Consider the following 72,089-nt stretch of genomic DNA (forward strand, 5'->3'; position numbering starts at 1 on the left):
TGGCATCCACCCATGGTATTCATTCACCCATGGTATTTTCCAATGGTATTGTGACATCCATCCATGGTATTCATTCACCCATGGAATTTACCCGTGGTATTGTAATCGAAAAAGGATATAAGTAACAAGTCACATTTTGTAAAAGAACAGATTGTCCACCACAATGTAGCATTTATAATTATTCTTTGTTTTAGTAAAAGAGTTTCTTTGTAGTTTTGTTCATTCAATTTTCTCCTCTTTTTCTTCTGGAAATTCAATTTTTTAGACATTGGGGGGCTTCCCCCTAAGATCCATTTCAATCTTTTAAATCTTAGGGGCTTGCCCCCAATATTTGGATCACATCGCCGATTTTCCGGTATGCAAGATTTACTGTGATGTTGTGGGATGCGGGATCGTAGGACAACAGGACTGCGAAACTGCAAGATCTCGATACTGTGGGACTACGATATTGCGGGATGTAGGACTGCGGGATGTTGGACTTTGCCATGGCTTATCTATAGGATTTGTTGTGCCTGGGGCCCCCAACCTTTGATAAACTGTACCGCCACATGGAGGAGAGAGAAAGGGCCCGCCTACCCCTGTCTTTAGATGCATTTATTTTTTTAATCTATTTCGGCCCTCCCTGGTGATTTCACATTATATTAGCGGTCCCCCCCCCCTCGAAATTCCTTAAGGATGACCCATCATGTATTACGGGGGCCATGCAGGACTGCGGGATGTGGGATTTTCCCGCCGGCGATCACCGATAATCCTATGAACTCCTGGGGCTCGCTAATGTGTGTGAATGCGATGATGCAAGATGTGGGATCGCTAGGTGCCCAATATGATTGAATTTCTATGATCGGAGTCCTCTGATAAGCTTTTTTCCTTCATTTTAGGCCAACATAACTCCTAATATTCAACAGGCCATATCTTCTGGTCCAAAAGTCCATTTTGGGACTTCTATACACCGTTGGAAAGCTCGTTTTGGGCATTATGCAATGGAGTAGGATTGACTTGGATCTGAGAGATTTTTTGGCCTAGGGAGGTGGCTTCAAACTTCAATACTCTTGGGCAACCTTGACCAAATGAAACCCACAATGCAGTGAGTGACAACATTGGGTCCAACTGGGGATAATGCCTTGCTCGCAAGGTGCTGAGAACCTGCAGACTAATAGTTTTCCTTCCATTTGGCATGGAGTAATTCTTAAACAAAATATAAGTCTATGAAAATGGAAATTTTCCATCATACACTGAGAAATTCAAATAAAAATTACAATAAACACACACCGGTATTTACAATGTGTGAGAGACAAATATCTCTAATTAGGAAAATAAAATTTGAGGAGCTGACAATTCACTAGCAGTTCTAGTAATTCACCATCCAAGTTTTTAAGCAGGTAAGTGTTATTTCCACTCTCTTTTGTAATCTTGAAGGGGTCGAACCATAGCAGATCAAATTTTCTATGTTTTCCTTTGTCCTCTCATCGGAAATCCCACCTGAGAACTAAATCTCTTGGCTGAAGAGGTCTATCCTTGGCCTTCTTGTCAAATGGAGATTTCATCATCTACTGGTAGTTTGACAATTTGGTTCCCACCTATTCTCTGTTTTCGTGAAGCTCAACCAACTGATTTATCCTTCTTGTCAAGGCACTTGGATCTTCCTTTTCTTCTTGTAGTAACTTCACCACTGGCATCACTAGTTGGATCGGGAAGACAAAAACTTTGCCATACACTAGTTCGAAAGGTGATTTCCTAGTGGATCGTTTAGGCGTTACTTGGTTTTCCCACAAAACAAAATTTAGCTAGGAATCCTAGTTCCTCTGATTCATGGTGATGGTATTCTTCAACACCCTCACCATCGTTTTGTTTGAGGACTCAGCCAAGCCATTACCTTGAGGATAATCGTTAGTGTAGTGCCTGATGATGATATTAAAATTTTGGCAGAAATTGGTGAACCTAGTAGATTTGAATACCTAAGCACTATCAATGATAATCTTGAATCGAAAACCAAAGCGAGATCATATGTTCTCCTCCATGAATTTTATCACCACTAAGTCTGTAGCATTTATAGCTAGGATGGCTTCTACCCACTTGGTGAAATAATTAGTGGCTATTAATATCCACTTGTGTTGACCACTGGCCGATGGGTTTATTTCTCCTATGAAGTCCAGTCACCACTGTCTAAAAGGTTCCTCCACATGCACTAGAATCAGGAGGACAGGAGAAAACTTACGTCTCTCAACAAACAATTGACATTTCTGGCACGACCTAACCTGGGAATAAACATCTCCAAATAGGGTAGGTGAATAGAATCCTGCCTTGAGGGTCTTATGTGGTGCAGTCTTCCAGCTATAGTGTCCCCCACAAACTCCTCCATGGAAATATTCAATCACTTTATGGGTTTCTCCCTCTACCAAACATAATAGTAATACCCCCATTGGGTCCTTCTTGTAGAGTAGGCCATTGGATATGATATATTTTTGCGCTTGCAATCTCAGACTTCGGTATTTGGATCTATCCAGCCCCAACAGGATCCTTAGGAATAAGAGGTAATGGACAATGTTCTTATACCAAGGCGATCCCTCATATTTGGCATAGATATTCTGCTCAGATGTTCTAATTCTGCTCTAGTGATCCTCTAGTCTACCTTCCTATGTGATCAGGTTTATCCATAGAGCTTGGCAATTGGATTCAAATAAAATCTTGGCCAACCCCTTGCCTTTGATGAGCTTGGTAGGCTTTATTTCTAGCTCATATTATCGTATTTTAGCTATCCACCTACCCCTCTTTCCTTTGTTGTCTCCCTGCACCACGATGTCCTTAACGACTCTTGTCGAGACAAACATTTTGATTTCTGATTGGAGTACATACATACTAAATGCCTTTGGATCCTTGACGAGTGCGCAGGCTTGTTTCTCCAATATATTATATTTCAGCTCAGCATCCCTTAGGAATTGGCTGAAAAAGGCGATTGGTTTCGCATAACCTTCTTTGTTTTTCTGTAGCAGCATAGTAGCGATGGTATATGGAGAGGTGAAAGAAAAGATGTAGAAAGGTACTGAATAGTCGAGGCTGGCTAGTACTGTGGTCTCAGCCAAAGCTTCTTTGATTCTGATGAAAGAATCTCTGGGGGTAGAGCTCCACTTGACTTCATTTCCTTCTTGAGCATGTCTGTAATACCCTTGAAAATTTCTACGTAGTTAGGTATGAACCTCCTCAAGAAATTTATTCTCCCTAGAAAGGTTTAAACTTCTTTCTTATTTCTGGGCAGGGAAATAAGGATGATGACTCTGACTCGCTTAGGATCAATATTTACTCCTTCCTATCCTACTATGTGTACAAGTGGCTTCCCCTCACTCAGGGAAAACTAGGATTTCTTAGGATTTAGAGAGAGACCATACCTCCGACATTTTTCAAAGGTGAGATCTAACTGGAGGATGTGCTCTTCATCAGTTTTGGAGAAGATTGTGATGTCGTCCAAGTAGACCACCACGAATTTGTATTTCTCTCCTACAAAATCTATGTCCATGGCTCTCTGAAATGTGGTCCCTGCATTTATCAGCCCAAAAGGCATGTGAGCATCCAAGAACATTCCCCATGGGGTGGTGAAAGCAGTTTTCTTTTGATCCTCAGGGTGGACTGCCACCTAGTTATAGTCAGAGAATCCATACATCATGGACATCCTAGCTAAGCCAACCACCTTCTGCAACATATGATCCATTTTGGATAGCGAGTAGTTATCTTTCAACGACGTCGTGTTTATATTTTGGAAATCAACACACAACCTTATCTCTCCACTCTTTTTCCAGACAGGGACTAGGTTGGCCACCCATTCAGAGTACCTTAAAGGCACTATGATCTTTGCCTGTAGCAGCTTTCTCACCTCTTTTTCAATGGAGGGGAGTAAGAGTGGATTTACCTGCTTCAGTTTCTATTTTCATGACTTCATTTCATTATTCAAAGGAATCTTATGCTGAATTATGTTAGTATAAAATTCCTTAAAATTCTCATAAGACCAAGAAAATATGTCCTTGTAAATTTTTAATAGATTTAAATACCTTTATCTGTATTGCAAGGGGATTCCTTTTGATAGCTTGATAATCTTGGTTTCCTCCTCTAATCCAATGTTGCAGTCTTCTTTGTGATCATCTATCTTTGGTGCTATTTTCTTGGATACTATGTCGTCCTTATTAAAAATCCTTTCCAGTGGGACCAGTCCACAAGGGATGGTATTCCCTTTCAATTGCAAAATTTTGTGCCCAACCACTGTGTCTTTCCACGAAGTGGCTTCTTGATCTTCTTCTTCTTCTTCTTGATCGATGGTGGAGTGGGAAAACTCCCCAACAACTTCTATGAATCTTTTTATCTGCTCATCATCCTCGAATACCTGCCAGTGCTTGACATTATCAGCTATTGAAGGTCTGTACCTAACTTCTACCTCATATACGAGGAGTAGATTTTGCGGAGGCTTGAAATTGCTTACAACTATAGCAAGGGAATCTTCCATTCTATTTCCTTCCCTGGGTAGAAATTTGATATTGAAAGCCAGGAATAAATTACTAGTTAGCTCCATACTTCATTCTGGTACATCCTCAGTCTGGGGTGTTTGGCCTGGATTTGGTCTCGAATTTGCCTTACTACTAGCTTAGAGTCTCCATAGATCGATAATCATTCAATGTTCATATTTCTCACCATTTGTAACCCAAGGAGAAATTCTTTGTACTCCGCCACATTGTTGGTCACCTCAAATTCGAGCTTGAATGAGAGGGGCGTCATGCTACCTTCCAGAGATACCAACAATATTCTAGCCCCATTTCCCACTTTTGATTTTTCTTCGTCGAAGTACAATTTCTATAGTTCATTTTCATTTAAGTATTGGTATTCCAATTGCCTTATCAGGTGTACTGATGCTTCTTCTAAGAGGTTCTCATCTTCTTCTAAGAATAGGCAGGAGAGGTCACTTTCTTTTCCATGAGTTAGGGAGTTTTCTGAGCCTTTAGCTTGGGTCATGGTTTTTACAAACCTGGATTCTCTGTATAGCCTCCTTTTCTCACCTCCAAAAGTGGGAATTGTGGCATAAGTCAGATCTAGCTTGATAGAGCCCCCCACCTTGGAACCCCAAGATCTTGATAAGAGAATTCTGAACCAAGGAGGAATATCGACCACCACTATGTCCATTACCACACTCTTCACTGGGATCTAAGCTAGGTTCACGACCAGGTCTTTTATCATCCCTAAGCACTTGACTCTCTTGGAGTCAAAGGAGTACAGGTCCTTGTATGGCTTGCTGATCTCCAAGCCCAGCTATTCCATTACCGCTAGTGGCATGAAGTTTTGTGAGGCTCCAGAGTCCAAAATGTAGTTGTGTAATAAAAGATCATGGACCACTAAAGTCACATAGAAAGGTGTAGTATAAGGATCAGGTTCTTCTTCATGTGGCCTAAAAACAACCATTGGCCTCTCCTCTTGGATATTTAAACTATCATGGGTTGGTGCTAAGGTAGAGGGATCCATGAGTTGAGAAACTTGACCTTGATAAGTAGGCTACTTTAGAAGCTCAATCAAAGGGACAATAATCTTTACCTTTTCAAGCTCCCTTTGGAAATTGAATGTAGGTTGGAAATTTTCTATACTTCTGGGCTCTGTTCCTTCTCCATTACCACTAGAAATTTTCAACGGAGCAAGTGCCTCCTTATCAATGTGTCTCTATGCACTATTTCTTTCCTTATTTGCACAGAATTTCATCTTGGAAGGGTCAGGGTTTAGCTTTCCTTTCCCTTTGCATGGTAGTGGAGGAATAACTTGGGGAGAAGTTTCCTCCTGTTGCTCTGGTTGTCTTGACCTTTTCTTTGAAGATCTTATATTATATTTATGTTGTGGATGTGCTTGCATGAACTCTGAAAACTATTTGAAATAATAATATATATCATCCTCATCTGTTTCTTCTCCGTCATGATTGACCTCCTGGTGAACCATGTTCTCAAATTATTCTTTAGGGAAAGCGAAATATAAGTTTCCCTACATCTCCTGTGTATTCAATAATTTCTCATCGAGACCATCTTCTAAGTATAAAGGATGAGGAATGTGGTTGAGTTGATCCTTTCTCTCCCTAGGAAGTATTTGTAATGGAGGTCTTCTATACTACGGGTTGGAACCCCAGTTGTTGACTTGAGAATTCTGTTTGGAGAGGCTCTTGTTCTCAATCTCAAGCTTTCCAAACTTCTGTGATAAACTCCTTATGGGTTTTTCTACTTCATCCATCTTCAGGTCTGGTGATTCTCTATCTCAACTAGAGGAAGATGCCTCTTCTTTCCCTCTTTTGTTCTAAGTAGGTTCTTGTCTTCCTCTTGACTTTCCTCTTGAGGCAGCATTTCCCTCCAAATCAAGTGCATTGATTTGGAGTTGATCTAGAGTGATAGACTTCCTTTCCCTTAAAGCCAAATTCAGACTCAAATGCTCCCAAAAAGGCTACTCAGGCTGTAGTTGGAGGAGGCTTTATCTCAGCTGGCAGGTTATTTTATTTCTTGTTGAACCTCTTTATAAATTCTGAGATATCCTGTTTTGGCTTCTTCTTTATGGCATTAAACTCTGTGAGGAGGTACTCATGCTTTCTATTTTCACTCCATTTCTATTTGAAAGAGTTTTCAAGTTCCTCCTAGGTAGTGATGGAGGCATTGGGTAGGCATTTGAACCACTTTCTAGTCTCTCCATTGAGGGATTTTATAAAAGTTCTCATGACCACATCCAGTTGTTCCATGTTTATGTTCTTGGCAAAAGCATGGAAGGTTTTAATGTGACTTTATGCCATGTTATCATCTTCCCCATTGAACCTAGGCAGCTACTTTAGGTAGTCCTAGGGCATTTCACTCAGAGGCTGAGGCAAATTAAGAGGTTCATATTTTTTTAGCAAAAAACCTGGAAGAGCCATCTGGATTAATGGAGGGGGATCGAGACTTGACTAAGGAACCTGGCCCAAAAACATAGTGGTAGGAGTGGCTAGACTGAATGTAGGGTATGTGAGGGTCATAGGAACAAATCTTGAGTAGTGAGTAACAATGTGCTAAGAATTGGATGAGGAAGCTTCAAAGGCTGGTGAGATGGTAGTATCAGCACGGGGAGTTTTCTCTTTCTAGACTTTCCTGAAAATTACTTTTTTTGGGTTAGATATGAATGGGGATTTCTATTGAAATGTATCTAAGTGAGTGTGAGGTCTTTTAAAATGTAGGATGATGAATTATAATGGGGGGTGTGGATTTGCCAAGGTGATGTGGATTCAATCAAAAAAGACTTCTCTCACCTACACAAAGAGTGTTCAATTTGCCATATCCCGGGGAAAGAATCCTTCAATATGTTCCCTGGCAACGGTGCCAAAATATGTTGTAGCTCCTAAAGATAGCCTTGGATTACTTACAAGGTGAGTGCTTGGGCACATCTAGATTTTGTGTATCTCATATGATTTTCTAGAAATGGAGACATCACACACACACACACACACACACACACATATATATAATGGGTTGGTTCCTTCCCCTAAAGGAGTAAGATATGAATTTCTTGGTACTTCTAATTCCCATATACAAATCTAAGAAATAGACATAAAACAATGGAGGCCAAGTAGTCCAAGGACTTACTGTTTAATAAGATTTTGTAGAGCAACCTTTAAAGACATAATTTCAATAATCCATACAAGCACTAGCATTAACTATATCGATACAAATGAATATGTGAGGAACTTACACGCACATGCATAACATTTTGATACCAATGAATCTATGAGGAAGTCTTGAAATATTTCTAACAGATGTGATTTCATGAAATTAGAGAAGAAACATGAACATAATGGGTTTTAATAGAGGTATAACATATTGTAATACTTCAAGGGGGAATCACAACCATTTCTTCATATTCTGAAAGATCTATATCCTAAAGTTATATAGTCTAAAAATTACATGTAGAGTTTTCTTTAGAATTTCTGAACCTGTTGTAGCGGCTACAACCACCCTCCAAAATTTTGCCTTAGCCTATTTTGGAGCCTCCCTACAAACCTACACAGCAGCTTGCCTTGCTTCATCAAGTCCTCAAGCTTCAGTGTCTTCTTGCTCCAAGGTAGCCTGTCGATCACAGTTTGATCTCTTCCCTTCACAGGCCTCTCATCCGGACTTGGTCCAGTTGCAGGCTAAGAAGCTTCCCAATGAACTTTGTGCATTTCTGGAGGGAAACCAGCCTTCCCTCTAGGAATTGCACAATTCCCTCTGACAGCCTCCTGGGCTCCAAGATTGCGCAATACTGCCAACCAACCCTCCCAACAAGATTTGTGTAATTTTTCCCATCAACATGTAGTTCAACACAAGATTTGTGCAAATCAAGGTAGCAGTCAGCTACTAGGCTAAGAAATTGCACAATCCCCTTGGGCATTCAGCCCAACTTACAGTCAGGAATGCAAATTTTTCTCCAGCAGTCAAGTGGTCTCTTACATGTGCAACTGAGTTGACCAGTTCCCTCTGGGACTGAGCAAAACAAACTTGCATGCATGGGCTATCTCTCCCAAGGCAGCATGCAAAGGCATCCCTTGATTCAGGGATCTATGTTTAGTAGTTGGAGGTTACATGCAAGGAACAATTCAGAAACATCCCTCAAAGTGTTGCTTCCCCTAGATTTGTGGCATTCATGTCACAACCTCGATGTTATCAAAACTCATCAACCGGATGTTGCAGAGCTCATTCCTCACATCAACCTTGTATCTCTGACATCTCACATCACATCTAGGAGCAGTCGGCACATTCAGCTCAACTATTTTGGGGTAAGCTCGCTTCGTATGCCTTCTGTTGCATTTCTGTCGCTTTTTGTGTATTCGCTTGCATGAGAGTTTTTTTCTTGATTTCTTTGAACGCTTGTTGTCGTTTACATGTATACTAGCTTTTCCTAGCTCTGTTTCAGTTTTTTTTGCTATCTCATTGCTGTCACATGCATGAAACTATTTTGCACAGACGTTCACCCAACCATAAAACGACCTCACCCACATGCATGTTGATCTACTTGCTCAATCCTCCATTCATCTTTTGCATGCACCATTTATCACTTCTTCTATGACTTAGTTTCGCCATGCATTTCATCAACTTACTTGGTTTCAGTTGCCCGTCGGCGAACCAGGCCAAGCTTGGCCCGGTCTCTACCTTCACCAAGGCTGCATTGTGTAATCTAGAGAAGGAAGGCTCACCTTCCTCTCTAGATTTGCGTATTCTGGCCCAGCATTGGCATCCTAGACTGAACTTCACATTTCTGGAGGTTAGTGGCTACTTGGCCCAAAAATTTGCGCAAATTTGTCCCTGGGCCAACAGTCCTTCCCAACTGGGATTTCTCATTGCATAATCCTAGTAGCCAACTACCCGACTCGACTATGCATTGCGTAGTTCCAGTAGTTAGTTAGTCTCTAAGCAGCCTGGATTGTGCCTCGTGTAATCTTGGCAGTCGCTCTCTCAACTTCTGGGCCGAAATTGTGCAACCTTCATGATCATTCACCCAGGTATGTTGCAAGTTAGTTCTCATGTTCATTCTAGTTTTTGACTAACAGATTGCTTGCTATGAGTGTTGCCATGTCTCTATGTATTGCAGGTTTTCATCTACCTCTCAGAAGTACATGTAAAATGGCTTCTAGGAGAGCAGAGATGAAGACACCATTCAAATCATGATTGGGGATACAGTCGATCAAGTGCCTATGAGCTTGCCTACTCACAAAGACATCAAGTTGTTCATGGACAAGGACATCAAGCAGTAGCATCACAATGAGCAACATCATGAATATTAGCTGAAGGCAACATACCGAATGCAGCAAATGAAGCGGACACAATGAATGCAAGATGAAGGTTGTTGAAAACATAGAGGTGGAGCAAAGTTGCAAGATCAAGTAGATCCACTGGTAATGAAAGAAACTTTGGAGACTTAGGCTATGAAGTGACAGCGCGACATGAAGATTGCATGAAGGCAGAAGATGGAACAAAGAAGGAGTTGCATGTGCCAAAGCAGCAACTCAGTGAGAACATGAAGTTGTACAGACAGACCAACGAGTTGTAGCAAGAACATGAATAGCAGTGAGCGCAACATGCATTCGTGGATGAAACTGCGCCAGTACAAGTTAAGGACCCATCCCAGTAGCTAACATAGAGAAAACATGGTAAGCGATGTTGTTTATCGCATGCAAAGGATCTAGCAGCATGCATGTCATTGAGCGCACGCATGCAATCCAACCCATTCAACACAGTCACCAAGGTGAAGACAAGAAGCAAGTCCAACTAGGGCTAAACATGTACTTCGGCAATTTGATGCGCATGACCACCAACACACACTTGAATATCAGGATGGACACTATGGATCAGTGTGTTGTCAGTTCAACCGTACCCAAGAAGACCATGCGCATGTTAGCAAATGAGTTGGGTGAAGGGGCCGAACCAATGCATCGGTTCCAACGGAGGCAAGAGTTTGCTTTAGCAATATGTCACCATGAGGTGCATGCACACCATCATGGACAACCAAGCTTGGAATCAGCTCACTAGCTTCACCGTCACAAGCATGTCAAAGAGTTGGTCTCACCACAATGGACCGAGTGTGAGTGATGTCATGCAAGGCTTTCTCAAGCGACGATGTCTCACATGAGTACATGTGCATTGTAATGTTGAGAATGTTGAGTCATGTCAAGTGTAATTCGAGTTTCAATAGTTGGATGTAACAGTCATAGAGTAGGTGTTACAGATCCATTTGGGCACATCACTCCCATCATCCAAATCAGTGTTTTAGGGCTCATCAAACCCTAATTTCAGTTGCTACATTCCCTAAAGAAGTCACCCCTTTGAATGGCTCCTTCCCAAATAGTTTCATGGCTTGAAGACATCCTGAAATGACCTCTAGAGGGACCAGCATAGGTAGGCCCATGCAAGGGTGCTCTGCAGAGCACCTAGGCCCACTGTGACCTGTTCTAGGTGAGATTAAGTGAAATTCACATAGGGTTTGGGGAATATTCTTATCTCTTAGAGTCATCTAGAAGTTTCCCTCACTTCTCAACCCCTGCGAGCTCGAAAATGGATGAGGAATGAGTTAATATGCATCCTATCCTTTCATCCCTTCCTCCATGGAACTAATTCTAAGTATGGAAGGCCATTCAATACCTCCATTTATGACATAACCTCCTTCATCTTCCTATAAATTGAGCACTCATCGAAGTTATCAAGGGCTAGACTTTGATGATTGTAAGGAGATAATGTTAGTTTGAGAATTGAGACTATTGTAAGTGTCGTTATGCTACCGGATTGTCATGCTTATGATGTGATGTGGATGGAACCCAAGCTAGAGGAGTGACTTCGAATCAGACATGATGGTTGCAATTCCTTCTTCTATTCAATAAAATATTTCAACCTTTTTCCGATATGTTTGTATTGTTATATGATGCTTATATGTCTGAATGTATCTGATTCATTTACTTGTATTCAATAGATCTTTTTCTTTGATCGCTTCTTTGTCTTTTGTATGTGTTTACAGGTACTTCTCAAGCATGTTAAGTATGCGAAGGAGTGACAGGATCGATACAAAGGAGACAAGAGGAAAGCGGAACTACAAGTAGGTATGTTCATCTTCTTTGTCTTATCTATTGCTTATAGGAAAAGGATAAAGTGCTTTAAACCATTGGTCTAGATATGGCTACTTATCTAGGGAATTAATATTTATCCATAGATACCAAATTCTCCAAAACAAATTGGCGGCTCCACTAGGGAATGATAATTGTTCCAAGTAGCTTATCCACATTCTAGGACACTCTAGCAAACCTTATTTCCTTTCATTGATTATATTTCATCCTTGTTGAAGTGTTATTTAGTCAAAAATTCAGGTTAGATGACTCTTGAGTGGCCTCTCAGGAATCACCGCAGGCTTGGTTAGGGGACAGTGCTCTACAGAGCACCCTTGAGTGAGAGACAACGCTCTGCAGCATAGTTAGGCCCTCTTTGACCTACACTGATCCACCTTAAGGAAAATTTTCACCTTTGGATTGGGTTTTTTCTCCAAATTTCCTTCTGTATATGCTTGGTGAAAGATCAATGATTGTAGTATGTGTCTGAAATCAACTTGTATTTCCTCTTTCCAGCCCTACTTTGACTTGGTTGATTAATGTTTCTTAAATTATTTCTTTGTCATTATCAATTCATCGTCAAAGTTAGATTATAGTTGATTAATCTTTGTTTGAATTAAAGTGTCGTAAAAGTCTTCTTTTCCTTCGAAACTGAACTGTCGTAACGTCTTCATTCTTATAAAAATATTGGTTGATTGTATGTGCATTAGTTTCCTTTTTGTTCATCATAACATTAAGGTACTTGAAAAGAAAAACTTGCATCGTTCATATTGTAGTTTGTGAATGCTTGAAAGGAATAGCTAGGGAATTTTCATTAGATGTGCTCTTTGCTCTTTGTCAAAGATCTGATTGCTCTATCCCTACTAGCTAAAGTTTTAATTGTTCAATTGGATGAAAATAATGCTTATCATATTAATTGCATTTTAGGAATTGCAAACATACATCACGTGGTGAACCTTAAAAGGAAAATTCTAAAGAAGAAATTTATCTGAATTTACCTAATGGAGCATTGTCACCTAATGAAAAACATTTAGTGGTTCTAGGCTAGAGACATGTTCTGGCGTCATAAAACAAAGCAGTTGTCGCTAACTTGTTTGCAATACATCCCGAGTGTGATACCTCATTCCATGTACATGAGTATATCGTAGCTCGTCCACGTACCTTTGGGTATATAGGGCGGTGTTACAGTACGTAAAGTATGTAGAAATTTTCACTGTAGATCACCTGATAATGCAATGTAACTAAAGAAAAATACTAGATCTACTTCTACAATCAAACTTTGCGGAAGCTTAATCAATTTGAGCAAGATCAATTAGAACACATATAACAGAGAAGAAGAAATCACACACATGAAACACAGAAGAATACTTTTGGGAAAGCCTCAGCTAAAAACCCTACTATATGTATTATCATACAAGTGGAAATATATCAGGATTACACACAGCGTTACCTCTCACAGCTCTCAGCTCTCAGTACAGTCCCTCACTGCTACTCATAGACAGAATAGACAACACATATGCCTTTCCTGTACCCTCCAAGCCTCCTATTTCCTTACACAGTTTTCCCTCGGTGCTCCAGTTGTAACCTTGTATGACACTGATCTCACACATTGCTCGAACACACTGAAAACTGCACAAATCTCAAGGAATGAATTCCTTCTGCATGCAAGAGATTTTCTTATAGGAAAATTCTTGCAACTGACAATACATTGTCCCTACCTTTAATCTCAACTGGGTCTTTGTCTGTACTGACATGCATGAGTTATTTATGAGAGAATATTCAGTTATCTGAAGTACACTAGTTTCATGCATGCATGCATGCATTAACTAGTTGAACTCACAATCAGTTCCATAAATTGTTTGGAACTAATCTAATTGGACTTAACTCAGTTAACTGAGCTAACTAATTACAACTCGAATACAAATCATCCTTAACTCCTTAATTAAGGGATAGCTTCCTCAATCAAAGGAATAACTGTTGCATGACTTCACAAAGACCTCATGTTTGAATTTCTCCAACTAATTAATCCAAGATGAATTAATTAATTATTTTTTCAAACAACCGGTGAGACTAAATTCAAATTTTAATTCTCAATTTTAATTCAAGGACAAATTAAAATTTGAATATCCTGAAATGCTATCTTTAGCAATGCTATTTTTAGCATTTCTTGTTGCTATTTTCAACACTCCCTCTCAATAAGAAAGGGTTTATCTGCCACCCCGATCCTGTCTCTATCGAACTTGAATTTACACTTTGACAATGCCTTAGTCAAAATGTCTGCATCTTGCTCCTCGGTCTAAACATACTGCAACAACATGGTCCTCCTTTACACACAGTCTCTGAGATGATGGTACCAAATTTCAATGTGCTTGGACTTGTCATGAAATACTAGATTCTCAGAGAGTTTGATACAACTCTGATTATCACAATAGATCATAGTTGTATCCATCCTCTGATAAAAAAAACCAACTAGAATTTTCCACATCCAAATGGCCTCACATGCTGCCTGACTTGCAGCCATGTATTCAACCTTTGCTGAGTTGAGTGAAACTAACCTATGTTTCCTGCTCTACCAAGAAATTGTAGCTGAACCAAGGTTGAAAATTCCTCCTGATGTGCTCTTTCGATCTGATGGACTCCCTGCCCAATCTACATCAGTGATTCCCTATAGCTTCACTCCCTTTGTCCATCTGTACCATAATCCATATTGAGATGTGCCTCTAAGGTATCTCAAAACATGCTTAGCTGCCTTCCAAAATAGCTTGGCAGGCTAATCCATAGCTTGACTCAGCTGGTTCACTGCATAGCACAAATCTAGTCATGTGTTCACTAAATACATAAGTGAGCCCACAAGTTGTCGATACACAGTAGCTTCTACTACTTCTCCTGAAGTAACATCCTCCTTCCTCCAGTTGCTTGCTAGAGAAGTCTGCATGGGCTTGCACTTCTCCATGTGGAATATCCTGAGTATCTCATTAGCATACTTGCCTTAAGGCACAAACACTTCCCCATCCTTCTGCCAAAATTCCATGCCTAGAAAGTAGTGCATGAGACCCATGTCTTTCATCTCGAACTCTCTTGCAAGGTCCTCCTTGCAAGACATGACGAACTGATCATCACCTATTAATATCAGATCATCAACATAAAGAAAAATGATCAACTGCTTACCTTCTACCGTGATGTGGTACAAGTTCGCATCTGATTCACTCTTTGTGAAGCCCAACCCGGTGAAGTAGTTGTCGATCCTGGCGTACCAAGCACGAGGTGCTTGCTTCAGCCCATACAAAGCTCTCTTGAGTCAGCACACATGCAACTCACGATCAAAGGTCTCAAAACCCTCCTGCTGCTCTATGTACACCTCTTCCTCAATCTTTCCATTGAGGAATGCAGTCTTCACATCCATCTGATGGATCTTCCAACCCATTTATGCTAATAGTGCCAAAATTGATCTGATAGATGAGTACCTTGCTACAGGAGCAAAACTATCATCATAGTCGATCCCCTCGACCTGCGAAAAGCCACAGGCAACAAATCTTGCCTTATGCTTTTCCACACTACCATCAACAGCTTGATTTACCTTGTAAAGCCAACGGGAACTCACAACTGACTTGTTCTCCGCTCTTGAAACCACATCCCAATCATTGTTCCGAACTATGGATTCATACTCCTCCACCATAGCATCAACCAAAATCAGCTGCTGCACTACTTCCTCAAAGGAGGATGGCTCGGTCTCAATACATTCCCCAACAAGGGCCATGTATCCATTGTACCTATCAGGTGACCTCCTCTGTCTACGTTGAGAAGATGGTTCTCCCACATTCTCTCTCGCATCCGACAACAATGTGTCAGCTTCCCTCGTGTGCTTCCAGCCATCTCTAGAAGACTCTGCTTGAGTGGATGTCTCCACTCCTGGAACCTATGAATGGGGCTGCTCTGCATCAGTCTGAGGCTCCTCCTCCTTAGGAACCAAAAGTTCCTCCATAGCCTGTAGTTAGAGGTCTCTATCAAGGGAAACTCGGATGGCCTTCTTCTCATCAAACCTTAGATCTCTGCGTACCACTTTCCACTGACTGGTAGGCACGTACACCCGATAGTTGTGAGGTGTATCAGTGTACCCCACAAGTATCCCCAACTCAGCTGTCAGATCAAGTTTCTTCTGGGCATCTTTGGTCACATGGAAAAATACCGATGAGCAAAAGATCCTAAAGTGAATCACATCTGGTCTCTTCTCGGAGAAAGCTTCTTCTGGTGTCTTCATCCCAAGTATGCGATGCGGGCTTCTATTCTACAAATAGGCCGTTGTATTGCATGCCTTAGCCCACAAATGAAATGGTAGGCCTTGGTCACGTAGCATTGCCCAAGCTGCCCCCACAATTGTTTTGTTCTTCCTTTCTGCCACCCCATTCTACTGTGGGTTATGGGGTGTCGTCAACTCCCGTTTAATTCCTTCTGCTGCACATAAGTCCTTAAACTCTTGAGAGACATACTCTCCACCATTGTCACTTCTCAAGGCCATGATCTTCTTCCCTGATTCTTTCTCAACCAAAGCTTTGAACTCACAAAACTTTGAGAAGGTTTGATCCTTATTCTGCATGAAATAGATCCAACACTTACGAGAAAAATCATCAATGAAAATCACAAAGTACCTTTGTTTCGTGGTGGACGTTGTCGAGAATGGTCCACACACATCTATATGAATTGTTAAGATATGGTATGTTCTATGCTTATAATAGTTTAATTCTTTTCCTTATTATATTCCACAGATTAGCAATCACATGTTCATAAAGTAAAGTGCAGATAGAACATTAAACGATTGACAGAAAACAAGCCAAGACAAGAGACACAAGATGTGGCGGCTAGCCAGGGAAAAACCCCACAATATGTGGGGAAACCCTTTGATAAAATCATCTTTTATATTCAATAACTTAGCAGAGAGAAATAGTACAATAAATCTGATTTATATCAGCAGTAGCAAACCCTAGATTAGCAGCATCAGCATTTGCATCTTCATCATCAAACTAGGGCAGACGATATCTCACAAACCGACTGTCGGAGCGACTTGATTCCACCACCAAAATTTGCGGCTTCCAGAGGAGGTTCAGATGAACCTACAACACAGTTCAGCTGAGGAGATCTTCTAGTCCACGTAGGTCAAACTTTACTTCTACAGTTGCAGCTTTAGTTTTGGCAGCTTCCGGCTTCAAACTAGGGCAGTTGATATCTTGAAAACCGTCCGTCGGATTGACTTGATTCCACCACCAAAAGTTGCGGCTTTCATAGGAGGCTCATATGAACCTACAATGTAGTTTATATGAGGAGATCTTCTAGTCCACGTAGGTCAATCTTTACTTCTGCAGTTGTAGCTTCAGTTTCGGTAGCTTCTGGATTCACATGTGCGAGGGAGAGACCCTTATCTACGCAGTAGAGAAGAGACTCTTTTCTACGCAGTAGAGAGAGAGAGAGATGTGATGAGATGAGTGAGTGAAAATGAGGAAAGGTCCTCTTGTATTTATACACAACTGATGATGTTTGAATAGATGCGACTGTTGGGCTTCTAAGCCTACATGAGTTGTAGGTCGGCTTGATAATAATTCCATAATCAAAGTAAATTCATATCTCCATGAATACTTATCGAAATTAGATGATCTTTATAGAAATCCTACACCTCTCGACGAGAGGAATATAATAAAAATATTATCAGACATGAATAAGATGACCCACATGAAGTTTTTCCCTAGTTTCAAATTTTAACACTCCCTCTCAACTAGGGAGAACTTCATCTGCAATCTGTCTATCGATCATTACTATTCATCCATCAAATGCACTGCCCTATACAACCTGACCCTTGCCCCGCTTTGCTCTATTCTACCTATTCTACTTTGTCTTGTTCTGCCCTGTACTGATCTGTATGGCTCTGCTCTGTTATGCGCTGCTCTGCTTTGTTCTGTTCTGCTTTGCTTTTGTCTGAATTATGAAGAAGAAGAAATGATCGAGGATGCATCATACTGACTCAAAGTCAGTCTTAGAGTATGTACCACTGGTCGCAGACCAGTCTCAACCAGCACGAAGTCAGCGTCATAGTGAGTACAACTCCACTGGTCCCAGACTAGTATCATCCTCTAGTGACTCAAAGTCAGTCTCAGATTGCATACCACTGGTCCCAGACCAGTCTCAACCGACCCGGAGTCAGCTTCATAGTAAGTACCACTCCTACCACTGGTCCTAGACCAGTATCGCAGTCTCAGAGAGCGTACCATTGGTCCCAGACCAGTCTCAACCAACCCAAAGTCAGCGTCATAGTATGTACCACTCTCACTTGTCCTAGACTAGTATTGCACTGACACAAAGTCAGTCTCAGAGTATGTACCACTGGGCCTAGACCAGTCTCAACCAACCCGAAGTTAGTGTCATAGTATCGTAAAACTCCTACCACTGGTCCCAGACCAGTATCATTGATCCCAGATCAATGGAGGTCATCCTAGCGTAGGGAGTATGGTAGATACAACGATGCGTCCATCGGTACTACTATGGTCCCTAACTTCATTTCCCTACTCATTGATCAGATGAGAGGTACTTCCCATGAGTCCCAGACTGCATGGGTAGGATGCCTCGACAAGAGAACTAATCAATCCTGTCCTCACAGGAGAACACATCAATCCTAAAATAATCGCCATGGAGAACACATCAATCTAGGCCTCGTCCTGGGGTTTGGGAACTACTTCCCAGACATCATTCTTCATAATAAACTCATGTTCTTTGGTCATAACATCCTTCCGTATTTGATGCTTGATGGCATCTGAGAATGATGAAGGCTCATTTTGTATGATCATGCTCATGATGGTCAGGTATCCTTGATACCTGTTAGGTTTCTTACTTTCACGGAAGGTTCCTCGGGGTGCAGCATGTCCTTCAACATCATCAAGTATCCCCCTAAGCCATGAAGGCCTCTTCCTAGAAGAGGAAGGCTCAGGTGGATATGGGTTCCTCCACATCAGGCATTGTTACATCATCTACCCATAAAAACTTTGGAAGTCTTTGGACAACTTTTACAATCGTACGATTCTTCCTTTCTGCCACACCATTCTGCTCAGGAGTATGTGGAGTAGTAGTCTCCCTCTTAATGCTAGCCTCAGGTATGCCTGAGTGAACCAACTGTAATATATCGGAGGTCTTGCTTTGGCTTCAGGGGAATGGTCCCCTTTTGAGCTTTCCTTCATCACATACACCTTCTTTCTCTACTCGGAATTCGGGCATCCCTGTCACCATTTGTCTTACATCGGGTAGAGCTTTATAATGAAGATGGGCAAACCTCTGATGCCAAAGTTTGGTCTGAAGAGATGTGTCATAAGACATGACACATAGCGGACTTCCATCGACTTGATATAATGAATCAACTCGAAACCCAAGAGTGAAAGCATATTTAACATTATTTTTCCATATACATACCTTGCCATCGCTGAAGGTTACCTTGTAGCCTTTTTCTTCCATTTCCGAGATGGATACCAGGTTCTTTTGGAGGTCAGGTGCATTTAAAACATCTTGGAATTTCTAGCCTTCTTGAATGGTTGTCGTCTTCCTTGATTTCCAACATTCCTTTTGCCTTTGTTATTGAATTTTCCATCCCTTCAATTACCATGAGAGGGAGTTTGATCATCGTCATGGTGAGAGTCCTTTCTATCAGGGCATTCCCTTGCATAGTGACCTGCTTTATTGCAAATGTAACATTGTCCTTTTCTTTCAGCCCTTCTTTTCGATTTAGACCCAGGATTATTTCTTTTCTTAGCATGAGAAGAAAAAGCAGCAGGAGGACCTTTAGGCAAGGGCATTTCTTGCTCTTCTACCCTTGTTTCTTCTTGAATGCATCTAGCCATTAATTCCTCGAAACTAGGAATTACATTATTGTTCAGAAGAGTAGTTCTGAACACGTACCATTCAGATGGTAATCCTCCAAGAGTTGTGAGTGCCATTTCTCTATCAATAATAGTCTCCCCAATAGATAGGAGATCGTCCTTGATCTCGGTGACTCTTAATAAGTATTCTTGCATATTCTCATCTTTACCCTTCTTGATTTCCCTCAACGTATTTCTAAGAAACAAAACTTGATTTGCATCATTAACTTTAAATAAACTCACCAGTCTATCGTAGATTTCCTTGGAGGTGTTCAGGTCAAAGATGTAGGCCACCAAGTGCTTGTCGATAGAGTCTAGGATGATCTTCTTTGTTTTGACTTCTCCAGTTTTCCATTTGTACCTGGCAGCAGCGGATGCATTTGATGGAGGCTCAACAATATTGCCTCTCACATGGTCCAACACTCCTTGTTCTTCTAGGATAGCCTTGCCTATCTTCTCTTTGGTGATTGCTCTTGCTCTTGCTTGAGCTTTGTCTTCACCTCACCTCTGATACCATGTTAAGATATGGTATGTTCTATTATTATAACAGTTTACCTCTTTTCCTTATTATATTCCACAGATTAGCAATCACATGTTCATAAAGTAAAGTGCAGATAGAACATTAAATGATCGACAGAAAACAAGCCAAGACAAGAGACACAAGATGTGGTGGCTAACCAGGGACAAACCCCACAATGTGTGGGGAAACCCTTTGATCAAATATTATTTTATATTCAATAATTTAGTAGAGATAAATAGTACAATAAATCTGATTTATATCAGCAGTAGCAAACCCTAGATCAGCAGCATCAACATTTGCAGCTTCATCATCAAACTAGGGCAGATGATATCTCACAAACCGACCGTCGGATCGGCTTGATTCCACCACCAAAAGTTGTGGCTTCTAGAGGAGGTTCGGATGAACCTACAACATAGTTTAGTTGAGGAGATATTCTAGTCCATGCAAGTCAAACTTTACTTCTACAGTTGCAGCTTCAGTTTTGGCAGCTTCCGACTTCAAACTAGGGCAGTTGATATATTGCAAACCATCCGTCGGATTGACTTGATTCCACCACCAAAATTTGTGGCTTTCAGAGGAGGCTCAGATGAACCTACAATGTAGTTTGGATGAGGAGATCTTCTAGTCCACGCAGGTCAATCTTTACTTTTGTAGTTGCAACTTCAGTTTCGGCAGCTTCCGGCTTCACATGTGTGAGGGAGAGACCCTTTTCTGCACAGTAGAGAAGAGACTCTTTTCTGTGCAGTAGAGAGAGAGAGATGTGATGAGATTAGTGAGTGCAAATGAGGAAAAGTCCTCTTGTATTTATACACAACTGATGATGTTTGAATAGATGCGATTGTTGGGCTTCTGAGCCTACATGAGTTGTAGGTCGGCTTGATAATAATTCCATAATCAAAATAAATTCATATCTCCATGAATACTTATCGAAATCGGATGATATTTATATCAATCCTACACCTCTCGATGAGAGGAATTTAATAAAAATATTATCATCCATGAATAGGATGACCCACATGAATTTTTTCCCTAGTTGCCAGTTTTAACATGAACTCACTCCAAGATTGCTTCAGCTCGACTATCTCGATCATGAAAGGAAGAAATGCATACTTACCCAAGGTACAACCTTTGCATGTGTCCACTTCCTCAAGTTTACCTTTGGGAAGTCCAGTAGAGATCTATTGCATTATCTTCAAGGCCCCATGATGCAAGTGGCCTAACCTTTGATGTCGTAACTCGTCAATGTCTTGGCTTTGCACCAATTCTACTTTCGAACTTAATGCAGCACAATCATCTACCTCCATCTTGTAGAGATTCTTCTCTCGAATCCCAATCCTCTTGGTCTGACCCGTGGCTATGTGTCTCAGGAACTCCTTTCCTTTACTGAAGACTACATCATAGCCTTTGTCTTCCAACATCGTGACTGATACCAGGTTCTTCTTCAGTCCAGGCACATACTTTACATCAGTCAGGGTGAGAGGAGCTCCATGCTCCCTCTGAAAAACAATTGTATCTTCACCTGAAACATGGTACTTTCCATCATAGTCCATTTCTATGGGTATCTTGAGGTCTTTCTCCTCCAAGGAACTGAATAAACTCTTATCACCGGTCATGTGGAATGAGGCTCCACTATCTAGATACCAAACACAACTCACCGTCGATGAAACCATACATGCGATGAGGGTAAAATCTAATTCGAACTGAGAGGTCGGTGCCTCACCTTTAGATCCCTTCTAGGATCCCTTCTTGGATTTCTTCAATGGACAATTAGCTGCATAATGGCCCACCTCATGACAATTAAAGCATCTCACTTTAGATTTGTCAATCTTCTTCCCACCATGAGAAGAAATTGATTTGGAATGGGAAGCCTTCCCTTTCCCTTTCCTCACCTTACTAGCTAAGGCTAGATTTTCTTCATCATCATGCTTAGATGAAGAACCATCTCTGGTGCTTCTCTTGATCTCCTCCCGCATCAAATCCGACCATAGTCATTCCCAATTCGGCAATTTCTCTCTTCCATTCACCGAGTCCTGGTAGCTATTCCAGCTCTTTGGAAGACTAAGGAGAGCAAGACTCACCATGTCATCTTCGGCAGTCATTATTCCTACACTAACAAGCTCATCTCTACAGCTGGTGAGCTTGTTCAAATATGTAGAAATAGTGTCGCCCTTTTCACACTTGATTTTCTGAAGCTTTTCCTTGAGCGCCAGCTTCCTCTGGTCGCTACTGTTCTGATATAGGTCCTTCAATGTTTTCCACATTGAAAACAGAGTCTCCTTCCCATGGAGACTCGAGACAATATGGTCTTGAACTCCCTCCAGAAGAATCCTTCTCGCCTTCGCCACACACTTCTTTCATTCAGCCAATTCTTGGGCATTAGCTGCTACTGGCTTGGGGATTTCTTGATCAATGAAATCCTTCAAACCATTATCTTCTAATACCGCTTCCATACAATCCTTCCATGCTATGTAATTCAAGCTGCCATTCAGAGCATGCTCGAGTCTCAAGCCATTGAATGCCATTGGTGAATTTTGAGGTGTGATAAGAATTTGATTTTGTACCTGCAATCAAGGACTTAAAAACTTTGAAATTTCCCTTCATAGTATATTGTTCTCTACTTTGATCACCTTTGCTCTGATACCATGTAGAAATTCTCACTATAAATCACCTGATAATGCAATGTAACTAAAGCAAAATACTAGATCTACTTCTACAATAAAACTTTGTGGAAGCTTAATCAATTTGAGCAAGATCAATCGGAACACATATAATAGAGAAGAAGAAATCATACACATGAAACACATAAGAATACTCTGGGGAAGGCCTCAGCTAATAACCCTACTATCTATATTATCATACAAGTGGAAATATATCAGGATTACACACAGCTTTAGCTCTCACAGCTCTCAGCTCTCAGTACAATCCCTCACTACTGCTCATAGATAGAATAGACAACACATATGCATTTCCTCTTCCCTCCAAGCCTCCTATTTCTTACGTAGTTTTCCCTAGGTGCTCCAGGTGTAACCTTGTGTGACACTGATCTCACACACTGCTCCAACACATTGTAAAACTGCGCAAAACTCAAGGAATGAATTCCTTTTGCATGAAAGAGATTTTCTTATAGGAAAATTCTTGCAACTGATAGTACACTGTCCCTACCTTTAATCTCAACTAGGTCTTTGTCTGTACTGACATGAATGAGTTATTTATGAGAGAATATTCAGTTATCTGAAGTACACTAGTTTCATGCATGCATGCATTAACTAATTGAACTCACAATCAGTTCCACAAACTATTTGGAACTAATCTAACTGGACTTAGCTTAGTTAACTGAGCTAAATAATTACAACTCAAATACAACTCATCCTTATCTCCTTAATTAAGGGATAACTTCCTCAATCAAAGGAATAATTGTTGCATGACTTCACAAAGACTTCATGTTTGAATTTCTCCAACTAATTAATCCAAGATGAATTAATTAATTATTTTTTCAAATAGCTGGTGAGACTAAAGTCAAATTTTAACTCTCAATTTTAATTCAAGGAAAAATAAAAATTGGAATATCCTGAAATGCTATCTTTAGCAATGCTACTTTTAGCATTTATTGTTGCTATTTTCAACAAAGTATATGGGAATGCTCTCACTGTGCGGTTTTGCATTAGACAATGCTTATATGGATTAGGCCTCCACGTACTTTTGGGTATATATGGGTGGAAAAAACTATGTTTCTATCCATCCTTCAGTATCCGAGTTAGCCGCCTTGTACACTGTGATACGCAGAACACAACATTCGGGGAGATTGCGTGCCCATACTTCTCAGTTCACTTGGAGGTATTTTGCAGTTCATAGTTGCTTGGTAAACATTTTGCCTAGATTATCCCTCTTTTGTTTTGTTATGTTACTTTGATTAAAATAAAATTAATTGACCATGGATAACATCCTCCACACTTTCTCCTTAGTTGATCTTAGGTTGAGACATATGGCAACAACTCCGGAGTCCACCGATCAAGGAATTCCTTTTGATGGGAATCCTAGTCCTTTTCCTTTTTTCAGAAATATTGGTACTCCTTATATGGCTACATTGTCCCTTCTACGATTTACCATTGGCTTGCCAGTATGGTTGTTTTCAAACTTCTTGGTTCAAAATGTCGTGATTTCTACACAATTGAGTACTCCTCCAACTGGACAAAATCAACCTCCAGTTGATCCTAAAGTTAACCCTTTGCCTTCTTCCCCGGTTGTTTCTTCCTCCCCTTCTTCCTCTTTGCCTGGTGAAAGTATTGGTACTAGTAACTAGGTGGCTAAGAAGAAGAAGAAAGGGAAGAAGAAGAAGAAGAAGCAAATTCAACAGAGGGGCAACCAAGCAACCATTACTTTGAATGCAACATCTGATGAGAAACTGTCTGTAAAGCCTCACAAAGTTCAATATCCATGCAAAATTTGTGCCGGAGACCATCTTCTTCGGAATTGTTCTGGTATTCCTCAGATCTTAGAAGAATGGTCTTCCCATTCACATCATCTTATTTCATCAACTTCTGGAGATCATGATGGTGACACACCATCAACTAGTGGTAGTAAAGTTCATGGAAAGATGGGTAAAGTTAAGTTTCCCTGTAGTTTATGTGAAGGGAATCACCCCATTCACCTTTTTCCCTATTCGGATGAAGCCAAGAAAGTGTTGGATAACCGTCCTACTTCACCGCATCGACTTCCATATAGTTAGAGGAGACTATCCCTTAATCCTTCACTAGTTTATGAATTGACTAACCAAAATCAACCATCGGTCAAACCCACTCTCTCTGAAAGTGAATCCTATGAGTCTATACCTGACCCAAATCAACAGGTTAAGGAAATAGTTGACCCGATTTCACCTTCAGTTAATCATACCTTTCCGATAGAGAGTGAGAATGCTACCACTCAGGTTCTTTTTCTTTCTTCAGATTCTAATGAGCTTGGAGACAACCCTCTTGTTCCATCAAGACAAGAGGAAAATCCTCCCGTTCTCATAACACAAGGGGATAATACTCATGTTCTTACGGTACCCCCTCCAAGTAGTCTGCTCACTTCCTTTGATTGGAATCGACTGGCAAGATTCTGTCTTCCTTATTATGTGCCTTTCTAGATCATAGTACAGGTTTGTAATATGATTGTATCTGGCACTATTATAGATGAAGGTGCATCCGTGAGTATCCTTTCCTCCACTGCTTGGAAAGCGCTTGGTTCGCTGCCACTTCTGCCTGTTACCTAGAATCTGTTGGCTTTTAACAAAGGAACCAATCAACCATTAGGGATCCTTCCTCAGTTTTCTATTAGTTTGGGAGGAAAAATTGTTTATGTCAATGTGATGGTAGTCCCAGGCCCTTTAAATTACAATTTACTTCTTGGGCGCGACTATGTTTATGACATGCGAGCTATTGTTTCAACACTCTTTCGAGTGATTTGTTTCCCGCATGAAGGCAGAATTGTCACCATTGACTAGCTTTCATTTCCTAGTCCAAATATGGCTTCTAGTCAACCATCTTCCCTAAATGGTCCCTTTGTACCAATGGTAACATCCCTGCCCCTGGTTATTTACGTGGCAACCTGTTCTATGCCTACATCAACTGCCAATCAATTCAGTGATGTTGTACATTATGTATTGGGGGCATTGGAACCAGATGTCTCTAATGGATTCTTTGCTACGGATCCCTTCCAGAGCATTGTTCTCCCATCTGATGAGAACCTCTTGCAAGTGATGACCTCTTATGAGTCGTTATCGAGGAATCTGAGGAGTTCATTTTCTTGTGTCAACCTCATTAAAAAATGAAACAAGCAATATGAGGATAGTTCTTTTACTATGTCAACCTCATTAAAAAATGAAACAACTGCCATGAGGATAGTTCTTTTACCGTGTCAACCTCATTAAAAAATGAAACACCTCCCCTGAGGACAGTTCCTAGTCTTGTGTCAACCTCATTAAAAAAAGAAACAAGGAATACTGAGGATAGTTCCTTGTCTTGTGTCAACCTTGTTAAAAAATGAAACAAGGAATATGAGGATAGTTCTTTTACTGGGTCAACCTCATTAAAAAAAAGAAACAGGACCCAGAGCATAGTTCCTTGTCTTGTGTCAAGCTCATTAACAAATAAAACAAGGAATCCGAGCAGAGTTCCTTGTCTTGTGTCAAGCTCATTAAAAAATAAAACAAGGTCCCCAGTTCCAAGTCGAGTCTTTGAGTAGATCTCGTAAAATCCCAGTCGATTCTTTCAATTGATATCATAAATGAACCTTCATTCCATCCACCTGATAGTCATGAGCAGTCTACTTAGGTGAATGTAATGAAGCTTGGGGGGCATGCACCTAGTGGTAAAGTTAAGTCTCCCTGTAGGTTATGTGAAGGGAATCACCCCATTCACCTTTGTCCCTATCTGGACGAAGCCAAAAAGGTGTTGGATAACCATCCTGCTTCACCGCAGTGACTTCCATCTGGTTATAGGAGACTCTCCCTTTCATCATGTCGGGGGCATGTAAACCAATCTCAAGCATAGTTCTTTGTTTCAAGCTTGTGTAGAAATGAAACTGAATTCAAGCATAGTTGTTCATTTCAAGCTTGTGTAAAAATGAAACTAAATTCAAGCATAGTTCTTCGTTTCAAGCTTGTCTAAAAATGAAACTAAATACAAGCATAGCTTTTTCGTTTCAAGCTTGTATAAACATGAAATTGAATCCAAGCATAGTTACCTATGGTTCAAGATTGTTTAAAATGAACCCATTTCCATTTTAACCCTCGTGATTTCCATTCTATTAGCCTCTTCCATCAGATGAGCCTTGGTTTTTCTCCTTCCATCGTCACTATCTGCTTGGCTGATCATACACTTTCACTTGGTTGTTTTACCCTTTTTGAGGAATAGTTGCAATGAGTGGTCTTATTAGCCAGCCTCTTCATATAAATCAACATGTTTTGAGAAGTTCCAACATCACCGGAACCAGTTGCTATCCTAGACACCACTCGTTCCTCAATTGGAGTCCTCTTTAAGCTCTTTTCAGACTCCCTAAATATGAAAATGTTGTTGAGCTCTTTTCCTTTTCAGCTCGTTAATGGATTGGAAACAACATCTACTCAGTATAAGTTTAACCCTTTTTTGGGCTGAGATAGATTATTTATGAAAAAGGAATACGTTAACTGAACATGGTCAATAGGTTCTCTCTCATATTGTTTTATGCTTTTTCGGGCTTGAGAGACAAATCTACGAAAAAGAACTTGTGGAGTTTTCTTTTCGTCCCTTTTCAAACTCTCTAAACATGGAAAGGACCAATTTATCTTTGTTGTTAAACTCATTAAGACATCAAATAGTGACAAACTTGTCCATCCAGACAAGACCAAGTTTCACCTTCACTAGACTCGTTAAAACATCACATAGCGATGGATTCACTCGAAGGGCGGAATTATACAACAAACATATGTTATCCTCCTCAAGCTTGATAAAAAATAAAGAGGTACTAGTCAGCAATGACTGGGGAAAATGGAAAAAGGGGTAAACCACTTTATGGTAGCAGGTTGCGCTTGAACATGACACTTTCACTTCATCTCCGTGACTATTTGGGTTGGGTTATCTGCTTGACAGTTATCATACTTATGGTCTATCACACCATCCATCGCTTTCGTTTTGGGTCAATGCTACCAATTCATTCAGACTATTTGGGTTTGGTTATCTTCTTGATGGTTATCATACCTATGGTCTATCACACCATCCATCACTTTTGTTTTGGGTCAATGTTGCCAATTCATTCAGTGTCGCCGATATGTTCAAGAGAAGTCAATTAGTAAAATTCATCCTTTGCAATACTTATAAGCCTTCATTTTCATGACCGCCATTCCTGAACTTTGTGTCATCAGTTACATTCTGTCTCCAAAATCATTACACTTGTTTCATTTCATTGATGTGGGATACATCAAGGCCCTCCTGCGATGAGTCGCTTCTTGTCAACATCAGCACATTATCCAAGAAGTTGACTTAGAAACACCCTTCCAGTACCTTGAGGCTTGCATACATCAATGGCAAGTTTCTCACTTTCAGTGATAGGTTGACATCACTGGCCTTCGACCGAAAGACTTTGTATGGTGTTCGAAATCAAATCATCCATTCACACCATGCAGAATGTACTGTAGTACCTTGGGGATCATTATCATTATCGATGATTTCTCTCGCGTCTATTAACGGCTTACATCATTGGATGGTAATCAGACGGTGTCTTCCCATGTTCGACTTCATATCACTTATTCACATGGTTAGACTCGTACTTGAGCAAATGATTCAATGAGATAGAAGACCTCGGATCTAGTTTCATCCATGCAGGTTGCGATTTCAGCAAAATGTACCAAATCGTTCGTACAATGGCTTTATATTTATGGTTATTCCTATCATCGGTCTATATCTGTAGATGACTATCTATGTACTTGTAATGAAAGTTTATATGATGAGCATGGGTATGCCTTCCATCAGTGATTCATGAGAAAAAATAAAATATCATGATATTGTATTGTAATCGATGCAGGTCACCAACCACTTTGGAACCTCCTCATCACATCGTAAAGCATTTCACTTGACATTACATTTTTTGACTTCATGCTTTAGGGGGAAATTGTTACAGATCCATTTGGGCACATCACTCCCATCATCTAGATTAGTGTTTTAGGGCTCATCAAACCCTAATTTCAGTTGCTACATGCCCTAAAAAAGTCACCCTTTTGAATGCCTCCTTCCTAGACAATTTCATGGCCTGAAGACATCCCGAAATGACGTCTAGAGGGACCAACGTGGGTAGGCCCATGAAAGGGTGTTTTACAAAGCACTTAGGCCCATGCAAGGGTGTTTTGCAAAGCACGTAGGCCCATGCAAGGGTGCTTTGCAGAGCACTTGGGCCGACTGTGACCTGCGTTGGACGAGATTGAGAGAAATTCACATAGGGTTTGGGGAATATTCTTATCTCTTAGAGTCATCTAGAAGTTTCCCTCGCTTATCAACTCCTATGAGATCGAAAATGGATGAGGAATGAGTTAAGATGCATCCTATCCTCTCATCCCTTCCTCCATGGAACTAATTCTAAGTATGGAAGGCCATTCAATACCTCCATTTAGGACATAACCTCCTTCATCTTCCTATAAATTGAGAACTCATCTAAGTGATCAAGAGCTGGACATTGATGATTGTAAGGAGATAATGTTAGTTTGAGAATTGATACTATTGTAAGTTTAGTTATGTTGCTGGATTGTCATGCTTATGATTTGATGTGGATGGAACCAACACTGGAGGAGTGACTTCGAATCAGACATGATGGCTGTAATTCCTTATTCTATTCAATAAAATATTTGAACCTTTTTCCCATATGTTTGTATTGTTATGTTATGCTTATATGTGTGAATGTATCTTATTCCATTTACTTATATTCAATATATCTTTAGCTTTGATCGGTTTTTTGTCTTCTGTATGTGTTTATAGGTACTTCTCAAGCATGTTAAGTACAGGAAGGAGCGACAGGATCAATACAAAGGGGACAAGAGGAAAGTGGAACTACAGGTAGGTCTTTTCATCTTCTTTGTCTTATCTATTGCTTATAGGAAAAGGCTAAAGTGCTTCAAACTTTTATTCTAGATATGGCTACTTATCTAGGGAAGTAGTATTTATCCGTAGATACCAAATTCTCCAAAACAGTAGGTGAAGAGTCATGAGGGTAGTTGAGCTATCACAAAAGGGGATGTCAAGGGTCACCGCACCCTTTGCTATAAATAGTCCCTCATAACTCATTGTATAGGCTTTTGGTCAGCCAAGCTTCTACCAAGACTATCATGTAGAAGGCTTGGACAATATTGTAACGCGCCTTGGCTTCTCCATTGCACGAAGCTAGTATATCTCTTTGGAGGAGCAGCCATATGTGGTTGCAACATTCCATTGATGGGACTAGCAGGTTTACATGGTGTATTGTATGATTGTGACTTACACTTCTTTATATAATAAAAGCCAACACATTTTCATGCATATGTTTTTATTGTAGTTGGAATTTTCCGGTTGCCTTAATGATATATGTTTTTTAACTTACGTACTTGTATATGAACTGATTCGTATGCAATTATATGAATCTTGTTGTTAATGTGTTGCATATGTTTCTAACGCTATCATCATCCCTGTTGATTGCTCTACTGGAAATCAGGCAGACCTTTCTCTGAACCTTGTTATATCAATTGTCACACTCATCTTAGACTGATCTGTGAGTGTTTTTTGTGTTATCTTACCTTGTATGTTGTGACTGCCACATCTGTGTTGACTTCTCTGCTGGAAGTTGTTCATGTCCTTTGTGTTGTGTGTTCCTAGCCGAGTTGGGACTGATCCCTTTCAACTTGGAACTCACCTTCACCTTCCTCTCCCTTTGAAGTATTGGAACCTATCATACTCATTCCTTGACTCACTACATCAGTCACACCCTTGCTACTAACAGATTTATCTTACTTGCCTTTGTGCGATATCGCGGTCAAGGAATTACATTACGACCCACTGTTGGGACTCCTACACCAAACTGTCTGAGGTCTAATTGGAACTTCTTACCAGGGAGATTCCCTTGACATGTTGGTGGGTCCAACACTATCAACATTTCTGGCGCTAGAAGGAGGGCCTGATGACAAGAAGTGTCCTCTCATCTAGTTTTGCACCTTTTCATATCTTTCATGGAATCTTGCATTCTTCTTCCCCTGAGGTGCTTTTCGAATCGTGAATATGGCTCCATCTCAGGGAAGCTTTGCAATCTCTTGTCCACTCACACATATGATGGTGAAGGCGAAGTGGCCTGGCCTGAGCACTTAAATAACTTTCTTTCCATGATTTATGAGGAAGATGAGTTTACTGACGAACAAGCCAGTCTACTGCTTGCATTCACACTTCGCGAATCCCCATTTTGTTGGGTGTTCAGCATACCGGCTAACACCGTGCACTCATGTGAGCACTTCTGTGATCTTATTGAAGACATGTTCCATCATTTTGATCCAGAACATCTTGACCAGAAACTGTTACAATAATGGAGGGCTCCGCATGAATCCGTTATTGATTTTTGGCAGCACTTCCGTGACTTACAGTTTCAAGCTCCAAGGAGCCAGATGAAGTTCGCTTATCTCTAGGACTGGTTCGAGTATTGTCTTAAGAAATCTTCCCGTCCCAAGAGAAAGATTTAGATCAAGCCTCACTCAACCTTCTTCATTAATGGAATTGTGAAATCTCATGTGGGAGCAAGCACTATCTCAACGGACTATCTACCTCCCTCTCATTTAATAGTTCCACCATCGGCTTGTGATGTTGAGGATCATGTTCACACACCTGTTCAACCTTCACACCCTCCCAACATCACTCCAAACAATTTTTGCATAGATTTGGTTGTGAGTCCTTCGAGTTTTCATGTGCATTCTTTTTTTCGACCTCCATCTTCGAAACCAGGAGTTCCTCCGGATGATGCTAGCTTGTGTTCGTCCATTTTGGACTCTTCACTTGTTGTGAATGAGGAACAACTCACTGACGGAGTTGGTGCTGCACAACCAATGTGTGTCATCATTCATGAAGAGTATGAGTGGGAGCTTGAGCACCAACACTTAGCGAAGGATGACTCCCTTCCATCCGAGCCCCCTCCATTCTTTCCTAACGTCATTGGTGAACCTTCCATCCGTGATTTTGCATGTGTGTCTTCATCCATGGATGCACCGATTATTGATCTTTCACATGACACACTGTATGTTAGCCCATCATACAACAAAGGAGAGGACCAATCATTCATTAAAAATCCACGTGATCTTTCATCTGCTCTTTCTGGAAACATAGAGGATAAACATCCTCCCTTCTCATCTACCCCTCTGTGTGATTTGTCAAATCATTTGGATGCTGACCAACATCCTGAATTTTCTAATATTGGTTGGTGTGATCTCTTCACCTCATCATCCGATCACAATGTTGATTCACTCATTGTTAATCTGTCTAAGCCATTGGTCTACGAAGATCCATCTTTCAATGAAGTTGAAACCCCACAGACCGTCGAGGAGCTTCAGCCCGAGCTGATGGTTATATCAGGCCCTCGTCATCCTAAGTTTGGTTTCACTTCCGATCACGAAATTGTTCAAACACTCAAGGCTCCTCATCAATCATCTATATCCAAAGATCAACCTAACACTCAGATCACACTTCCTCCACTCGAACTGCATGATCCCATGGCTCATGCATTGGAGGAGTCTTATATTGCAAGCACTTGTGCATGATGCAAGTTATATTTATTTCTTTCGTTTTCTTGCATGTCATAGTCAAGAGTGTGCTTGTGCTTCAAAGTTGCACGTAGTGTCAAACAACACCATGATAAGTCCACGAACTGTCCGTCATGCACATGCACTCACTTACTTCCTGTGGGCACTTTGAAACACAAAGTGTGGCTATCTTCACTATTATATCTTTCTTGTATGCTGGTCCACACGACTGGGTTACTCGTGGACTAAGTCTTCACCAACATGGGTCTACCAATGCACCGGTGGCTGCATTGGAAATATAACTTCAGTTGATCAGGCCCATGCACCGTTAGTGTAGTAGTTGGAGTAGTGTTTTCTTTCAGTTGTTTGTTTGCAGGCTTATTTTCTTACATGCTTTGTTTTCTTGTTTGTTTACTTTCTTTGCTTTCATTTTTTCTTCCGCTCTTACTTTTCTTTGGTGATTTGTTAATCCATTCGATTGTTTTGTTCGTAGGTTAGTTTTGCATGAAACCATGTGTGACTCATGAAACGAGTTGGGTAAAGAACAAGATGGCTTGTACAGTTGTCACTACTTGGTTATCTATCATCTTGCCTCTATATGATGAACTTGTTACCCTTAGTCCATGATACATCGAAGGAAAATATGTACTTTTCGATGTGAACCTTGGTGTAAACACAATGCTTGTGCACTAACTAGTGTCACCTTCTTTATTCGACTATTTTTGGGTTAACCCTTGTCAGCTCTGTCAAGTAGAGTAAGGTGAGGGGGAAAAACTTAACAAACATGTCAGAGATACAATAAACCAATTCTCTACTGGAACAACCTCTTATGCTCTCAATAAGTCTGGATCCATCTTCCATATCTGAAATGAGTAGGTGCTATGCATAGTGAAAATGAAAATGAAAAAAATAAAAATGTCAAGAAAAACTTTTAATTGAAAAATGAATAAGGCAAAAGAATAGAAAGGCTTCCTATGTAGGGAGGTGATGCAAGTATCCCCACCGGGGTATTGACCAGGCTCACTGGCAGCAGAGCCATGATTATGTTCCTATGTGACTCCACCGGGGTAGCCCAGGCCTACTGGCAGTGGAGCAACACCAGAGATGAAACTAAGACTCTGAAAACTATACTGCTTGTGCACCTATATACCCCTCAACCCCAATTGAAAAACATGTGTTTCCTTGTCTTGGAATGTGTGTCAATTGACCAGGAGTCTAGAATATGCTACATCTTACATCGAGATAGTGAGAATCCAAGATGAGCTATGAACTGAACAATACTTTCGAAGGTGTTAGACTTGCTTTTCACGAACAAGGTCCATTCAGAGAGCTGGAGTTCTACCAATGTGTCACCAAGTGTTGTAGTGGCTACAACCACCCTCCAACATTTTGCCTTATCATGTTTTGGAGCCTCCCTACCAACCTTCACAACAACATTCATTGCTTCATCAAGTCCTCAAGCTTTAGTGTCTTTCGTGCTCAAAGGTAGCCTGTTGATCACAGTTTGATGTCTTCCCTTCACAGGTTGCTCATCCAGACTTGGTCTAGCTATAGGTTGAGCAGCTTCCCAATGAAATTTACACATTTCTGGAGGGAAACCAACCTTCCCTCTAGGAATTGCGCAATTCCCTCTGACAGTCTGTTGGGCTCCAGGATTGCACAATCCTACCAGCCAACCCTCCCGATAAGATTTGCGTAATTTTTCCCATCAACAAGTACTTCAGGACTAGATTTGTGCAAATCTAGGCAGTAGTCAGGTGTTGGGCCCAGAAATTGTGCAATACCCTTGGGCAGTCAGCCTAGCTTATAGTCAGGAATGCGCATTTTTCTCTAGCAGTCAAGCAGTCTCTTCCATGTGCAACTGAGTTGACCGGTTCCCTTCAGGACTGAGAAAAAAAAACTTGCATGCATGGGCTATCTCTCCCAAGGCAGCATGCAAAGGCATACCTTGATTTAGGGATCTATGTTTAGCAGTTGGAGGTTACATTCAAGGAACAATTCAGAAACCTCCCTCCAAGTGTCGCTTCCCCTAGATTTGTGGCATGCACATCACAACCTCGATGTATCAAAACTCATCAATCGGACACTGCAGAGCTCATTCCTCACATCAACCTTGTAGCTCTGACATCATACATCACATCAAGGAGTAGTCAGCACATTCATCTCAGATGTTTTGGGGTAAGCTCGCTTCCCATGCCTTGTGCTGCATTTTTGTTGCTTTTTGTGTATTCACTTGTGTGAGTGTTTTTTTCTTGATTTATTTGAACACCTGCTATCATTTACATGTATACTAGCTTGTCTTAGCTCTGTTTCAGTTTTTTTTGCTATCTCACTGCTGTCACATGCATGAAATTGTTTTGCACAAATGTTTGCCCAACTGGCAAACAACCTCACCCACATGCATGTTGATCTGTGTGCTATATCCTCCATTCATGTTTTTCATGCACTATTTATCACTTCTTCTACCACTTAGTGTCGCCATGTATTTCATCGACTTACTTGCTTTCAGTTGCCCATTGGTGAGTCGGGCCAACCTTGGCCTGGTCTATGGCTTCACCAAGGTTGCATTACGAAATTTGGAGAAGGAAGGCTCACTTTCCTCTCTAGATTTGCACATTCTGGCCTAGCACTCACGTCTTGGAATGAATTGTGCATTTCTGGAGGTCAGTGGATGCTTGGCCCAAAACTTTGTGTAAATTCGCCTCTGGGCCAACAGTCCTTCCACACTGGGATTGCTCATTGTGCAATCGTAGCAGCCAACTACCCGAATGGAATATGCATTGCACAGTTCTAGCAGTGAGTTAGTCTCTCAGTAGAACAGACTATGCCTTGTGCAGTCCTGGCAGTCGGTCTCCCAAACTCCGGGTCGAAATTGTGCAACCTTCATGATCATTCACCCAGGTATGTTGCAAGTCAGTTCTCATGTTCATTCTAGTTTCGATTGACAGATTGCTTGCTATGAGTGTTTCCATGTCTCTAGGTATCACTGGTGTTCATATGCCTCTCAGCAGTATAGGTACAATGGCTTCCAAGAGAGCAGAGATGAAGACACCGTTCAGAGCATGCTTGGGGATACACTTGATAAAGTGTCTATGATCTTACCTACTCACGAATACATCAAGTTGTTCACGGACAAGGACATCAAGCAGCAGCATCACAATGAGAAAAATCATGAAAAATAGCTGAAGGAAGCATACCGAATGCAGTGAACGTGGCGAATGAAGTGGACACATCGAATGCAAGAGGAAGGTTGTTGACAACATAGAGGTGGAGCAAAGTTGCAAGATCAAGTAGATCCATTGATAATGCAAGCAACTTTGGAGACTCAGGCTATGAAGTGATGGTGCGAAGTGAAGATCGCGTGAAGGAAGAAAATGGAACAAAGAATGAGTTGCATGTGTCGAAGCAACAACTTAGGGAGAACATGAAGCTGCACAAACAGACCAACAAGTTGCAGTAGGAACATGAACCATAGTGGGTGCAACATGCACTCACAGATGAAACTGCACCAACACAAGTTAAGGACTCATCCCAATATCTGACACAGAGCAAACATGGTGAGTAGTGTTGTTGATCGCATGTAAAGGAACTAGCATCATGCATGTCATTGGGCGCACACATGAAATCCAACCCATTCAACACACTCACCAAGGTGAAGACAAGAAGCAAGTCCAACTGGGGCTGAACATGCACTTCGGCAAGTTGATGTGCATGATGACCAACACTTACTTGAAGATCAACATAGTCACTATGCATCAGTTTGTTTCCGGTTCAATCATACCCAAGAAGACCATGCACATGTTAGCAGAAGAGTTGGATGAAGGGGCGAAACCAATGCACCAGTTGCAACAGAGGCAAGAGTTTGCTTCAACAAGATGTCACCATGAGGTGCATGAACACCATCATAGACGACCAAGCTTGGCATTAGCTCATCAGCTTCACCATCACAATCATGTTAAAGAGTTGGTCTCACCACAGCGGACCGAGTGTCAGTGATGTCTTGCAAGGCTTGCTCAAGCCATGATGTCTCACATGAGTACATGTGCATTGTAATGTTAAGTCATGCCAAGTGTAAGTCGAGTGTCAATAGTTGGATGTAACAGTCATAGAGTACATGAAGAGTCATGAGGGTAGTTGAACTGTCACAAAGGGGAATGTCAAGGGTCACCCCACCCTTTGCTATAAATAGTCCCTTATAGCTCATTATATAGGCTTTTGGTTAGCCAAGCTTCTACTAAGACTATCTTGAAGAAGTCTTGGATAGTATTGTAACGTGCCTTGGCTTCTCCACTGCACGACACTAGTATATCTCTTTGGAGGAGCATGCAGATGTGGTTGTAATGTTCCACTGATGGGGCTAGTAGGTTTACATGGTGTATTGTATGATTGTGACTTACACTTCTTTAATAAATAAAAGCCAACACATTTCCATGCATATGTTGTTATTGTAGTTGGACTACTCCGGTTTCCTTAATGTTATATGTTATTTAACTTACGTACTTGTATATGAACTGATTTGTATGCAATTATATGAATCTTGTTGTTAATGTGTTGCATGTGTTGTTAACGCTGTCACCATCCATGTCGACTGCTCTGCCAGACATTAGACAGACCTTTCTCTGAACCTTGTTATATCAACTATCACACCTATCTCGGACTGATCCATGAGTGTTGTTCGTGTTATATTACCTTGTATGTTGGGACTGCCACATCCATGTCGACTGCTCTGTCAGAAGCTATGCATGTCCTTTGTGTTGTTTGTTCCTAGCCAAGTTGGGACTGATCCCTTTCAACCTGGAATTCACCTTCACCTTCCTCTCCCTTTGAAGTGTTGGAACCTATCATACTCATTCCTTGACTCACTGCATCAGTCACACCCTTGCTACTAATAGAGTTATCTTACTTTCCTCTGTGCGACATCACGGTCAAGGCATTACCTTACGACCCACTGTTGGGACTCCTACACCAAATGGTTTGAGCTATAATTGGGACTTCTTACTGGGGAGATCCCCTTGACATGTTGGTGGGTCCAACACCATCAATAGAACCCTAATGAATTCTTGCTTCCTCCTATTTATTTTGGAGAGGGGCGCGTGGACATTCATTACAACAAAAATATCTTCGGTCGAGTCTCAGCTGTCAGGTTGACTAGCTATCTCGATCGAAATGGTTGTGGCCCAAAAATATTACAAAATTAATGACCAGATTGAAGGAAGGCATGTTACAGAACAAAAATAAGTAAACAACTAGAGATAAAATTAAATGAAAAGTCTTTGTGCCCATCCTATGATCGCCTCTGCCTCAGGCTATAATTTTCTCACTATATGTTCTCCTATGCTACTCAACTGACCCCGTCGCTTTTTCCTTTACTCCTCGAATGCCTTGTTCTATGGAGTATGAAGTGGGCCGACTATAAGTTCCTATTTTGGTGATCCTTTGCTTTGCAAAGGAGTTAGGCTCCATGGCGAGCCATTAAATATTCCTCAGTCCCCCCATACTGATATATTGTTGCACCATACTTCATTCACTGCTTCAGCTGCCGACCCATCCGACTTTAAAGATTTGTTTCATGCTTTGAGGCTTTACTGTAGCGAGACTTTTCTATTTAAAAACATTATGGAACAACAAGTGTAAATGCACCTCAACCCCCTTTGGTTTAGCCCCTTTCTGCTATTTGCTTCATATGACCAGGGGCTGTGACTGAGTGCCGGGTCCTTGGGTGCTAAGGCCTTCAGGCTCTCATCTGGGGCCTTTTCCTTTTGTTATATGAAATTCCACACTTGGGTGCTTTTCGAGGGTTGCTATTGTTATTTCCCCATGAACCCTACAATCACCAATCTGTAGGGTTGGGCCCACCAGAAGTATCACAATTGCAGCACTAAAGAGGGGGACCTTTTACCTTCTTTCTCGGAGTTGGTCGCCTGTCCAAATGCGAGAGCTTTATAGGCCAGATCACATAATATATTTCACCTAGGAGGATCCCTGCTCATCGAAATCGCAAACCTAGAAGGAACTTTGGTGTAGGAGTGCTTTAAATTGTTCGACCACCAATCACCAATCTATGGGGGGTAACATCATCACTGCCACATGTCACCTTGTGATTGGTAACACGTGTCACCTGAAAATTCCCCCATAGGACCCTGAAAATGTTGAATCTGCATGACACGTGTCCCCCGTATGGCAATGTCACCTTACATACTGCCACGTGGAGGAGAGAGAAAGGGTTCACCCGACCTTGGTTTTTTCATGAAATTTCTTTTTTAAATAGAATCGGCCCCTCCCTGGTGATTTAGCACTGTATCACAAATCGGCGAGATCGCAAGGTTTTTAAAGTTAGAACCCCATCACCACGCCGATCACTGATTTTTTGGTATTCAGGATTTACAGTGACATTGCAGTATGTGGGATCGCGGGACTGTGGTACTGTGGGATCGCGGTATTGGGGGGCTGCAGGACTACGATATTTTGGTATGCGGGACTTTGACATGGCTGATCTGCGGGATTCGTTGTGCTTGTGGCCCCCAACCTCCAATAAACCATACCGTCACATGGAGGACAGAGAAAGGGCCCACCTATCCCTGTCTTTGAATGCATTTCTTTTGTTAAACTATTTCAGCCCTCCCTGATGATTTCAAATTATATCGACAATTCCCCCCCAGAATTCCTTAAGGATGGCCCATCAAGTATTGCAGGGACCATGCAGGCCTACGAGATGTGGGATTTTCCTGCTGACAATCGTTGATAAGCCTATGAACTCCTAGTTCCCACTGATATACCTAATAAGACGATGTGCGAGACTATGATTATGCGGGATGTGAGATTTTCGGGTGCCAAATATGCTTGACTTGCTATGCCCAGGGTCCTTTGATAAGCTCTTTTCCTTCATTTCAGGGCAACAAAATGCTTGATCTTCAACAAACCATACCTTCTGATCCATAAGTCCATTTTGGGACTTCTATATATCGTTTGAAAGCTCATTCCGTGCACTATGCAATGGAGTGGGACTAATTTTCCTCTGAGATATTCTGTGGCCTAGGAAGGTGGCTTCAAACTTCACTGCTCTTGGGCAACCTTGACCAACTGAAACCTAAAAACTAGTGAGTGACACCACAGAAAATGTTTCTTCTATGCTTGTACAATATTCTTATGAAGTTCATCATAAGTCAAATTGTACACTTCCATGACTAGACCATCATCAAGAGGAATAATTTCCTCTTCCTCGCTTGGAGCTTCCTCTACAAGTGGAGGATGGGGAGATAAATGGGGATTTGTTGAGTGGTCGGCATCAGATCAACATCTTGATTCTGCCTCTCCAATTCCACCTCAAAGTCTTGAATCCCAATCAACTCCACAATATCTTGAGAAGGTTCTTTGTGTTGCATCTATTTGCTCTCCTCCTCTAGCTAACAGTTCTGCTCTTTCTCTTCAGCTTTTCTTCGTGCTGCTACTTCTTCTTCTTCTTCTTCTTCTACTCTTCACCTTTCTTCTTCTTCTTAATTTTTATTCTCTTATTCTTCCAATCTCCTCTTCTCTTATTCTTCCTTATGCTTTTGTTATGATTCCTGCATCCTTTATTTCCTCTTCTTCTTTGTTGCTATGGCCACTTTAAATATGATTGGATCTACTTTCATTTTGTGGCTTTTCTCTCCTGTTGGGCTATGCACAACCTTCCTCTTACCCTTTTCATGCACTAGGTTGTTCTCTTCTAATCGTACTACCTATGGAGTGCTCTCCTTCTATGGAGTAACCTGCAATGTACCTGCAAAGCTGACTGGCTCATGGGACATGGAGGCATTATAAAAAAATTTATAGGTCGTTTTGTCTTATCCAATCAATAAGCCTCCTAATATCAATCAACATCCTATTCCCCCTTGTCACTCTGGTCACTTTTGCTAGCACCTGCAACACAAGTGCTTGAGGGGATATGAAAGCTTCTTAGAGATAGCCTTAGGTTGAAGGGGGAGACCAGTGCCTAGGACATCTTAAAGAGTGCTTGACAGATTTATATTAAAGACTTGCAGCACTTCAGTTTGTCAAAAATAATGCAAATGGGTTTGATTCAGAACCATTCATAAAGGTACAATATATGAATTAACTTGTACATAAGAGTATTCAGGAAATAATCTTCAACTCACAGGTGTTGGGATGGGATCCCTAGCATCAAATTTTGTCAGTAAAGTCAAGTTTTGTAAATTTGTTTGTTAAAGAATGTAAAGTCTCCGTGAAATGTGAAAGTAGAGTGCGAAGGTAAGATTCAAAGGGGCATTAGTCCCTTGTATGGGTAGGTGCCAAGGTCAGTTTTCAGACTCACCCATGGTACACGGGCCATGGTATTCTAATGAAAAGGCTATATATATTTGATTCATAGTGAGTCTAAGGGAATAAATTTTGATAGAGAATCATTTTCAGGGCAAGGTGCTAAGGCAGGAAAAGTATGTTTCCTGTACTTAGGCGAAAGGGGAAGGATCATGCAGCTGAGTGCACAAAGACCTTGGCAAGTCCACAACTGAGTGCACAGGCCCCTATAGTTGAGTGTGCAGGGAGGAGAAGTCTATAATTGAACTCATATTCATAATAAACATTGTTTTGAGCCAAATTTGTGCATCTCTGTCTTGTTTATTTATTCCTGTTAAGTTTATGTATCTTCGCTCTGTGATCTATTTTATGTGACTTAATGCTTTATTTCTGCACGAAACAGATAGATTTGTAATATTTATGTATAATAAGTATAGTTAACCACCTTCGCAGAGCTCGGGAAGTTGCTAAATAAATGTGTTGTAGTTAACTACTCAGACAGGATAGATCTGTGTGAAGGTAGATCTAGGTCATAAAGGGATTTTGAATATACAGTTTATTATGCGAAAGTAGTAAATTAGTCTCTTTTATGCATGTTAAGTACAAGTAGATACCTTCGTGAAGGTCTGTTTGATAGAGTTGCAGTAACTGACAGTCAGAAGGAATAGGTTTTCGGGAAGGTAGATCTAAGCTATAAGAACTTTAGGAAGACCATCACACTGGCCTCTAAATGCAGAAATCTCGTTCTAGCATCCTCCAATATAGCTTCAGGTGAGACTGTCGCCTGCGCTACGCAGGTTGTTTCTGAAAGGGCTAGAAATTATGTTTTTATTGGTTGGTGCGAATAACATTGAGCCTAGGTTATGCCCCCTTAATCCAACAAATGGTTTTGTTGTCGGGACCGAGATCAATCTGATGAATGTGTGATGTCGAATAAGTGTTTCCCTACCAAGAAACAAATTGAGAAGTGGCTCAATTGAAAGGAACACATGTTTACATCTCAGAAGAACATAAATCTATAGTTATCCAAGGAGCAGTGGTTGAGTAGATACCTATACTCAGATGAAACCAATAACTTTTTCTGTTTTGTCCCTTGCAAATTGCACGAGTGGCTGTCTAGATTAGTGGACAACCAGGGTACATGGAGACTTGACGGCCCTATAATGTGGAGTCCAGAGCTAGTGAGGTGCTTGGATTGATTGAACACTTGGTGAATTTATGACTGAGTTCGTGATCGATACAACTATCAGTTACAGTGGAGTAGAGTGCAGGCTCTTGAAGGGACCACGAGGTAAGTACTATGGTGCAGGTAAATTCTAAGTGTGGACACAAACAATTCCTCTAGCCCGAGAGGGCGGTTCTAAGCACAAACAAACAATCTATGGAATATATCCTTAGGCTAGAATAAAATAAGAGGGCCTACCTCTTAATACGCTATTCTGTTTGGTGACGATATTGCTTCCTCGTTCCAGCTATATTTTGTTTCCTTCCTTCGAACACCTGAAACAAGCAAATAAAAGAAAACAACAAGCATGATAACATACAAATTTCATTCAACCTACTCAATAAGTCAAGAAACATTAAGCCATAAATATATGAGATGACATTTCATGTAGGAAATCAATCGATAGTTGCATCTATATTAGTTCAAGAAGAGATTACAACCGATGTCTTGACGTTGTTGTTCTCCTCCGACATATCCTCATTCCCACACACTTCTGCTAGCATCTCATGGATAGCCTCAACAAAGGTAGTCTTAAGGCTCTTCCCTTTATTCTTCACACCAAACCAAACTCATGATTCTCCCTTAAACACAAACTAGAGAGCTATAAACTATGGGTAACTTGTTGATTACTCCAAAATCAAAACTTCAACTAGAACTTAATTAGGACTAACTTGTGCTTGGGAAGAAGAGACGTTTATATAGCTTGGATGGAGAGGAGATGGTTCCTCTTCTCATGGGATAAGGCCTTATCTCTTGGATTAGTTCCATCCTAATAGCAGAAAGGAGCCTTGACTGACCTCCTCGACTGCATCCAGGCTAACCATTTACCAGACTTTCGTTACTATGCTTCTAGAGCTGGAAGCCTTGGCTCCATATTTAAAAAACCTTCCAAAAGAGGATCAGCATGACTAAGAAAGGGCTCAGTTGATCCGATCGACGCTAGGGACAGTTGTAATCTCTGCATATCGGCACGAGGAGGACACGATTCATTAGGACCAGTCTTGTAAATTGGGATAAACAGAAGATTTTTGGGAAATGATGCAAACGGGAATTGTTTTGGTCATGAAGAGGGACATAATGGGAGTTTCTTCATGACATGAAAGAATGTCGGGGACACTATAGAGGTCCTCCAAGATTGTAGATGGGGAGTACAAGGACAGTGAAAAAATGATGTGTAACAGATGCCCCATAAAGCATGAAGGCCGAGCTAGAGTGAGGGTTGAAATGCTTTACAAGTGGAAGCGGGGAATCAGAGTCCATCATTAGAAAACCTGCAAACAAGAATAGATACATATACATCATTGAAAACTCTGAATAATAATACATGAATCATGGTATGGATGCAACCATCCAGAGAATGATCATGTAAATGGATGCAAGGTGTGGGCGCATCCATCCAGCAGAAAGGATCATAACGAAACGAAGGTATGGTCGTAGCCATCCAATAATGAGAAGGATCACATATAACAACTCATGGTATGGTCGTAGCCATCCATCTAAAAGAGACATGTATTTTGACATGACCATGTCACATTGCCTCGCAACCTGGACTTGTGTAATCATAGCCCAGGGTCTTCTGCCCCAAATGACTCGATCAAAGTACAAATCCTAACATGCTAAGAAGTCGCTTGATTACTCGTAAATGATGTGAACTATTAACAAGCACGAGAGAAACCACCAATAATGAAAATGGCACTCAAGGTACTAGCAGCATAGTTCACGGAATGTGAATAAAGGAACTGATGTCGAACACCCGTGAAATCACCCGATCGGAAGCCAATGATGTGAACTTGTCGTCGAGTACAAATAAATTTCCATTAGGGCATGCAAGCTCTAAGCTACTGGAAGGGAGTCTCTCAGCCAGTTTCCTGGATAATGAGATGAAGTCGACAGGAAGCGACCGTGTCTAAGGAGGGCCATGATGTGTCCCACATCATCAACACGAGATAAAGGGATGCAAATGATGTCAGATGATACAGAGAATTAGGAGTAAGTGTAATTGTAGAGGGATTGACTCTTGAACATATTAGCGACACGATTCCAGAGTTTGGCAGCTTTTGGATCCATAGGATTGGTGGTCATGATGACATGGCAAAGGTCAAATGAAAGGAAAAAATGAACGACCCAACCCAGGAAGGTCAATGATGGAAGGAGGATATCCCAACCTGACACGAAACAGAAAGTGTCATGTTCAAGAGTGAGCTACCAACACAACTGATAAAATTTCCAATTTTCCCCCATTATTTATGGAAGGTATCCCAATTATTTTTTATCGCGAGATTGAAGGGGATGACATGTGCTTGCACTGTAATTTCATCCTTTGGATGAATCTGACCTAGCAAGTTTAATAAGCCCTAGGAAGGAGGAGCTCATGTTCGTCATGGCGATGGATCTGATGTTGTTTAATGTTTTAACGAGTCCGACAAAGGGGCAACTTGGTATCTTTTTCATTTTTAGAGAGTTTGAAAAAGACACAAAAAATAAAACTCCACATGGTCTCTTTTTGTACATTTGTGTCTCTCGAGCCTGAAAAGGTCGAAAATGATACTTGAGAGAACTGCTTGACTATTTTAGTCAAGGAGTACCTTTTTCATAAATAGTGCATCCCAGCTCGAAAAAGGGGTAAATGTATATCGGGCGCACGACGTTTCACAGCCTTTAACGAGTTCAAAATGATAAGAGCTCTGCAATCTTTTCATGTTTAAAGAGTCGGAAAAGAGCTTGAAAGAAGACCCACCATTTTATTCTCTTTTGCGAGTGAAAAAGAGAAAAATACTGGGCAATATTTTCATTTGAGATTTACGAGTCGAGAAAAGAGTTGAAACATGACTCGAGTACCATCATTGACAATCCATCACCTGTCGCTGCACAAGAAAAGTAAAGACATTATCCAGTTTTGAGGCAAAAAGGTAAAAAATACTCAAAAACCCTAATATTTCATGAAAAAGTGAATAAAATGGGGCAAAAGTAATTATTTTTTACCATTTACCATTTTACCCTTGTGCGAAGAGCTTTTTACCCACTTGTGCCCTAATTCTTCCGGAGCAGATTGTAGGAGATCTGGGAGGTCATTTGGTGAGTCGTCAGTTGCAGGTAAGAGCTAAGACCTTAAGCTCTATTTTTGTACCATTTTTTCTTGTTTTTATCCATTTTTTGGGTTTGATGGGGATATTTTTTGAAAAAAAATTTCACCCTCGGTCAGCACGATTTTCGGGCACGGAATCACATAGATCGGGGGTGGTTAACACTGCCAACGGTGCCATCAGCACCACTATTTTTAAAATAGTCATGCCAATGCTGTGAGAATTTTTTTTACATGTTTCTTGCTCAATTCAGCCATTTGAACCCAAATTTTTCCGGCCAAGGATGATCATTGACTTGATTACATGGTTTTTGCAAGAAGAAATCATGAAAAAATGGTAGATTGGAAAGAACGTGAGCATGAGGATATTGATACTCAAGCAATAGCCGATCCAAATTGCTTGGAGGCTTTGAGGAACTGTGGGCTCCTCAAATTCTTTCTTACACCAGGTATATAGGCCCAACCTGAGTTGCTACGGTACTTGATTAGTCTCTAGGACATAAATTGGGAAATTTTCATCATCGGTGACCAAGAGTTGGAGTTGGAGACTTCAGACATTTATTTCATCACAGGACTGTCCCGAAGAGGGGAACCAGTCAACCTATATGGGTCAAGGCCAATTGGGGCAAGTGTGACTATGCTACTTGCCGAACATTTCCCAGAAGCTCTCAAATCCAAAAGTGGCAAGATCGAGAACTTGACAGTTCGAGATCTTGTGTTGAGAGTGCTATTGTTGACCATCAACAGAGTGGATGGGTCCCAAGCACCACATGAGACCAACAAGTTGAAGTTCTATTATGCTATTGACTGCACGACGCCCACCATCTTTAACTGGGCAGAAGCAATGAAAATCAACATGAAGCACCAACTTTTAAAAGCTAAGGCGGGACACCTAAAGTAGTTTTGCTTTGGATCTATGCTAGTGACCTTCTTCCTGGAGCAGGTTCCGCTGTTCCAATACCAGCTGACTGAGGTAGATCCACCAATGCCTCGAGACCCATGGATGGTTCGTTGGAGCGAGTTGATGCCCAAGGTCATGGGGGGCCAACAAATGTCCTACAAGCCCGCCTTTTTCTTGTGGCTATGATGACAGCTGATCGTAGTGGAGGATTGGCCTTACAATGGTACTGACTTCCACGGAGATACAGATATGCTACTCCCAGAAGGAGAGGATCTTGATGATGGAGGTAAAAACAAACAACTTTTAGTTTTTTTGTTTATGTTTTTTACTATTTTTTTTAATATATGTGTTCATGAAACTTTGATTTATGAATGCAAATGTTGGACTAGAATGCCCTCCTAAGATGTCCCTGATTTCCAAGTGTGTTTCTTGGTAGTTTGAGGTCACTCCTTATCAGGAGGAAATCAACAACGAGGAGCAGATTACACGGAATCTCAAGGGTTTGACCCATGGGATCCTAGAGTATGCTCAGATGGGTGATGTCCCACGCCAGTACTAGAGGCATATGGTGGGGGTGTCAAATCAGATCCGCCGACTGCTGACTTGCGTAGTCCGAGCAGTTACATGCTATCATGAGCATCATGTTGTTTAGTGCATAGTTCTAGCATTCCATATTTTTGAGGCCTGCGAACCACGGATGTATAAGGCCTGCGAGCCATCGATGTATTTCGAACACACATTATTTTTTGAGGTTTTGATGTATGAAAAACATTACCGGCACACACAAACACACACACACACACACACACACATATATATATATATATATGTTGTACTTCTTTGCTTACTATGGTACAAATGTTTTTGTTTTCAAGTTGTTACATGTTTCGCAAATGTCTATCCAGCACATAATTAGCTAATGCATCTGTTAATGTATTCATGTGTCAAGGAATATGATGATATGTAATGTAATCAAAATTTCTCTCTAGCAGATGAATACATAGATACATTCTCAATATCTGATGGTTTCTAATAGAATATTGCCCGTTGAGTTGAAGAAGAACAAGTTGTTAATCAAGGTTGACAACCAATTCCTGGTGCCAAGAGCAATAGATTTTGACAACAATTCGATAATCACACTATACTCGGCAATGTTATTAGTTGTTTGACCTAAACATATACCTTGAAGATCAATAAACTCACCATGGGAGTCATATATGGCCCATGCCACAGATGATAGATTCCAGGTACTACGGTAAGCAACATCAGTGAAACTGACATGAGGGGACATCGAAATATGAAAAGCAGGCAAAAACATAATAAGCAGAGAAGCTGCTTGCAAAATAACACACCAAACCACACTGTACAAAAATGAATGACAGACTATTATACAAAAGTAACCATGCAAGATGGCCTAAGCATAGTACTTTTTGAGGGAGTCCATGCTCGTACTTGGGTAATCAATCAACATAGATGAACACTGGAGTTTTACTGTTGACACGACGAGTAAGCATCAACTCGGCCAAATAATAGAGTAGATCTCATTTAAGGTTGTGCCCCGATGCCCCCTAGGTGAGGGAGGGTTACGAGTTAGATGGAAACCCCATTGCAATAATGGGCAATCGGTAAATGCTCGGGGAGGGAGAAAAAAATAGAATCCATGAAGAGATAAAGGTGCCTTCAGTTGAAATATCTTGACAAATGTCAGGAGAAACTGACATGTTAATAGGCAACAGAGAAGAGAACTTCTCAAGACACATAGACATGACCGTCGAGGTAGGTAGGAATGAGGAACGATGATGAGTTTCGTTCCAACATGTTTCCTCTGGAGACATTACTTTCATGATACTATCATCAGAAAGAAAAGACTCAGCTAAGGGATTAGGATGTTCTGAAGCACCAAGCAACGTGGATTAATAATACGCATCAAGAGATGTCCTCAACACGGGAATATTAGAGCATACGGAACTTGAGGCCGAAACAATTTCCACATAATTGATTTCAGCTGAACTTAGTGGCATAAACTGACCCCACGTATCAACAAGATCTGGTGAAGGTACGACCCAAGGATCAGATTTGATCGAGATCATGTTGACAAAGGCAACATGAGGAGGTGGGAGTAGAAAAATTCCCATCAAAGCAGGATCTTTAAAAAGCCCTGCCCCCACACTCTCATAAGGAGCACCAGTGTGCTTGACATACGAAACATTGCCATATGAGGAGGAAGAGGCAAATAAAGACAGTTGGTCGACTATGATTATCTTCCCTTGATGGGCAAAATGAATCACACGGAATAGGGAGGAGGCCACAGCATGCATGGCATGGGTCCAACTTTGTCTGAGTAGAAGATTATAATTGAGATTAGCATCAATGATCTCTACTTCAACGTGTACTGTCTTTCCCTCCAAAGTAATGGCAAGGTTGGGTAAGACACTGAATGGTCACAAATCGCACCTGTTGAAAGCTTCCAAAGTGTTAGGGGACTGGTTTAGAGTAGGAGAACCAGTTACCTTCCAACAAGCGACTGACATGATGCAGGTAGAGGAACATTCATCGATGACGGTCCTATGAATGATTTTCTCATTGATGATTACATGAATGAGAAAGGCAATCTGATGAGGAAGACGTTGCACATGGTTTTCTAGATCAAAACATATAAGATTGGAATCAACAGGATCAATACCCCAATAGCTGACAGTAATGATTTCCGTTGAGACGGACATCTTTGAAGTACCTCGAGAGAAGACATAGCTGATGGAACCTTAGCCAAATCCTCAACAATATTATAGTGCTGAGCGGATCAAGTGTTGGGATTGTACGAGGACTTTCGCAGCACACCTCGAGAATGTTGTTGGACTATGGAATCAGGGTTAGGTCGCTCTATATGAAGAGGACCAGAACTTGATGGGGTAGAAGAAGAAGGGGTAGCTTCTTTTTCTTTCCCTGCTGCCAGGGTAAGAGTTTGATAATCTTTTGATCTAGTAGGCACATTGATGGGTGTACTCATCATGAACACTTGTGAACTTGAGGAAGCAGACGAATGAGGCTAGTCTACCATTTGGGTTTTCTGGGATAGGAATGGCTCTCTTAGGACAGCTGTGGTCCCTTTGAGAAAATGACTAACTTCGGATTGTCTGGGACAATCCTTAGTATAGTGATCCTCCGCACAAATGAGGCATGGATACTTAGGCTTCCGTTGAGGAGCATCACCAGCAGACGACTTACGAGGACCCTGTTTTGGGGCATCGGATTTACCCATCAGATTTACCCTTGCCTTTGCCTTTCTTCTTACCTTTCGAGGATTTGTCCGCTCTGGTAGAGTGAACAAAGTGGACCTGTGAGGTTTTACCAGGGTTAGGTGGATTATGAGAAGACTCATTGGAAGCAGTGTTGGAGACCGACTTCTGTTTGGAAGAATATTTTGCAGGGGTCTGTGTCACTGAACCAATTACTCCATCAACAGGAGGTGTAGCAAGAGACTTAGATGATGTCAGATCAGATGATCATCTGGGTGCATCAGTTAACACGTCATATAATGTGCCAGACTATGAATAGACAAGGTCTAGATACTGGGAACGTGTGATAGCTTGTCCCTCGGTTACACATCCTCCCATAACTATGTCCTTAGCAATTTTGTTGACAAACGATTTGGTGAACCATTCAGTCAACAACTAATCAGCAATATCAAACTTAATTAGGCGATGTCGATGCCTCCATTTATGGATATGATCAGAGATGTGGGTCACAGTGTCTTTCTTGAGTGACGTTAGCAGATGGGCGTCAATTTCATAGCGAACTAGAAATTAGAAATGTGTGATAAAAGCCATGGCAAGAGTGTTAAATTCATGATAGGTATTTCGATGTAACTCGATATACCATTTAGTTGCAGAACCTGTAAGAGTTTGTTGGAAAAGATGAATACGAATGGAATCATCAACATAATAATTTGAGGAGCACCAAAGGTGATATGTCATCATGTGGGCTTGTGGATCCTCTTTTGCTTTTCCTTCAAACTTCAGACAATCACTTGGAATCTTGGAAGGGACCAGAGGCCAATATGGCAAATGAACAATTGGATCATTCATGAGTCAAGACACATCTGGCAACTCTAGTGTAGCCAAGAATGACAATTGGGTGTTAAAAGGCATTGGAGGTCGATAAGCGGGTCCAACCAGAGGAGCCCATCCCTGCTAGTAAGGATTTTGTCCCCATAGTGGAGGGTTTTGTCCATAGGGCATTTGGTTTTTCCCCCACTATGGGTTACCTTGCCCGTAGGGTGGATTTTTACCTTGAAAGCCTTGAAACTATCCAACCATAGGTTGCTAATAAGCAACATATGGTTTAAAACGTTGTTGAGCCTGTTGACCTTAGACATATGGATATTGCACCTATTGTCCTTGGACATATGGGTTCTGAACTTGTTGCCCCTGGACATAAGGATTTAATACTTGTTGCCCTTGGACATAAGGATTTTTCACTTGTTGCCTTAGACATAAGGATTTTGGGCCTACTGCTGCAGGATTTGACCCTGACCTTGTCTTTGCAAGGGTTGCCCTTGTTGATATGAGTACAAGGGTTGCTGCTGCCCAGGTTGTGGCTGCAAAGGGTGGCTTCTTTGGCTGGCCTTGTGAAGACATAGGTTAGGAGGTTTTCTGAACATACTGCATTTGCAGCTGCATGGTTTGCTGCAACTATTGCAAGGGTTGACCCTATCGCTATTGTAGTTTTCCTTGCTACGACATCACCTGCCCCTGCTGCTGCATGGATGGCCCTTGCTGCAACAAAGGTTTCCCTTGTTGTTGCAGAGGTTGTCCTTGCTGCTACAAGGGTAGTCGAACAAGTCTTAGATTGATACCTTGAAAATTTCCAAACTGTATCTGGCCATAGCCACCGGGAATGGTGGAAAAAATATGCTAAACATACTATCCAGGGTGATGGACATAAGGCAAATTGACCATTCCTTGGAAGCCATATGGAACATAAGGAGTTTGGTACTGAACTTGAGCCTCATAAGGCTACTGATACTAGAAATTTCTTGACCCAGACAGACCAACGAGATTTTGGACCTATTGGTACTGGACATTGCTTGATCCAACAGGACCAACAGGGTGTTGAATAGCACCAGAGGAAGGTTGGTTCATCCCAACCATGTGAGCTTGTGAGCCACTCATGTTGGTTGTGCCTGACACCATAGAAACATTTGGATGCTGCCCCTTAGGTAGCACAACCTATCCACTTACTGGAGGGATTGACGAACTGAGAGAGACATGACTCAAGACTGTTGGTTGAACCAGACGGGTTACTTGAACTGATGAGACAAGAGGATTCAGAATGGTGGGTCACACCAGGACTGAAGTAACTGCAGAAATCACCATCTGTTGGGAGGTCAGGTTTTGAATGAACAGACCTGTGGTAGGCATAGCGCTAGATGCCCAAACAGGGTTATGATAAATCGATGACGCACTAGGTGTATCTGAGACCAATTGTGCTAAAGTCACATAATTGGGTGGAAAATCTCAATAAACACTGATGGGAATGCTTCCCGTGTAGGGTAAACCTTCAGGTGGAAAAGGATATTCTCCCTTTTCGACAGTCTATGGAATGGAGACCTTCGAATGACCTGGAGAAGAGACTGGAATTTTGCCTTCGGATTCCATAGGTGGAAACAAGTGATGACAAATGACTGAAGATGTTTGAGGGGATAATTCTACTGGAATTCCCAGCTGATCACACAAACTATACAGACACTGTAGTGATATCACAACAAGATCGAACAAAGGATTCAAAGGATAAACAACTAGTCCAAGCTGACCTTCAGTAGTCGGCGAACTATCAGGAGTTTGGACAAGATTGTTTGGAGATTCCAGGCCAATATCAGAAAGTGACCCAGTAGCTGAGGGAGGTGGAGGACGAGATGACAAAGGTCAACACCTTGGTCCTCAAGTGACTGTGGTAATTCAGGAAATGGCTCCTTAGACAATCTTTCAGGCGAAGGAGAGGAAGAGGAACTAGGTGAATTAGATGGTTCAGCCATGATGACTTCGTCTCAAATAATAGGAAAAGAGAGAAAAATTTCAAGGCTTTAAAATTTACTTTAAGGAATACTCATGATTTGGTCTAGAAAAGACTAACAGGGATGTTATGAGATCGTGGGCAACAATTTTTTAAGATGCATAAACAAACTGGTGCTCTTTCATGTTTTAAGAGTCGAGAAAGAAACAAAGATGACTCTATCACTTTTGATTTGAAATGAGCTCGAAAGGACAAGCACTCAGATGATATTTTAAGTTTAATGAGTCAAAAATATCAAATGACTACTCAAGGTGATCTAGGTAAAAAGGATTACCAGGTAACCATGAACTGTAGAATACCTACTGGCGAACCGAGAAGTAGGGGCAGGAAATCTCCCTAAATGTTGTGCTCGATGTATCACGTTTACAAGGCGGTAGAATCGGCTTCCTATGGATAAAGGATTGTAACATAATGGGGTCTCCCTTTATATACACGATGATACGGGGAGCAGAAGTCTGTACTAGCGTTGTCTAGTGCCAAAGCTAATGACAGCTGCTAGGTTTAAAGATGTTGGAACATGTCTCCAGCCTAGAACTTCTAGATGTGATCTTTAGGTTTCTCGTTTTTCATGCCTTAGCGATGTGACTCGAAAAATCCTATATGTAGCTAAATGAGACAAGACTCTTTCAATTCAATGAATTGTTTACTATAGAGAGAGTAGAAAACACAATCAAATGAAAACAATCAAGCAACTGAAAGCAAAATTATTTTTCACTACTTTACTTTTTGAAATAAACTAATGAAAAACTCTTTCCAATTCCTATTTTCCTAATAAGTGCACTTCAAGCAGTCCTTTCCCAAGTAAAGAGAATTCCTTTTTCTTTTCAAATGCAAATGCAACTCTAGTCATCAATGATGCACATTAACGTAACACATTGAGGAAACAAACTAGAATTATGTACTTTTCATGAAATGACAAAATGAATCTTTCATAAAACACTTCAATGAAATTTTTTTCAAGACAATCAATCCTCAAGCAAATGAAAAGACACAAAAGATATTTTCTTCTAAACCAATGATGCAATGACTATCAAAAACAAGACAAGCAATGTGATTTATGTTGGAAAAGAGACGCTTAAGCAAATGAAACCTTTCAAACTTGTGTGATGGAGATCAAAGCAACAAGAGGACTACAAATGAAATGCAAGGAGTAAATTCACCAATCACTTGACTCACTGAGTTCACAATCAGCTGAATGGATGACAACCTAGATGCCCTAGGGCCACCAACCATCCAAGGACTGAAGAAATCAAGTAAAAGGAAGGAAAATAAACAAGCACATAAACCAAACCAAATGAAGCTTTCCAGTCAGGGAGAACACAACCTAAACAAGCTTAGAGGTAGAAATCAAGAGAGAAAGACACACTAGTCGAGATCTAGGGCAAACCTTAATCTTTACCTACAGGCATCAACGTGACTGCCTCACTAAAAAAAAGCGTGAGAAGGGGGTCGACGTGACTTTTTCTGAGCAATTCGTGCTGATCGACGCGACTGTTATGAAAATAAACGCACTGACCGAGAATGCAAGGAAAAAATAAAAAAAATTCTAAGGCTGATACCAGACCTGCTATTGTAAATTTCAAACCCATAGCAGTAAACCAGGCAAAGCAGACAAGGCTAAAGGGAAATGGTGATACTAGAAAAGTTCACACAAAAGCATGAAATTACAAACAAACAAACAGAAGGATTGGGTCCCCAGTGGAGTCGCCAATTTGTGGTGCAGGTAAATTCTAAGTGTGGACACAAACAATTCCTCTAGCCCGAGAGAGTGGTTCTAACCACAAACAAACAATCTATGGATGATCTCCATAGGCTAGAATCAAATAAGAGGGCCTACCTCTTAATATGCTATTTCGTTTGGTGACGATCTTGCTTCCTTATTCTAGTTATCTTTTGTTTCCTTCCTTTGAACACCTGAAACAAGAAAACAAAAACAAACAACAAGCGTGATAACATACAAATTGCATTAAACCTACTCAATAAGTCAAGAAACATTAAGCCATAAATATGTGAGATGATATTTCATGTAGGAAATCAATCAATAGTTGCATCTATATTAGTTCAAGAAGATATTACAACCAATGTCTTGACGTTGTTGTTCTCCTCCGACATATCTGGGTTCCCACACACGTCTGCTAGCATCTCATGGATAGCCTCAACAAAGGTAGTCTCAAGGCTCTTCCCTTTAGTGTTGACACCAAACCAAACTCACGATTCTCCCTTAAACACAAACTAGAGAGCTACAAACTATGGGTAACTTGCTAATTACTCCAAAATCAAAACTTCATCTAGAACTTAATTTAGGACTAACTTGTGCTTGGGAAGAAGAGAGGTTTATATAGCTAGGATGGAGAGGAGATGGTTCATCTTCTCATGGGATAAGGCCTTATCTCTTGGATTAGTTCCATCCTAATAGGGGAAAGGAGCCCAGACTGACCTCCTCGACTCCATCTGGCCTAACCATTTACCAAACTTCTGTTACAAAGCTTCTAGAGCTCGAAGCTTTGGCTCCATATTTAAAAAACCTTCCAAAAGAGGATCAACGCGACTAAGAAAGGGCTCAGTTGATTCGATTGGCACTAGGGACAACTGTAATCCCTACATATCAGCGCGAGGAGGACACGGGTCATTAGCGCCGGTCTTGTAAATTGGGATAAACATAAGATTTTTGGGAAATGATGCGAAAGGGAATTATTCTGGTCATGAAGAGGGACACAATGGGAGTTTCTTCATGATAGGAAAGCATGTCAGGTACACTGTAGTGGTCCTCCAGGACCGTATGCAAGGAGTACAGGGATAGTGACAAAATTTTGTGTAACAATACTTATGATCTCTGAAAACTTGGATTAAGATTTTGTTGTGTGAAAAATGGTTTATGCCATTACCTTGATGTTTGGGACTATGTGAAGTGGAAAACCTTTCAAAAGGAATGAAGAATCAGGTGTTGAATACAGTCTGCTATTGGGATCCTCGTCAAGAGATGACGAAGGAAATATTCTAAATACATTGCGAAGTGCTACAGTTAGTAAGTTAGGGTATTGTGTAGATACCTCATCCATCCACTCCGCAGCCACCTCCACCTCCATTGCATAGACGTCCACCTTCACCTCCACCTCTGCCTCCACCTCCACCTCCACTGCATACACCTACAACTTCACCTCCACATTCACCTCCACCTCCAGCATTCAACATGGCGAGCACAATGAAGATGCCGATCTTCAAAGGTGTAGGAAGCAAAGACCCTGAGCAATTCTGGTTCATTGCAGATGTTGTGTGGACAATGCATAGATCACTGATGATAATGTAAAGAAAGAACAGTTGGTCACAATGCTACAGGATAGAGCATTGACTTGGTATATCAATTACCGTCAAGATCACCCTATCACGACATTGGAAGATACTCAACAAGCGTTGAACTGTAATTTTAAGAAGCGTAAATATTAGGCGCAGTCTGTTACAGAGTTTAAGGAAATAAAGCAAGTAGTGAATGAATCTTCATGGGATTTCAATTAGAGATTAAAATTTCTAATTCGATAGGCTAATATGAACATCATAGACGAACAACACAAAGATTGGTACATTACTTTTTTGTTGCCCCACTTAAGATTGTCATTGTCGCCGCAAAAGATATCAATGCAAGAAGAAGCTGTAGAAATCATGATGAGGTTGGAAGCCTTGCCAATACAAGACACGAACATTGGAGTACAATAGATTCACTCGCAGCTGGCAAGTCTACACCTAGAGTTACAGAGCCCAAAGAAGGGAAAGGAAGCCCAGCCTAAGGTGCACGCTGAAGTTTGGATCTTGAAATGCAAGGGCCATGGGCATGATAAGGACCATTTCCCGGTGTATCCAAATTATCTTATTGGGGGACGGACTATTACCCTAAAGCTGGAAAATATCACTGGGTCGAGCATAGGAGTAGCGCCTTGGTTCGCTATATATCAGGTTACAAGAAAGAATGCAACAGACAACTGTCATCTACTACAAAAAACTGTACAGGCCCCTCAGTAGTTGTTTTGCAATTTCTGCAAGTCCATAGGTCATGATGAGCACCATTGTCGAAGTTATGAATTAATGATGGATAGGACCCTTGCCTACCGAATATAGGCAGAAACTCGGCTTCAGGATCACGGCCCAGGTGCAGCGCAAGGAGGATTCCAGGGCCAAGGAAGAGGAAGAGGAGGGGCTGGTAGAGTTCGTGGACAAGTTATTTTTTATAGCTGTGGCAAAGCTAGACATTTTGCGTGCGACTGTCCGAACCCAATGCATCCATATTGTCAATATTGTAGATAATTATACCATGTGATAGAATATTTCTCGATCCTTATAGCAAAGATGCAAGAAAAGAACATGCCGACCAAACAACCTATGCAAAATATCCAGATGATGAGGGCGGAGCCTCGCGAAGAAGATCATATCATCAATATTGTAATGCGCAACAATATGACCACAAGTGAAGATAAAGGAAATGAACCAAAAACTGAGGGATGGGTGTGCAAGGATTCTAAAAAGGAAGTCAAATTTGACCTCAACCGGGCTAAGAAAACTTTTATGGAGGCTACAAATAATTTCGCTGAAGCTTCTACATCCAGGAGTCAAGAGAAATCAGTTGGGAACAATGAAGTGCAAGATGTGGATCCTTTGTTGTTAGCCACTTTCCTTAAGACTTATATGAAGTTGTTGCACAATAAGAAGGCAACAGAAGGGTTCCAAGAGTTAATAAAAAATTGTGTAGATAAGATCAAGGTTCCTTCAAAACAATGTGCTATGAGGAAACTAGGTAAGCATAAGAAGAGGATAGGGCACAAGATGAAGCTGGCTCACAGGTAGGAGAATATGAAATGGACCAATTCATCTTGGATTTGGGTTCTAACGCAAACTTGTTGCCTAAGAAGACACAAGAAAGGATGGGGAGACCTGCGCTGGAATGGTCTCTTATACAGCTAATCATGGCTAATCAACATAATATTATTCCGATGGGGCGCTTATATGGTGTGATGGTAGACATTGAAGGCGCAAGCACGCTGGCTGATTTTGAAGTAATAGAAATAGTAGACGATAGTAATCTATATCCTGCACTACTAGGAATTGATTGGGCCTTTGATATGGATGCAGTTAATCTGAAGCAGTGGAATATGACATTTGAGAGGAAGGCGCTTAGGGTTATTATGCCACTAGACCCTGCTGAAGGAGCGCACTATACTGAACCTGTTTGCGACTTTGTGGAGGATGATGATGATCTAGACTAGATATAAAATATCAAGGCATGAGATGAAGATTGGATCAATCCCAATGCAGATGGATGGATTGCGTGGGATAGATACAACTCATGCACCTCAGATTTAGATGAAGAGCTTGAACACTGGCAGAATCGGTTGCATGAAGTATCTATGTTGCATTACAATATGATGACCAAATCACTGGTGTGCATATCTGCTGAGATAATAAAGCTTCCACATTATCATGGATTAAATGATGTTCATCTCTTTTTGGATGAATTTGAAAGGGAGGTGACTGAGTAAAACTGGTTCTAGGCACTTGAATTGGCACTACACGCTACGCCCACCCGGTTGTGGGGTACACATAAGGAAAGTTTCATCGATTGGAAGGAATAAAAATGGATTATGAAGGTAAGGTTTGGGTATTATAATACCTAGATGACTATAAAGTATAGCAGGAAGGATGACCCACGCGAACACTTGGCGTGATGGAAAAAATCTTGGGGAGAAGAGCCACAACCAGAGTGGGTGCATATCTTCTATCATACCTTAGACACTATCCCTATGAATTGGTACCTAGAGACAAAGTTGCACCATAGAACGAATGAATGGGATATTCTGTGGGAGAGTTTCTTATTAACCTTCAGCTTTGAGGATGGATTTGAATGCATTGATGAAGCACTACAAGATATTAAGGCCGTTATCTTTAGAACTCTTGAAGAACTAGTAGAATGGGTTCAACCAGACTGGAGTACACAGCTATGCCACACACTGGAATGTTACAATGTGACCATTGAAGAAGAATAAGATGACCCAATAAAAATTAACATTCCTGAGACTGAAGGTCAGCACGAGGTTGAAGGACCTAAGAAGAAGAACCCCGATGTAACAGAATCACTAAAAACCCAGCAAGCAAATATTGGATCTGATGTGGAACCTAAGTTTGCAAATATAGGAGATTATTGAGACAAAGATAAAGTCAATAAGGTGGCTGAACTGTTGTGCGAATACCATGATCTATTCCCAATGAAGTTCTCATATTGGAAAGATATTGTGGGAGATTTGGGCATAATGAAAATTACTTTGAAACCTGATGTGAAGCCCATCAAGTAGAGACCTTATTGTCTCAACCCGAATTATAAAGAAAAAGTGCACAAAGAGCCTGATAAGATGTTGGAGGCTGAAAATATTGAACCAGTAGAAGAATCCAATTGGGTGAGCCAAATGGTTTTCTAGGAAAAGAAACACTAGGGTGAAATCAGAATATGCGTAGATCTGAGAAAACTGAATGATGCATGTGTGCATGATCCATTTCCAACACCATTTATAGATGAAGTATTAGAGCATGTTGGAGGATAGGAGGCTTATTCTTTCATCGATGGGTTCTTAGGTTACCATCAGATGAAAATCACACCGAAGGATCGCAGCAAGACAACCTTCGCAACAGAGTGGGGTTGCTTTCAGTATACAGTAATGCCATTCAGGCTGAAGAATGCACCCACAATCTTCTCCAGGGTAGTAATTGTGGTGTTCAAGGAGTTTATTCATAAATTCTTGGAAGTGTATTTTGATTATTGGACTGTGTTCGGATTGGTGAAGCGCCATGTTGCAAGTCTGCGCCTCATGTTGGATACATGTCGCAGATACCAGATCATGTTGAACTTGAAGAAATGTATATTCTGTGTACCTTTTGGAATTTTTCTTGGCCATGTAGTATGTAAGCAGGGATTGATGGTGTACCCTGTGAAGATAAAAATGATCATGAATTTAAAAGCTCCTAATAATGTTAAGAAGTTATACGTAACGTTGGGCCACATAGGCTACTATAGGAAGTTTATCAAGTCTTATGCCCAAATAACTGCGCCGATGGAGAAACTATTAAAGAAGGATGTGACTTTTTGTTGGGATGAGGAGTGTCAACAAAGTCTTGATGTGTTAAAGGACAAGATGGTGACTGTGCCCATCTTAGTATTTCTGGATTGGAAGAAAGAGTTCCATGTGCATGTAGATGCCTCATGTATTGCGCTGGGTGCGGTATTGACCCAGCTCGACGAAGGTGATATTGATCATCCAATAGCCTTTGCAAGTAGGAAACTGTCAAAAGCTAAAAATAACTATTCCACTATAGAGCGTGAAGGGTTGGCAATGGTCTACACGTTGCAAAAGTTTTGACATTATTTGTTGGGTGCACATTTCAAAATGTACACAAATCACTCCGCTCTCAAGTACCTGGTCAACAAGCCTGTGTTGGGGGGGAAGATCTGTAGGTGGTTGTTGTTGTTTCAGGAATATGATTTTGAAGTGATTGTGAAGCCTGGATGGTTGAATGTTGGGCTAGATCATTTTTGCAGGATTGATACAGGCGAAGAGCCAACTAATTTAGATGAAGGATTTCTGGATACATAGCTCTTTGCTCTGCATGTTGCAGATGATCATTTTGCAGACATTATTCAGTTTCTAACCACTGGAACAGATCTGGAATGATATTCTACTCAAAAGAAGAAGGAACTGGTGGTCTACGCTGCTGATTTTTCTGTTATAGCTAGACATTTATATAAGTTGGGAACATATGAAATATTGCCCGATATGTTTTGGGGTTTGAGCATGCTAGTATCCTCGTCGAGCCACATGGAGGAGTGGTAGGAGGACACTATGTAGGTAGAACCACGCAGAAGATTCTCTGCGTAGGGTTATGGTGGCTGGACAGTGCATAAAGACTCTAAGGAGTTTTGTAAAGCATGTGATGCTTATCAAAGGATGGGAAAGCCTTCGTGAAGAGATGAACTACCCTTAAACCCTCAGGTTTCATTACAAGTATTTGACAAATGGAAAATTGACTTTGTAGGTCCGATACAACCACCAAGAAGGAAGACAGGCGCATGATACATTATTATTGCAACAAAGTACTCAACTAGATGCGCAGAAGCATAGCCTGTGAAGGATTGTACTACTACTACCACTGCAAATTTCCTATTTAAATACATCTTAACCTAGTTTGGGTGCCCTAAGGTATTGATGAGTGATAGGGGTACGCATTTCCTGAATGAAATAATCAGCGTGATGCTCGAAGAATTCCAGGTATACCATCAAAAGAGCACGCCCTATCATCCCCAAGACAATGGTACAGTGGAAGCGTTCAATAAGATTATGGAGAATACGTTGACAAAGGTTTGTAATGTAAAGAGAAAATATTGTGATGTACACATCCCGACAGTTCTATGGGCATATTGGATGACATGCAAAAAGTTCACAAGACAAACTCCATTTAGGTTGGTCTATGCGATCAAGGTGGTGATGCCCATGGAATATATTTTGCCAAGCCTACGGATTGCGACTTTGACAGAGATGACGGATCATGAGACCATGGAGGAGTGCCTCGCATAGTTGATGGAGTTGGAAGAAGACCGGTTTCTTGCAGAATTTCACTAGCAAGTGCAAAAGGAACGTGAAAAGGCCTGGCATGATAGGCATATTAAGTTGCGCACGTTTAAGGTGAATGATTTGGTTATGCTCTATGATAGTAATTTCACAAAGTTTCTAGGTAAATTTCAAATGCACTGGTTGGGACCCTATGTAGTCAAGGAAATCACAGATGGTGGTGCAGTTCAGCTCGCAAAGCTGAATGGTGAATTGTTCCCTGGAAGGGTGAATGGAAGTTGACTAAAGTTGTATATAGGGGATCCTTCCCCTGTGTAATGACTATATGGTAGTAGGATAGTATTAGAGCTCTAAGCAATTGCAAGGGAGAGCGGGACTATAAAATACACTACTCAAAGAAGAGGAAAACGTAGTAATCAGGCTGAACGATGGACGTAACAGGTACAACAAAAGAAATTGCGACAGAAGATACTGCGACAAAAGAAGCTGCAATGGAAAAGCTACATCATGGGGGTTGATGCTGCGCAGGCGGGTCCAAAACTAGTCATTGAAGCCACTATTCATGATTGGATAGTGAACATCCCATTAGGAGGAGCGGGTAGTCAACATTTATGGAAAAAATATTTAGAGATCTGCTACCAAAGATGCATTTTTTATTAGAAAATGGAGGGAACGGTCAGGTTTGAATTCGAAATTTCCTATACAGCTGGCATGTTGGTCTGCCGAAGAACACTTTTATTTCTGAAAATTGGGTATGAGCCCTCTTGTTTTCACTCTATGAATCGGTAGAATTTGGAGGATTTCGTTTCAAGCCCAACATTTTCAAAACTACCTGAGTGGAACCAGAATATTATCCTTGAACAGATGGCTCAGCTAATAAGTTCTAAAGTCACTGTCTCTCAAGTGGAAACCCCTGAAATTTCATCAATGGAAGCTACACCATTTGTGCCTATGGGACTGTGGTCACCTAATCCAAACCAATCGGCTACTAAGGAGAAGCAAAAGAAAGCACAACTTGTACTGGTGAGGTAGTCACTAAGGAAGAACCCCACAAAGGGTTGACTGAAAGACAGGAAGGACAAGGCAAAGTAGTGAGAGGAACCCTTGGATTTGGACGCAAAAGAACTCTGCAATGGAGTTAAGGAATTGGATGTCGATGACGAAGAGCCTATCACTAGGATCCTGACATATATCTTGCCACAGAAAGGGAAAGTGAAGGTAACCAAGGACCTAGATTGCAGAAAATTCATGGTTTCTACGCCGCTATTACCAGAAGAAGTGGTCTTTGAGGCGCGATCTTAGTGTGTATCCCTGTGTTAAAACTAGAGGATTGGGATCTCATCGATCATGAGAAATTTATCCATTTGGCCACTAATAAATATATGACCAAGATTTACTATGAAGAAACTAGGGTCACAAAGCTAGAACCAATAAAATGGGTAGAAGGGGTCGAGCGGGCCCTATTGCTGCATATGTTGTGTGTGCCACACTTTCACCAGTCAATTATCAATAGCGTATGTGTGCGCCAATTGCTCGCGCAGGTGCATGATGTGTTTTTGTGGTTAGGCGAACCCATCCCAATAATAGACATGTTGATCCATAGAATTACGAAGTTGCCCTATAAAGGGGCAGATCCAGCTAAGGAATTTGGAGGCAAAATCAAGGAGAAGGAACTTGCAGATAAAATGAAAACTGAGTTTGGGTTGGTCAAGAAGTCACACGGATACTCTATCCACTCTATTATAGACCAAGCGGTGTAGTTTGCTGCTTAGATTTTAGCCAGAAAGATCATGAGAAAATGCCACTCAGACGAGGTTTTGGTGCCAATATTTTCATTGGCTGCACAATGCACAAAGGGGGTGCAGTACAACTGGGCACAATACCTTTGCAAGGAATTCTTAGAAAACTACCGTGAAGCACAGGAGGAAAGCAAGGAATTTCACTATGCCTGGCTTCTGCTACTGATTGTACTAGTTTCATGGTGACTACTGGAGGATAGTCAGTTCCCTCCACTGGAAGAGGATTTACCGGAGGTAGCGAAGTTCGCTTCACTATGGACGATGAAGGATCCAAAGAGGATCATGGAGTCAAAATGTTTTTGGATACTGGTCGAGATGGACCTCGGCACAGTGATCGGTCAGAGGCCAAGGTTGTCTCCAACCTTGGCTGAGCATTTGTGGGCCTTCGTGGAATTTAAGGATGACTTTCATAATGTATCCATCCGTGCAAGGCTAGACATTAAGAATATCTAGTACAAGTTTCCATACCTATTTTCGAAGATAGATGTACATGATATTGTGGGGAGTTGGCTAGCGGAGTGGTGATAACCCACAAATCTTGGCGTCAGTATCAGTAGAGGTAGAGAAAGCTCTTCTGTGCAGATGAAAACTGTCTAGAAGCAGAAAGAAGTAGCACAAGCAACGGCACAGGAATTGGTCAAGTAGAAGAATAAGGAAGTTGTTGCTAAGGAAGCTGTCGATAAAGGGCATGATGCAAAAGAGGCCACCATAGAAGTTGAAGCATCATCTTCCTAACATACCGAAGAGCAGGAACAGTCTGAACATGAAGGAGGCATGGGTGATGCACAGAGAACTCCATTTAGGTTATCAAAGCACCAAAAGGAGACAGCTACCAGACCAAGGAAGAAGAAAAAAATCAGAAAAACAGGCACACGCGGATCCAATGGTCCTCACTGAGGGGGACTTGGATGAGATAGGTGGAAAGGTCCAAGATACAACAAAAGAGCTGTGGCAATAGTTTGAGTAGCAGTACATGCATATTCTAGGGAGAATCCAAAAGGATCTATGCGAGTTGTAGATTCAAACAGGCAGAATTCAGGCGAGCATGGGACAAGCGAGAGGGGTTCAAGCGAGCCTACAACAAGGGAGCATGAGAATAATAGGCTGAGAATGGACTCTAGACCTTCAAGTCATTTCCTTGCCAGAAGGAACATTGCGCACAAACTCAGAGGAAGATAACACCTAGCTTGGAAAGACCAAAGGCGTGGCTATGACTTTAGTCATGCTACTACTTCAGACCCACCATGCGCTTCATGAGGGGGTCTCAGATGAGCTTTGGATCAGAGAACAATGCACACTATCAGTGATTAGTGAAGCTAAAACAAAAAATGAACAGATCGTCACTGAAAAGGTTCAGGATCTTAAGAAAAAATAAGGGCTAGAAATGTGAAGCCAGAGCCTAGAAGCAGCAATTACACAAGTGTGTAATTCAATACTAGAGCTACACATTCCAGAGGATGCGACCAATTCAGCAAAGGTTTGAAAACTGGATGCTGCAATATAATAGTCTAAGGAGGAGGTAGGGTGAGTTACTTTTGATTTTTAGATGAATATCTCACAACTCCAATTGAAACTACAGCCAACTACTTTGCTAGAGGTTAGGGAGCAGTGCGGCATAGCCATTAGAGAACACATGTATACCTTGGATAATACAGTAACGGGATGCAATTGTCTCCTTGACCATGAAATGGAGTTATGGACCACTTTGCAGGAGTACTAAAACTTGCAGAGATTGGGTACAAAGATCATAGAGGCACAAAAAAAGTCGATGAGATTAGGGCGACTACGTGCACTGTGGTGCCAGTCTAGTGCTTCACACATTTACAAGAGATGAAGGTGCTGTAGGTGAAGGTTTAGGAGCTACAATGCAAAGAAACACTTTTGAAGGTTCAGATTCAACCATGGATAGAGCAAGCGATCCAGGTTACTCTGGCTATCCACGAGAAGCTGAAGACTTTCCAGTAGACATAGAGGACCATGCGCCTCACGATGGAGGGGCCAACTATAGAGACATTGGTTGAAGAAGTGTAGCAAGTTGCTGTAAAGAGCATAGTGGACCTTGAATTCTTAAACATGGAGTTCAGTAAACTCTGCCATAAAGTGGAGAAGCAGGCTGAATGACTCGAGGGTGAGTCACCATATTTTTGTTGGGGGTCTATTGGGATGGGATCTGGGTCAAACTTTGTCAGTAGAGTCAAGTTTTGTAGAAAATTTTGTTAAAGAATGTAAATTCTCTGTGAAATGCGGAAGCAGAGCGTGAAGCTAAGTAAGAGTCAAAGGGGAATTAGTCCCTTGTATGGGTAGGTGATAGGTCGGTTTTGAGACTCACCCATGGTCCGCGTGCCATGGTATTGTAATTAAAAGTCTATATATAGTTGAGTCATAAGAATTCTAAGGGAATAACGTTTCATAGAGAATCATTGTAAAGGCAAGGTCTTAAGGCAGGAAAAGTTTGTTTCTTGTACTTAGGCGAAAGGGGAAGGCTCCTGCAGCTGAGTGCATGAAGACCTTGGCAAGTCCGCAGCTGAGTGCATGGCCCCCTGCAGCTGAGTGCAAAGGGAGGAGAAGTCTGTAATTGAACGCTTATTCACGATAAATACATTTTTGAGAAAAATCTATGCATATGTGCCTTGTTTAGTTATTCTTGTTAAGTTTATGTATCTTTGCTCTGTGATATGTTTTTTGTGATTTAATTCCTTATTTCTGCGCTAAACCAATAGATCTATAATATTTATGCATAATAAGTATAGTTAACCACCTTCACGGAGCTCGGGAAGTTGTTAAATAAACATGTTGTAGTTAACTGCTCGAAAAGGATAGATTTGCGCAATGGCAGATCTAGGTCATAAAGGACTTTTGAATATAGAGTATATTGCATGAAAGTAGTAAATCGGTCTCTTTCATGCATGTTAAGTATAAGTAGATATCTTGACAAAGGTCTGAAGGTCTGTTTGATAGAGTTGCAGTAACTGACAGTCAGAAGGAATAGGTCTGTGCAAGTGCAGATCTAAGCTATATGAATTTTAGGAAGACCATCAGACAAGCCTCTAGATGTAGAAACCTAGTTCTAGCAGCCACCAATATTGCTTTGGGTGAGACTGCAGCCTGTGCTATGGAGGTTGTGGCCGAAAGGGTCAGCAGTTCGGGTATTTTTGGTTGGCGTGGATAACTCTGAAGCTCATTTAGGACCCCCTTAAGAGAATAACAGGTGGCGAATTTAGATTAGGAATGTGAAATAATTTAATTGTTGAAACATAGGTAATGGGAGAAGATAGTAGAAGAGGAGTCCATCATATAAAGCTTAAGGTCTAAGAATTATATATATCAAGACTTAGAGAGAAACGAGTGAGAGAGAGAGTTTTGTGAAATGCTAAGATGCATGGAGCGCTTTTTAAAGACTTGATTTCCACCATGAAACATGCATTATCCATCAATGTTTTGATTTAAATGAATCTGCATTTGAAGGGAAATACAGCTAGCTGCTACTTGACATGAAATCTGTGAAGAATTTTAAACATATATGAAGATACAAAGAGAGAAGAACATACTGCAAATCTAATAAGTTGGAATCACTTGGAACTTTGTATTAATCTCTTGAAGAAAACCAGCATACAACAAGCTTCAGACAGGCCTTTAGGAAAACAGGAAAAGGTCCCATAAGAGAGAAGTCTTTCCCAAAAATTCTGAACCTTTCTTAAGTGTTTCTTCCCTCCTTTTATAAGGAGAGGGAGAGCTTGAAAATCAGTTACAAAAATATCTCAGGGCTAAGAATCCAACTATCTACTTAAATAGCTGTCTCAGAGTGCAGGCTTTATCGCCTCAAATTATTACAACATAAATATGCCTCTCTTTAAAACAGAATTAAAAAAAAAATCAAAATCAACAACACATAATTAACATGTGAAAACTGAAATGATGGTAATGTAAAAATATCTCCATGCCAATTCCTTTTCTAGCCTCTGGTCCAACCACATCTTTTCCACATTACGCCTCATACTCTCTCGGTCGGTTGCCTGTCGCTTTAGGTCTCAACATATTTAATTCTTCCCTTTACAGAAGCTTAGAGTGATCACCCATGATGATCATTTTTTAGCGTAGCTGGAAACTCATCCATCACCTTTTCTTTCTTTAATAATATATCAGAACCAATCCTGCCCTATGAAACAATCATAATAGTGTATCAAAGCTCGGACTATTCAGGGACATTAAACTGAATAATCTCTACAAAACTGTGAATGAGGATCTCTAATTGGCCCCTTTTGCCTTAGCCCCAGGGGCTTAGCTGGAAACTATATGATAGAGGCCTGGAGTCTTAGGGCCAAAGCCTTTTTGGGGCTTAAACCCTTGGGTGGAACGTGGGACGATTCTCTGAAGCATTACATGATAAATGGTCCCACTGCATAAGACATGGGACCACAATACGTATGTGCCTGGGCCTTTTATAATATCAGAACTTTCTAATTAGGGACTTTATAATGGTGCATTTGGTTTCACTGCCCAAGAATTGGGATATCTGATATATGACGTGGCTTGGTCCACTGGAGACGGAATAGGGGAGGGTCTGCGCCAAGTTTTAACACATAAAAACTTTGGTAAACCTTTTTCGCCCAACCTTATAATTTTAACATGTAAAAAATATATTTATGCTACCATCCACCTTGTGCTAAAAAATATTGCTTCCTTTGAGCTCTCATGACCATGCGCCAACCCTCTATCAGATCCCCCTTTATCGGTTTTTTTCAAGTGTGGAGTGTTTTACAAAGTGTTGAAAATCCTCAAACTCCAATTTGTGATTGTCAATGTGACGTCATCACTGCCACGTGGTGCTTCTCGAGTGGTGACATGTGTCACCCTGATATGTCCCCATAGGACCCCTCAAAATTCCAAATCTTCTTGCCACGTGTCTATGGTACCGCCATGTCACGATGAAGTCAGATGCCATGTGGCTTTATCGAGACCAATGTTATTCTGCCACGTGGCCCTATAAGGGAGAGAGAAAAGGTGGACTCTCTTCTGGTTTTGTGACTGGATTCCTTTGTTAAATGTTTCAAGGAATTCCCTGGCAGTTTACACTACTGAAATTTTTTTCCCACAATTTATTAATAGAGGTCACTTCCAAAATCATCGATCGTCAGTCACCGATGAGCTTCCCCCAAAGTTTGATCATCGATGCATGATCGACAATAGGCCCAACTACATGGGTGCATACATTGCTGAAATGCGATCTTCGATCTCTGATTTATTACGATCACCGATCTCTGCCTCCGATATACCAGACTTTGTTATGCCAGGCAGTGATATGTCATGTTGCCTAATCCTCCAGTCGCCAATCTTTGATATCGAGCTTCTGCTTCGCTCTTTCCTAACACTTGATACCCTAAGACTTCAACATGCCATATCTTTAGATCCAGGAGTCCATTTTTGGACTTCCACATATCTGATTTGGGCTTTGTATGCTTCTATGGCTTGTAAGATGGATGCAAACCTCTCTACTCCTTTGCATTCTTTTTTACAGCTAGAACACTTTTTGCAAAAGGTGACAACATTGGCTCCAACTGGGGATAGTGCCTTGCTAGCAAGGTGCTGAGAACCTATAAACTAGCAGCCTTCTATCTATTGGGCATGGAGTCATTTTATTCATGTATATAAAAAACAAAAATAGAAATATAAAGAACTGAAAGATTTGCTGATATTTTACAATGGTTCACTGGTATGTACAATGGGTGAGAACTGAACCTCTTAATTCTGGAAATAAAGCTTGAGGAATTTCCCATTTACATGCAACTCAAGCATTTTACCCTCCAAGTTCTCTAACATAAAAGTATTTTTCCCATTAGTCCCAGCAACCTTGAAGGGTCCAAACCATAAGGGATCAAATTTACCATGTTTCCCTTTGTCTTCTCTTCTCACATCCCACCTCAGAACTAGATCTCTTGGTTGGAGAGGCATGTCTTTAGCTTTCTTATCAAACAAGGATTTCATTCTTTGTTGGTAGTTGTCTAACCTATGATTTAACTTTTTTTTGGTCTCCTAGACCTCCAAAAATTGATTTATCCTTCTAGTCAGGGAGCTAGGTTCTCCTTTCACATCTTGTAGCATCTTAGAAACCAGCATAGAAAGTTGTATAGGGAATACAACTCCTTTTCCATAGACCAACTCAAAAGGTGATTTACCCATGGATCTTTTTGGAGTGACCATGTTTGTCCATAGTGCAAATTTTAGTTGAGAATCCCAATTTCTCTGGCTCTATTTAATTGTCTTCTTCAAGATCCTCACCACCGTTTTGTTGGAAGACTCAACTAGCTTATTTTGTTGAGGATAGTAGTTAGTAGGGTGGCCAACTGTGATGTTAAATTTCAAACAAAAGGTGCTAAATTTTGCAGACATAAAATCCTGGGCATTGACAGTCACAACCTTCACAGGACATCCAAACCTGGCCAATATATTCTCCAACAATTTTATTACCACAATGTGAGTTGCATTCCTGCCTGGGATTGCTTCTACCTAGTTGGTGAAATAAATTGTGGCTATGAGGATCCACTTGTGCTAGCTTCTAGAAAGGGGATGTATCTCTCTGATGAAGTTCAATTTGCATTGCTTGAAGGGTTCTTCTACACAAATAGGGATCAAGGGGAGTGGAGCTAATTTTTTCTTTTCAGCAAACAATTGACACTACTGACAGGTGTTGGAAGTGGGATCCCCCAAGAGCAGTTTTGGGGCTAAAAGCCCATGTTTAAGTCAAATTTTTGTAATATTATTGTAAAGACTCCACATTTTCTGGTCGCAGAGAGGGAAGGTGTTATTTTTAACAAAGGGTAGTCTGCCCTTAGTTTTGTAAAGTAAAGTCGGATGTAAGAGATCTACCCATGGTCCTTGGACCATGAGATTGTATAAAAAGAGCTAAGCTCTAAGTAGTTAGGGGGAGGGGACATGTAAGAGAGTCATAGCTTTAGAGAAAGAAGTATAAGTCTTGGGTTGTAGCGTAGGTAGAGGCTCTACAGCTAAGTGAGCAGAGGCCTAGGGTAGAAGTTCGCAGCTGAGTGCACGGACCCCTGTAGCTAAGTGCGGAGGGTGGACAAAGTCTGTAAACACTTGGAAGATATTAATAAAAGGATTTATTCTACGATTTCTGTTTCTTTCTTCTGTCGATGCATTTGGATATTTTATGTATGACTTTCCTTTATTATGCTTATACGATGCGCGAATGAATGCCACTACATTGAATAATTGAATGCAATTACGAATATCTGCTTGCACGGTGATAACTTTAAGTAGTTGACAAGATAAGCAAGTCACTTAGGGTAATTGAGTAATCTGCATGGCATGCTGCCATAACAGTGCGAAATTACCTGAGCCTCAGGTTAGGGCTACGCAAAGGTCTATCATATACTTTCGCGAAGGTATTGAAAGCCGAAATAAAGAGTTTGTATTACAAGCCCTAGAACGAGACCACCTATGCGAAGGTAGGGATAGAAGAAATCAAATGACATCAAAACCATCTCAGGGTGTGGAAACTTGGTTTCAACATCCCCCCATACTGCTTCGGGTGAGACTTTGGTCTGCGCTCCGTGGGGTGATGCCGAAAGGACCAATAGTGTAGGGATTTGTTTGGCTAATTAACGCTGAACCTGGGTCAGGCCCCCTCAAGTCAACAAATGGTTCCATTGTCGAGACCAGAATCTGCATAAGAGATGTGTGATGTCGTATCACTGGAATCCAACTAAGAAGGATATTAGAGATTGGTTGGATAGAAGAAATCCACGAAATTCATGGCACAAGAGAAGAGAAACCCATGACTGACAAAAGGACAGTGGTTGGATAGATACCTATATACAGAGAACCATGAGATCTTTTTCTGCTCCTTCCCTATCGAGCTATATGACTAGATCGTGAAGCTATCAGATAGCCAAGGAAGGTGGAAACTTGACGGTCCTATTGTGTGGACCTTGGAGCTAGTGCGAAGGTTGGAAGCATCGGAGGATAAGATCGCCCACGCTGTCAATCATTGGATTGATCACGTCATAGGAGGATTTGTGACTGAATTCGCGGTCGACACCTCAGTCAGCTATAGTGAGGTGGAGCGACGCTTTTTCAAAGGACCATGAGGTAAGTACGTAAAATCTTTGAATACTTGGATTAAAATGTTGTTGTGTGAAAAATGGGTTATGCAGCTACCTTAATGCTTGGGACTATGTGAAGACAAAAAACTTACAGAAACGAATGAAAAAAGGGTCTGCAGTATAGCCCTTTGATTTCACCTCCGCGAAGTGATGAAGAAGGGATAGCAAAGGTTTCTCCGTGAAGTGCTATTCAGTTAATAAGACAAGGATTCCCGTGAATACCACCTCTGCCCACACCCCCTCCAACTTCACCACCCTCACCTCCAACTTCACCCGTACCACCTCCACCTCCACCGTAGTTCAATATGGAAAATACGTGAAGTTTCCTTTGTTCAAAGGCTTTGGAAATGAGGACCCAGACTAATTCCGGTTCGTTGTGAGAGCTGTATGGGAAGCTCAAGGTGTTACAGATAATCATATAAAGAAGGTGACACTAGTTAGTGCTCTGTAAGATTGCGCGCTAACCTGGTATATTAAGTACTCTAGTGATAACTTGAAAGCTGGAGTATCAGACATCCAGGTAGCATTAAATAGGGAATTTAGTAGGCCTAAATCTGAAGCGCAGTCAATTGTGGGATTCAAAGAGATCGTGATGCAACCAGGCGAGATGCCTTGGGAACTAGACCAGAGGCTGAAATGTACAATTTTTGAAGCCAACATTAATTTGACAGATGGACAGCATCGTGATTGGTTTGTGGCTTCACTACTACCACACTTAAGGAGTGCGCTATCGCAGCAAAAGATAACAACTCAGGCAGAGGCCTTGGAGATTGCCATGAGACTACATGAGACTCTGATGCAAGATCCTAATCTAGGAGTTCAGTAGATCCATGCACAGCTGAAGAATTTGTGCTTTGAGATGCAAAGTCTGAAGCAGGAAAAAACAGTTCAAACGGAGGTACGTGAAGAGGTATGGTGCTTAAAATGCAAGATTCAGGGTCATGGAAAAGACCATTTCCCGGTCTTTGCAAATTACATTGTAGGAGGAGGACCGATGCCTTTAAGGCCAGAAGCTCAAGAAGGACCTAGTGTGGGGCCTGCATTATGGTGCGTTATTTGTGAGGTAGCTAGAAAATGTGCCAAGGATAACTGTCACTTGCTACAGAAGTATGTACAAGAACTGCAACAGTTGTTCTGCAACTTTTTTAGGTCAGTAGGACATGATGACCGTACTTGTAAGTGCTATGAACTGATGATGGATAGAACTCCCGCCTATAGGTTTCAGGACAAAACATGGTCCCTTGACCAGAACACAGGAGTAGCGCGGACAGGATTTCTAGAGTGCGGAAGAGGACGAGGCGGAGGAGGACCTGGTAGAGGTCGAGGACAGTTGCTTTGCTACAATTACAAAGGACCCAGACACTATGCCTGTGATTGAACTAATCCAACATGTCCCTCGTGCAAGTATTGCACACGGTTTGATCATGAAACGGAAGATTGTGCTACGCTGATAGCTAGGATACATGACAAAGGGGCGCTACCACCTCTGCTTACTCATAACCTACAAATGATGAGGTCTGAGCTGCGCGAGGAATATCCAAACGTAAATATAGTGCTCAGAAGTGGAATCACAATAGGATATGACAAGGGGAAGCAACCAGAAGACAGTACATGGGTTCGTAAAGCCCCGACAAAGGAGGCCGAGTTTGATTTGGAGCACGCTCATGAGGCCTTCATGGAAGCTAAGAAGAGCTTCGCTGAGTGTTACCGGGAATAGTGTCTATGCAGAGCTGCTAA

The sequence above is a fragment of the Pinus tabuliformis genome, chromosome Q (genome assembly GCF_031772625.1).
Source record: "Pinus tabuliformis cultivar Carrire ecotype Pingquan chromosome Q, CPIR1, whole genome shotgun sequence".
Lineage (NCBI taxonomy): Eukaryota > Viridiplantae > Streptophyta > Pinopsida > Pinales > Pinaceae > Pinus > Pinus tabuliformis.